Genomic DNA, 72089 nt, shown 5'->3' with positions numbered 1-72089 from the left:
GTGTGTTTTTAAGTGTCCAGCCTGGGTAAAAGACTTTCCACACAACTCACAGCTGTAAGGTTTAACTCCACTGTGGATGAGTTGGTGTCTTTTTAAGTGTCCAGTGCGGGTAAAAGACTTCCCACACTCATCACAGCTGTAGGTTTTCTCTCCCTTTCTTCTGTGAGGTTTGTCTGCCTCCTGAGAGCGCTGACTTCTTGCTCCATGTTGGTCCTGCAGTGACAGAGATACAAACAGAGGCAGTGAGTGAAATGCAGTCGTGGAACAAACTGAAACTCCCTCCATTGGTGGAATCAAACATGTCAACAAAAACACATTGTAGCTGTGTTACCACCACCTTCTGGTGATAGTATCACATTACAATGATGTGCTACAATGAGAGTTGTAATGAAAATGACATTATTGAAGAAATATTGATCAGTAGGGAAAATCTTTTACTCATAAAAAATTGTGAGTTCAACTGATGATATTGTTGTTTCAAAGTGTGTAGAGAAAATATGATCTTTGTATTTTCTTATAACTTCTGTGGTTTTTGGTTGTGAATGTAGATTCTGTATATATGGAGGAGCCCAGGATGGAAAAGATAAAGCTGCTGTTAATGGGTTTTTAAATACCAACCAGCTGTACACACAGTTTCAATAACAGTGTAACTGTGATGTTTTTCTCACCTTTTGTGTTGAAGTCATTGTTTCCTCTGTAGTGGCTGAGCTGAGTCCAAATGGCTGAAATTGTTCCTCTGCTGTACCACCAGACTCAAAAAGTATATATATGTATTTTATCCCTGACAAAAAGAAGCAGAGCAAATAAACATGACTAAACTCCTCAGTGACAACAATACCTATGAAGCTTCAAGGTGAAACCCCAGAAACAACTACAAATAGGAAGTCATCAGTTGCCTACAACAACTTGAAAGGGAAAAACCCCTGACCCCCTGCATATCACCGCCTTTACCCAGGGGATGCTACGCCCTGTATATATGGACTTCCATAGATCCACAAAGACGGAGTCCTGTCTCAATGGTAGCAGTATAAACTCAGCCACCTACAACATTTCAAGCACCTCATTACCATCCTAGCTCCCCTAGGATGGTAATGAGGTTTTTAAAAAAACATTTCGAAACTCTCTTTGTTAATGTGGAATTCTAAAATTATTTTACAAATGGAGAATTTATTCTACAATTCATCATCTAAGCATCTAAGAATTCTGTATTTCGATGTGTGTGGCTATTGTGGTTCTACATATGGTGGTACAAATAGAGGACATAGAGGAGGTGGCACACATCACGAGGGGGTAGGGCTGTTCGATATAACGATATATATCGGATGACGATAGAAAAACGTCTATCGTTTCATTTTACGCTATCGTTTGTTTCGTGGTGTCGCAAAATAAACTGTTTATGGCAATATTTTTTCATCATTTTGATGGTCACTGTAGCGGCTATATTAATTTCTTAAAGTTCTCTCTTTCTCTTATATTTAATATAACCACACTACAGACGGACAAGCGCTTGTTTTTTATGCGTTGTCGTTAGCAACAACGACGGTAAAACCACGGCGTGTCCGCTTGTTTATTTTCCACATAAACCTTTCACAATAAAGCTCAAGATCCTGTTGAGGCTTTTCAAAATAAAACGAGTCACGTGAAAGATGCAGAGTATTAACGGATGAGAAGCAAAAAAGAGCCGCCAGGTGCTAAAAAATAAACCTTAGAGTCAAACGTTAGAACAGACTTTTCCCCGCAGCACGCTGTGTAATAAATACTCACAAAGAAAACGGCGGCCGTTACAACTTACGTCTAAAAATGTATAGTTCCATGCATCAGTTAAAACACTCGACTGCAGGTACACGACGCCCAGCTGGAAACACTTCACGCAAGTCGAGATGCCCGAGATTCACAGAATTTACAGGAAATGTTACATTTTTGTAATTTATATCGTTATATCGACGATAGATGTCTTAATATCGGGATATGAGATTTTGGTCATATCGCACAGCCCTACGAGGGGGTCCATGTTGAAGGTGCTAACAACACACAGTGTGGTTGGCTAGGTTAACTCACAAGCAGAATTCAATGATTAGTTCATTACCAGGCCTCTGGAGAACTTCAAGACATGTTGATGAGGTCATTTAACCATTTAAATCAGCTGTGATGGATCAAGGACACATCTAAAACCTGCAGGGACACCGGCCCTTGTGGACTGGGATTGGGGACCCCTGCCCTAGACAAACGCTACACAGTGCCGTCCTGCAACTATTTTTCAAATGTTGCACTACCTGCTCTATACACCCAGTGTCGGGCAAGAGTGGAGGCGGAATTACAAGCAGTACAACATTTTGCTGCAACGACAGACTTATGGTCCAGCTGAACTAAGCGTTATATTTTGTTAATAATTGTGGTTTACATTTTAAGAAACATACCCATTACCTACCTCTCTCATCACCTTACACACGGAAAGAATACTGTTCAAAATGTTAAGGTTAGAAGTATTTTAAGGTTTTGTACGTAAGAGTAGACAAGTGAGACATTTAATGTTTTTATGTTCAGTCTCAACTGTTACGAAGTTGATGTGCAGTTAATAAGTGCAATAAATATTTATGTTGGAAAAGAAAATCGTGAGAGAATTGTGATCTCAATTCTAAGCAAAAAAATCGTGATTCTCATTTTATGCAAAAATGTGCAGCCCTGGCATCATTGTCACATTTTAAAGAAATATAATCTACTTAGTTTTAAGAGTTTTAATCATTTGTGTTTTCTTAAATTAGTCTTTAAATGTATAAATAGGATGGCCCCAGAGTGTCTTAATAGATACATCCAGAGACAAGATAGTAATCGTATTACTAGAAGCATGGTGAACGGAAACTGCAAGATATCATATCGCAGATCTAAATTTGGTCAGTCGGCATTTTCCATAAAGGCTTGCAATCTGTTGTATTTACGATGTATTTTGGCTTTATGAAAATGTATGTTTTATGGTAAAATGTATTTATTTTGATTGTAAGCCGAAAAAGCGACAATTGTTGAAAATTAGCAATAGCTATAAACTTATGTGCGTTACATCAGTTTCATGTTTTGTATTTGGACTATGTCAAACTGCACTGTCCCTTTTAAATAAATACATTCAAATTCAAATGTGTGGGGGAGGCTTTACCATGACATACAGCTGGTTACATGGGAAGAAACTTATTATCTAATAGGACATTAGGGTTGTGTGAAATGTGTGTGGCTGGTGGATGAATGTTTTGGGGATTTATTTGGCGGCTACATTTTTATTTATTTTTTTTTATCAACTGGAACCTCTCAATAAGTTTTGGTTTGATTTATCAGTTTAAGGAGACGAGTATGCTTTGGCAAGTCCTAAAACTAGACTTTCGTATTTTTATATTTTGTCGTATGTTCTTTTCTTTTTTTTTCTTTTCACATTTGAGGAGTGCACTGAGAGTTTTGTTTGAGAATCTGCTGTCCATTAAGCAGGCTTGCATGATTGGAACTAAAAGTGCTATACAACAGTGTTGCTGGAAAATGATCGTAAAGTGAGCTTCTCCACATTACAATGGGGACTGACTGGACTGATAATGGGGACAAATGGTTCACTGACTTGACACTGATGCGCAGATTGCACCTACTCCAAGCAGACAAGGAAAGGGTGGATGTATGTATGTTTTTCCAGGAGCAGGAAGATGACAGCGACATCCTAGGGTCGCATGAGGTTGTGGGCCATGCAGACTTAATCTTGTAGATGTTCATTTCTGTGTGTATTTACCAGCGCTGTGTTATTCATGTTGTAGTGCCACATTTCTCTTCTTATAAATCATATCACATTAGTAATAGTAATATTATTTCCTCACTTTAGTGTTCACCAGTTGTATGCAAGCATGTAGAATGTTATCACAAGTGGGCCCCATGTTATTGCACCTTCACAGTGGACCCATCGTAAACTGGAAGATCTCCAGACATCCTGCTTTAAGGGAGGTGACGGGTGGTCATAACGTTTCTTAGCGTGGGAGAAGGTCAAGGATGAGCTGGACTGAAGCTTTAGGTATGCATGATGTGCTGTGGAATGTTCTTTGTTTGAGAGTGTCTGTGATGGTGTATATAAGATATAAGGGTGGCGGCCGAATTTCCGAGATGATCCTTGTGTTGGCTGGCATGTTTCCATTCAAATTGTAATGTGTTTATTAAACCCACTTCAAATCCAGCTCACAGGGTGTGTTGCAGCCAATTTTGAAAATTTCCATAAAAATGTGGCGTTGTCAAGCAGGATTCCTCAGGTGAGTTTTGCTAAATCTCCGGCACACGATGCCTGGCCATCCTGAGGGAAAATTGCCTCAGTCCCATCATTCTTTTGTTTTCAAAAGGGGGGAACCGCGACATATGCTTCAGCAACTCACACATGCAGGACATTTTAACCCTTTAAGACCTACCATAGAACTAAGTCCGCCAGAGCTTATATTATATTTTTACATGTTGTAGTGCCATTGTTGGGAGCATTTCAAGTTGATATACATCAATACAACCATTATAGCCCAAATTTTAATATTATGTTTGCATTAGGTGCATAGTAATTACATAAATTGCAAAAAAAATGCAATAAGCTACAAAAAAATTGAAAATCGTCTTTGTTTTTATATTTCTAGTTAGAGAAATTTAAGAGGTTTATCCCTCAAAACTGTAAATACGAAAAAGTTGCACAAAATAGTTTCCCACCACAGGAAATTTATTTTAAGTGTCTTCATAGTTTTATTTTTGAAATACACCAATTTTCATATACTGCAGGAAAAACGAAAATAAATATTATAATGCAAATTTGGAAAATAACAGCATATGCATCAAAATAAACTATTTCCAGCAGTGCAATATGAGTCCTAAGCATCCCAGAAACGACACAGAAATTCATAAAGTCAAAGATAACTTTTAAAAACACAAGTATAGGCTCATACGGCCCCCGATGGTAAAAAAGTACATATCCGCAAAATGACGTCAGTTCCCGTTTCGGGCAGGTCATGGCGGACATGCGATAGTTCACGCTGATGGACGTAGGAAGTGTTATCAACAGCTGATCAGATCGGCAAAGCGTCTTTCTGGAATATTATCTTTTTGTTGTTGCAAGCGCTTTTTATGCAGTTTTTGCAAAGCTATATGTGGAAGGAAACTGTGACCTAGGACAAGCTGATGGCATAAGATGTAAGTACAACTCCTCCGGTTTCATATGCAAAACATTTTTTGCGCTAGCTTACGTGGTTGCAGTGCTACCGGGATTTAAAAATAGTTACGCAAAATGGAGCGTGTCCGCTCCCACCGGCTTTAAAGGGTTAAAAAACCAAGAGAGAGACTGCAAATTATTTTTTAAACCGAAAACGGAAAATCTCCGTTTTCAAAAATACCCGTATACATTTAAAGACTAATTTAAGAAAACTCATGATTAAAACTCTTAAAACTAAGTAGATTATATTTCTTTAAAATGTGATAATGATGCCAGGGCTGCACGATTTTGCATGAAATGAGAATCACGAATTTTTTTGCATAGAATTGAGATCACCATTCTCTCATGATTATATTTTCCAATATAAGGTCCTCCACACCCTATTCTGGTATTCTAAACAGTACTTAGCAGAAATTTTAAACAACCCAACTAAGATAGTTGCAAACTCTTAGCAAAAATAATAGGAAACCACCCCCCACCCTCCGCCTTATAATGCTTAATTGACGTAATCTACCGTATTTTTCGCGCTATAAGGTCTAAGTGAGTCTTCACGGGGTCACATCTTGAGGCCCCACCCCACACACACACACACACACACAGACGTACACTTTGTTCATATGTATGCCTATGTAAGACGTCATATGTTAATGAACTTATGCATATTAATGTAACCTCAATAAAGAGCAGTGCTACGGGGGAGCTAACTGAGAGTGACTGGGGTCCGAGCTGAAGGAACGGCACTCCTCACAGTTCTGTCCCTCGTGCACGAGATTACACAAAGAGCTCTGGTGACTTGCGTCTTGCTTTTGCCATTGTAGTGGAATGTCTTGTCGTTCCAGCAATAGGTCTGTGCAAGACAAAGCTATCAATGGCGCTCAAAAATCTGTCAAAAACTGTTTTAGTAGACTTTGCTAAGCTACGAAGCCGCAACGCTTGATGGATTGTCGGAGCATTACAGCTACCGTAGTCAGGAGTCTCACGACTCATAGTAATCTGGGTCCAAAACTACGTCCCCTTAACGTCCCAAAGTCAAACGAACAGAGTTAAAAACTAAGTTCTTCCATCTTTAATAATATGATGAGTGCTGCTGCTTCACCAGGTGTAACAATTAAGTTCAACATCCAGGCATTCATGAATAAAGGATTTATTAAATTTAACGAAGTTAGAAGTTAGCAGGAAATGAGCAGGAAGTTGGCTTGCTGGTTTTGCTAGTTACCTAAACATGATGTATCATGTTTAGACAGAGATTTTTGTAAAAAAATAAAACATACAGCTCTGCTATCACTTCCAACATAAATGAAGACTGAAAACTACACAACAGTGAACTTTGTAGGGTTACTGAAGTTGGGCTAGCTGGTACATAATGCTGTGCTAGTGATCGCTAGCGATACAGCTATGTTAGCATAACAAAGCATATCACATTGAGGCTGGAGGATGAACACCAACTTTTTTCTACTCGATAAAAGTTCCTGATGTTTTTTTTGACAAATGCAATCGCATGGAAATACGCTGTAAATGGACCAAACTTCAGTAGGGGAGAACAACTGAGATAATCCATTCACAATACGAGGTTAGTCACTAATGTAAGATAAGATAACCTTTATTAGTCCCACACATCGGAAATTTGTTTTGTCACAGCAGAAAGTGGACAGTGCAAAGTTAGCATAACAATGAAAGGGAATGTATTTCCTAAAAATAGATCCCAAAGGCAGCATGTACAAGGAGAACAGAGTTGGACCCAAAACAGACCCCTGTGGTACACCACAACACACAGGGGTGGAGGAAGAGAAAAAGACCTCTCTGACACGGCACGGTTTTAAACCATGATAAAACCATGGTAAAACCGTGCCTTTTAGACCAACAACGTGTTCAAGTCTCGATAAAAGAATGCTGTGATCAACTGTGTCAAAGGCAGCAGTCAAATCTAAAAGGACTAAAACAACAGAGCAACTTGAGTCGACAGTTAAAAGAAGAGCATTAAAAACTTGTAAAAGCGCAGTCTCAGTACTGTGAAGAGATTTAAAACCAGACTGGAACACTTCACAAATGCCATGAGTGTCTAAAAAGGTCTGAAGTTGCTTGAAAACAACCTTAAGAGAGTTTAGAAATTGGCCTGAAGTTTGAAAGTACATTTGGATCAAGAATTTTCTTCTTAGTAATGGGTTGCACAACAGCATGTTTGAAAACAGCTGGTACACAACCTGTTGACAATGAAGTATTTAATAAAAATAAAATACTAGGCCCAATGGCATGAACAGTTTCTTTAAGGAGGCGAGAAGGAAGAATATCTTGTGGGGAATTAGACGGTCTTAAGTGATCAATTACTTCCTTCATTGCAGAAAAGGTCAAAGGCTCAAATTGCTGAAAAACAGCCGAGCATTTACAAGGTGGATCTCGATCTAACACTGCCTGGGAATACAGTGTTCGTAAGGTTGAGATTTTTTTAATGAAGTGATTCAAAAGGTTTTCACAAAGTGCAAAGGAAGCCTCCATAGGAACAGTGGCACAGGGGTTAATCACAGAATTAAAAATATTAAAAAGAACTCGGGGCTTTTGAAAGTTGGTAGAAATTACACCGGATAGGAAAGCAGATTTTGCAGCTTTAACATTTTTCTGATATTTTGTTAAGCAGTCACGCAGGATGCCCAAAGACACCTGGAGCTTGTTTTCTTTCCATTTTCCCCCTGCACGTCGACATTCACGTCTGAGAGCGCGGGTGGTTTCATTCAGCCAAGGTTGATGTGAAGATTTGGTGCGTTTGGTCCTTAGTGGAGCAACAGAGTCAAGGATAGTGGAGCATATCGAGTTAAAAAGGTTAGCTAGGTCATCAGCTGATAGTTTCGCACCGGGGTTGGGATCACAGAGGACCGAGTTAGTAAAAGCGGAGGAAAAGCGAGCAGCAGTTACTGAATTTATCATGCGCATCTGATGCACAGGTCGCTCACTGTCCAACTCCACGTTACACACTGTGCATAACTGGAAAATTATCAGATATCCCACAGTCCTTGATTTCTGTAATAAAGACATGAAGACCATATGCCAGCACCAGATCAAGTGTATGACCTTTCTTATGAGTTGGATCACTCACCCACTGAGTGAGATTAAAAGTGTCAATAAGGGCAAGGAAATCTTTTACTAGTCGTCCAGTCTCACAGCATACATGGATGTTAAAATCACCAGCAATTAAAACACGGTCCTATCCTAACATAAGATTCCCCAGTAAGTCAGTAAAATTGAGATCAAAATCCTTAACGCATATTGGTGGACGATAAACCACCGCGCAGACAGCTGATGGAGCGCAGTTCATTTCCAAAAGCTGCCCCTCAAAGCTGGCATATGAAACAGGTGGCAGTTGCCGACAGCGAAAATTGCTTTTAAATACTGAAGCTAGCCCTCCACCTCTACCATTGGTCTGGGGAGAGCTGAAAAAATTAAGAATTGGGCGGAAGGAGTTCAGAGAAAGAAGAAAACTCACCGCGTCCAAGCCAAGTTTCCATCAGGAATAAAATCCAGTCCCGACGAGATATAAAAGTCATCTAGGATGAAAGTCAGACGATCAGCTGATCATTGATCAGTTTCATGATTGAAGTAGCAACAGCAGATCCTCACAGATGCTGTCTTTACAAAAGATAAAAATAAAAACTAGGCCATTGTTTATTGGCAGACCAAGACTGTGATGATAAAAGGCTTGATTTTCGACAGTGTTTTTAGTGATGACACTTCTGGCAATATGACGTTTTTGTTTATTTGCCAAACACATCTCCAAAAATGCACGTCATTGTTGAGAAACAGCACAGCACAGCACACTGGTTTTGCATGCGTGAGGTCGGGTCCAGGATCCAAGACTACGACAGAAAAGCTAACCAGCTGATCATTGATCAGTTTCATGATTGAAGTAGCAACAGGAGAGGGAAGGGGAGAGAAGAAGAGGCAGTCGCTCCATATATCGGTTGTTAAGCTTAGTGTGGGAATGCTTTCTTGCTTTCTCTGGGACAGCTTTCTCTGAGATGAAATGCTGGTTTCGTAGTGATGCTCCAAATGCTCCACCAGACCACCGACAGCTCTCTTACGCCACAGCTGCTCTATCACGTGACGCATGCTGCTCCGACGTGCTATGGTTATGAGCTGGGTTACGCTATGTCGCAAGTTTTTGTGAAGTGCTTTTGTGATATTTAAAGGATCGGATTAAATTTTGTATTTCTTTTCGATAACCGATCGAGTAATTTTGGTGAGTATCGGGCCAATACTTAATATCGGAACTGTCCATCTCAAATCTCAACTGCAGGGGCAGAATAATCCCCTAGTCAGTGGAAAAACATATCTCAGGGCAGTCTACCCCTGAGATTGAAGCAAGAAGAGGAGGAAGAACGCAGAGAATCACCCAACACGGGAGACACTGAGTGTTAAATTACAACAGAGGTTCTAGTTTTAGTACAGAGAGAAGAAAGAGACACAGGTGAAGATGGTTTTGTGGGAGAGCAAAAAACACTTAGCCAGATTAGTGTGTTTAGTATGGGACTGACACTTGTTGAGCATATTTTAACCCTTTAAAGCCGGTCGGAGCGACATGCTCCATTTTGCGTAACTATTTTTAAATCCCGGTAGCACTGCAACCACGTAAGTTAGCGCAATAATTTTTTTGCATATGAAACCGGAGGAGTTGTACTTACATCTTATGCCATCAGCTTGTCCTAGGTCACAGTTTCCTTCCACATATAGCTTTGCAAAAACTGCATAAAAAGCACTTGCAGCAACGAAAACATAATATTCCAGAAAGACGCTTTGCCGATCCGATCAGCTGTTCATAACCAATGTTCCCTCTAATTTTTCACGTGTCTGAGCGAACACACAAACTCCCTGAGCGATCCCTTGGACCACTGTGAGCGACATCAGACGTGTGCACTGTGGTCACGCCGGCATCTAATCCATCCAAGTTACATGGTTTATTAAAATAATCAAATTACAGCATTTACATTTATGACTACTTTTAATTAACTTCTTTAGCCCACTTACAATGAAAATTAAAAAAAATCTAGTCATTGGCCTGTGTAGTATCTTAACACTATAAAGTAAAAATAACTACAACTCCAATTCCGAAAACACAACATTCTTTTTTTTTTTTTTTTATAAAGCTCTGACTTGTATAGGGCTTTGGAGTTGACGTCACGCCGCAATGCATTGTGGGAGCGCGGCACCATTTTCGGGGTCTACGAATCAAAACAAACACGCTGTGTTGGAACGACGATTACAAGATGCTTAAAAGCAGCTCAAAAGAGAATGGACTGTATAGAGTCCGATTGCGTCCAGAGGCGAAGCAGCGGTACTTGCAGAAAATAGCGTGCATTGGAAATGTGGACCCGTATGAAACACGGCCATGGAGTAGAAACCCTGAAGAGCAACCGCTACTGACGTAGCCTGACATATTTTCGTACCTTATCTGTGGAGTCAGCGCGTACAAGTCGTCATTCAAACAAAGGTAAGTCAGCTCGAGTACTGCGAGTGAAATGCGGTTGATTTCCCTGCAAACATTCAGATTAGTGCAGCATAAATTCATTCATGAGGGTGAAATTACAGTGAGAACATGTGGAGGCTCTGTTAGGTGGATAACATAGTGAGTTCAGTGCACTGATGTGACATTGTCCTGAAGGATATAGTTATTCTTTATGGTTAAAGAAATTGCAATGATTTCTTCATATTTATTATAAATAATTCTAATTATACATCTTGCTTCAATATTTGTATCTTGTGTCACTAAAAATACATTTTATTTTAATTTTATACATTGATTAATGACCTGCAGAACTCCTTATCATATTAAGTGATTCATAATTGTCACTTTATGCTTTCTCCATCTCTAAAGTGATTACATCCTTGCATTACATACTTTAGGTTCATTTTCTGCAGGCAGGTTTCTGACAGAAAACAGGCAGATTTACCCTATAAAATGCAGCGTTCTATAGATGGACACATAAAGAAATGAAAAATTACATGTATGTGCCAACTTTCTAAACACTGTTACATTTATGATAAAGTAGATAAAACACATTTATGTCGGCCTTGGCTCATAGTTCTTGTCTTTAAATGAACTTTGTCTGTGTTTCAGGTACTGCACTCTCAAAGACTGAATGAACAGCATTGCAGCCATGGGTCACTGTGAGCATCACAGGGAAGGTTGAAGCCACCCACTGCACCTGTATGGCCGGAGTCGTGGAGACCTGCACCCATGTCCCTGCTTTTCTGTTTAATGTAGAAGCAAAAGTGCGGATCTGTGGCACAAGGACTGTTACAGATGAACCTGCATACTGGGTTTTGCCTGGTAATATGACCAAGATACAGCCAGAGGTTGGCCATAAGATAGACTTCTCCTCTTCAGCTGCCCAAAAAAAGGCTCTTGATCAAAACATAAACAGACCATCCGTATTGAAAGGTAAAAGGATACCTTCAAAAAAGAAAAATCCCACCTGCTACTGTGGAGGAGTTGTCACTGCTATAATGCCATAATGTTTTATCTAGGGGTCCAGATTTATGCCTGAAGTGCACTGCCATGTAAATAATTTGCATTTACTGAATATGTACTGACTGAGTACCACTGTTCAAAAATTCAATAAAGAAACAAACAAATTTTTGCCTCTTTTTTTTTATTATTAAAACCACTTTATAGAACATCACATCCGTTACAGTGTAGAATCCATGTCATTTATAGTTTGTAAAAGACAAAATGTTTACATAAAATCATGAAAGTGTTTACATGATATCACCCACTACTAACATTATTTACTGCATCTTTTGAAAAAAAAAATACCACTATTTATACAGCAAAAGACTTAAGAATATTTAACAGGAGCAAGTTTCATTTTCCCTGGTTTTACTACCACACTGTTCAACAAACGCAGCAAACCTTCACCATCTTATCCAGAAGGGTCACCTCTTCACCCTCACATGGAAGAAGTAATCTGATTGGCATGGTGGTATGTTTGAAGCAGGTCCCTTATGTAGCGCTGGAACCCAGTCACGATGTGTTTCATCCATTTCATAGGCTGGTTTGCTGCAATAATGCCAAATAATTAGAAACTCTATAAATAGAAGGTAGTTCTGCAAAATCACTCAGTAGGATGTTTGTTCTAATTTGCTATGACCTCAGAGCGCATCGAAAATAAAACTAATAGGCTATAAAGAGTGATATGAACATATTTAGAACTTACCGGAATGAAAGTGTCTGGAGCACCAACAGATATTTGGAGATGGAAGAGAACTGGATATCAGCTCATCTCACAGCTGCTATCCAGGCTAGACGCCTTCGTTTGGTAACATCGATACACGAGCTGCCTCATGTTGCTTCCAGGTTGGGAAAGAATGAAAAGATAAACCATTTTCAAGCTTATTCTCCTGCCGGTCGTGCAATCACACATTGCAGCCGACTACACAGCAAATACGAACCATGGCTGTTGTGTGTGCCTTCACTCCCTTTTCACTTGCGCTAGACCCCCAAAATGGCGGATCGGGCCAAAATCCTTTCCACGCCCACCCCCGTGACATCACACTGCAAAGCCCTATTATGAGTATGAGTCTGTGGTCTGGGAGAGAGTCCTGCAACTCTCTGTCTGCAAAATACAGTATATAATGACCAATGCTGGGCAATTAATTATATAATTACTTCTTCAAAAAAGTAACTCAGTTTGGCAAACAACAAAGTTTTTTGCAGCTATTTTTTTTTTTTTTAAATGCAGCCAAGGCATTTTTAAATAAACATTTCAAACTATTTACAGAACAATCAGCTGTTCTGCATCAAATCTGATGCCACACAAATTATTTGTGCCACTCCAAAAAATAATTTCTGTCCACTATGAGATAAAGGAGAACAACAGCCTGATACCTGCAGGCCTGACAACAGGAGACGTATCACTGCTGTAACACCTGTAACAGTCAGCAGCCGCCTCATTGTTCTGACACACACAACAAAACTATTGACTACACTACACACTAACTACACAAGATTTGCGCTAAACGTCTCAAATCTCTCACATCTCAAAGCACCGCCTTCACTCCTAAAACTTCCCCCCCTTTTCTTAACAACTACATGCCACGTTGCCATATCATTTTTTGATTGGTTGACATGGTACTTTTTTGGACGAATAGGAAAGGAAGAGGGGGGTGGAGTTTGTTTTTGCTCACAGGCGGAGAGTGCTTTCGAGCCTTTTTTCTTATAAAACGCCGTTATTACCGTTTCTTCCCACAGTAAATATAAACAACGACAGTATTCAGGAAGAAAAGCAAACATTGCAGATATTTTTATCATAACTCTGGTTTTACGTGGCCTATCAACACAATTTAAAAACTGGTATAAAGTCCACACTTTTTCCATCAATTGTTCGTCTGTCCTGCTCACATCTCCAATGGTTGTACACGCTGTCATTAACGTGGCTTCACTCCACATCAGCCACGCCGCTTTGCCAGCTCAAACACCGGTGTCGGCACATAAGGACGCTGTCATAGCCTGTCAACGACGTTGATTGGCTGCGTATATACAGGGAGTGCAGAATTATTAGGCAAGTTGTATTTTTGAGGAATAATTTTATTATTGAACAACAACCATGTTCTCAATGAACCCAAAAAACTCATTAATATCAAAGCTGAATGTTTTTGGAAGTAGTTTTTAGTTTGTTTTTAGTTTTAGCTATTTTAGGGGGATATCTGTGTGTGCAGGTGACTATTACTGTGCATAATTATTAGGCAACTTAACAAAAAACAAATATATACCCATTTCAATTATTTATTTTTACCAGTGAAACCAATATAACATCTCCACATTCACAAATATACATTTCTGACATTCAAAAACAAAACAAAAACAAATCAGCGACCAATATAGCCACCTTTCTTTGCAAGGACACTCAAAAGCCTGCCATCCATGGATTCTGTCAGTGTTTTGATCTGTTCACCATCAACATTGCGTGCAGCAGCAACCACAGCCTCCCAGACACTGTTCAGAGAGGTGTACTGTTTTCCCTCGTTGTAAATCTCACATTTGATGATGGACCACAGGTTCTCAATGGGGTTCAGATCAGGTGAACAAGGAGGCCATGTCATTAGTTTTTCTTCTTTTATACCCTTTCTTGCCAGCCACGCTGTGGAGTACTTGGACGCGTGTGATGGAGCATTGTCCTGCATGAAAATCATGTTTTTCTTGAAGGATGCAGACTTCTTCCTGTACCACTGCTTGAAGAAGGTGTCTTCCAGAAACTGGCAGTAGGACTGGGAGTTGAGCTTGACTCCATCCTCAACCCGAAAAGGCCCCACAAGCTCATCTTTGATGATACCAGCCCAAACCAGTACTCCACCTCCACCTTGCTGGCGTCTGAGTGGGACTGGAGCTCTCTGCCCTTTACCAATCCAGCCACGGGCCCATCCATCTGGCCCATCAAGACTCACTCTCATTTCATCAGTCCATAAAACCTTAGAAAAATCAGTCTTGAGATATTTCTTGGCCCAGTCTTGACGTTTCAGCTTGTGTGTCTTGTTCAGTGGTGGTCGTCTTTCAGCCTTTCTTACCTTGGCCATGTCTCTGAGTATTGCACACCTTGTGCTTTTGGGCACTCCAGTGATGTTGCAGCTCTGAAATATGGCCAAACTGGTGGCAAGTGGCATCTTGGCAGCTGCACGCTTGACTTTTCTCAGTTCATGGGCAGTTATTTTGCGCCTTGGTTTTTACACACGCTTCTTGCGACCCTGTTGACTATTTTGAATGAAACGCTTGATTGTTCGATGATCACGCTTCAGAAGCTTTGCAATTTTAAGACTGCTGCATCCCTCTGCAAGATATCTCACTATTTTTGACTTTTCTGAGCCTGTCAAGTCCTTCTTTTGACCCATTTGGCCAAAGGAAAGGAAGTTGCCTAATAATTATGCACACCTGATATAGGGTGTTGATGTCATTAGACCACACCCCTTCTCATTACAGAGATGCACATCACCTAATATGCTTAATTGGTAGTAGGCTTTCGAGCCTATACAGCTTGGAGTAAGACAACATGCATGAAGAGGATGATGTGGACAAAATACTCATTTGCCTAATAATTCTGCACTCCCTGTACGCATTATTGGCTGAACTATGGGATAAGGTGGCATCGTTCTAATCCCATATGGGAGCAGCCAGTCACTCATTGACTAACACTGCAAAACAGAATTGTTCAAGTATTAATTTTAATTTCAATTTAGGTTAGATTTTTTTTGTGCGCAACGCAGATTTTCTGTGCGCAGAGACCGTGCCAGCAGTGCGCAATTGCGCACGTGCGCAGCTTAGAGGGAACATTGTTCATAACACTTCCTACGTCCATCAGCGTGAACTATCGCATGTCCGCCATGACCTGCCCAAAACCGGAAGTGACGTCATTTTGCGGATATGTACTTTTTTACCATCGGGGGCCGTATGAGCCTATACTTGTGTTTTTAAAAGTTATCTTTGACTTTATGAATTTCTGTGTCGTTTCTGGGATGCTTAGGATTCATATTGCACTGCTGGAAATAGTTTATTTTGATGCATATGCTGTTATTTTGCAAATTTGGATTATAATATTTATTTTCGTTTTTCCTGCAGTATATGAAAATTGGTGTATTTCAAAAATAAAACTATGAAGACACTTAAAATAAATTTCCTGTGGTGGGAAACTATTTTGTGCAACTTTTTTGTATTTACAGTTTTGAGGGATAAGCCTCTTAAATTTCTCTAACTAGAAATATATGTTATAAAGACAAAAACGATTTTCAATTTTTTTTGTAGTTTATTGCACTTTTTTGCAATTTATGTAATTACTATGCACTTAATGCATACATATTATTAAAATGTGGGGTGTAATGGTTGTATTGATGTATATCAACTTGAAATGCTCCCAAAAATGGCACTACAGCATGTAAAAATATAATATAAGCTCTGGCGGACTTGATTCAATGGTAGGTCTTAAAGGGTTAATGGAATAGACGTGGACTACATTGAAGTGGGAACGCCAGCTGAATAGTGTGAGTGTAGCCTGAGGCTATGTCAACACTAACGCGTTTTTGTTTGAAAATGCATCGTTTTCTCTCAATTTTGGCATCTGGTCCACACTGAGACGGCGTTTTCGCTGATGGAAAGCACAGTGGTTTGAAAACGCTCTTGAAAACAAATACATCTGAAAACGGTGGTTTTGCGTTGCAGTGTGGACAGCAAAAACGGAAACTTTCTAAAACAATGACGCATGTTAACCTTATGATGCAGTCATGTGACCAATTAAACTAAGATAGCAGAGGGCATTACACAGCAGTTGTTTTGTTTGCTCTCAATTTTGACAGTCCTATTAAAGATTAATATCAGTCTGTACATGCTCCAGATTTCTTGAAATTATTTAATTCTCAATCACTTTTGCAACTTTTTACTTTTGTGTTACTCACAGCAACAAGTCCACCTCATTGTTAGTCCATATAAAAAAAACTGTGCTTTTCCTCAACATTTTGTTGCCACGTTTCAAAGAGCCAGTGTTCTGGGAATCTATCCTACCTAACATACCATCCTACTTGTTGTTTCTGCACATGCGCAAAACCATTCTACCTTTGTTAATCTGAGCTACAAGCATACTTTAACAGCTAAAATTCAGTGGCAAACCATCCTACCATTGTCAATAACAGCTAGAAACATACTCTGATGGGTAAAATTAAGTGCCAAACAATGATACCTTTGTGAATGTTACCTACAAGCATACTTTAACGGGTAAAATTAAGTGGCAAACTGTCCTGGCTTTTTGAATATGAGCTACAACAGGGGTAGGCAATCCCAGTCCACGAGGGCTGGTGTCCCTGCAGGTTTTAGATGTGTTCTCAAACCAACACAGCTGATATAAATGGCTAAATTAGCTCCTGAACATGTCCTGAAGTTCTCCAGAGGCCTGGTAACGAACTAATCATGTGATTCAGGTGTGTTGACCCAAGGTGAGATCTAAAACCTGCAGGGACACTGGCCCTTGTGGACTGGGATTGCCCACCCCTGAGCTACAAGCATACTCTGATGGGCAAAGTTAAGTGGCAAAGTGTCATACCTACTTAAATTTGTGCTGGAATTACTCTGTGACAGTAGAAATGTGCATAAACTACTTACGGTAGGACGTTTTGCCAAAGTAGGATGGTTTGTCAGAATACCAGAAAGTAAATAAGCAGCAGACAGAAATGAGGCAGGTCGAATCTTCTTGCGTTTCACGCATGCGCAGTACTGGCACGTAAGCGTTTTCGGCCGTTTCAATCTGGATGCGCAACGCTGTGAAAACGACTGAAAATGCTAGTGTGGAGACGGAATGTTTTCAGAAGAGAACGCCGTTTTCCAATCTATCCGGGCTAATGTGGACGCGGCCTCATTCTTCTCTCAACGTCTTCACAATAAACTGTGAACAGATACTGAGGAGAGCTGCAGAAGACCTCATCCAGGAGCTGTTGAAGTACGATTCTTTTTGATGGTAGCAATCAGGCGGAGACTTTTACTTCCAAAACCAGACGTCTACATTTGTGCTGGGAGCAGGCACGATATTGGCCCATTTTTGGGGGTGCTTCAGCCAGAGCGATGGCGGCTGAGACGCAGCAGAGCGGAGGTGTGAGTGTCTGGCTTAAAACAGGACATGTTAGCTGCATTTAACCTTCAGTTACTCTTTATATAGTTAGGTAGGACTCAGACCATGTTTCTTTTTAGCAGAAAAACATCACACCCAGGTAACCTGCAGTGTTGAAAACGTCTTTTCCGACGTCTTTTCTCTACAATCCGTCCTACTCTATAGTAAAATTAGCCACATCTGACATATATAGCCTATTTAAAATCTAAAACTTAAGATTGTCCGTAGCCTACTGTTGTTACCACTAGGGATGGGTACCGGTGTCCGGTGCCATTCTGACATAAACGGTAGTAACCAGACCGAAAAGCAGCGCACATTTCGGTGCTTTTTTTTTTTCCCTGAGCCAATTCTAGCCAATCATTTTACGTTTCCGAGGATAGTAGGCGGGCCCATGTACGTACGTTCTTTTAGAGCAGAGCTACAGATTAAAAATGCCCAAGGTGAAGCGTCAAAAGTCTGGCTGTACTTCGCAGCAAAAGATGCAAACTCAGCAGCCTGCAACAAGTGCTTTAAGCTGATACTGTGATACTGTCAAAGGAGGTAACACCTCGAATCCGATGAAACACCTGGCGACGCATAGCGTTTTTTTAAAAGCCGAGAAATGCGCCGTGTTTGATAGCTTGCTGTGAGACCTCACACCGAGCACATCTACTGCGGGTGTGGTGCCTGTTATCGGACCCGGAGTTAGCAACATCCCCCAAAAACCCGAAGAGGAGAGTCCTGGCCCGGCAGATACTCCCTTCACCCTGGCCAAAAAGGCTAAAATGACTAAAGAAAAAGTGGAAAACAGTTAAACATGAGAGGTTTTTGGACAAAGTTTGTGTTTTTTCCATTGTTTAAGCACTGCTTCCAGCCAAGAGTGATACCATATATGGCCTATAGCTGTAGAAAAGGCTAACATTGTTATCTTTTTACAAAAAAACAGCTGAACATAAGAGGTTTTTGGACCAATTTTGTGTTCTCCATTCTTTAAGCACCGGTTTGAGCACCGTTTAAGCACCGGCACCGTTTTAAAAGTACCGGTTTGGCACCGGTATCGGATAAAACCTAAACGATACCCATCCCTAGTTACCACTGTCTTGTTTGCAATGGATACTGAGAGAGGACTTTTTGTTAGTGATCTTAATAGACTTTTTTCATATTAATGTAAATTTTCACCTAATTGAATACAATCTATTTGTGTATGATTGTCAGTGCAAAGAGGGAGAGAGGAAAGAGGGGAACGTGAGGAGAAAGTACAAGGTCAGGAAGAACCAGGTAAGAAAACAGACAACTGACAGGCAAAACAGAAACTGTTAAACTGACAAAGAGACAAAACCTGATTTTACTCATACAATCTGGGAGTTGTGTTCTCCCTATCCGGTCGTAAAGTCTGACGTCACTAGCCGTGTCTGGGCTTAAACTCCGCTGCAGGTCCATATATCAAACGATCACTGTGGCATTACTGAGAGTTGAAAAACTGTCTAAAGTCTTTCATCTTTAATGAAATGATCAGTGTTCTGCTCTACCAGGTGTAACAATTGAGTTTAACATCCAGGCATCCATGAAAACTTTTTATTTTTGAATTTATGACATTTAACGGAGTTAGAAGTTAGCAGGAAGTTAGCTCGCTAGCTTCCATCTAAATACAGTATAGCATGTCCTGACTGCAGGGTTTTGAAAACAAATTAAAATGTACAGCTCTGTTATCACTTCAAACATAAATGAAGACAGAAAACTAAACAGCAGTGACGTTTGTAGGGTTGCTGAAGTTGGGCTAGCTGGTATTTAATGATGTGCTACGTGACTGCTAGCGACACAGCTATGTTAGCATAATATAAACAAGCTAACTTTTTTCCACTCGATAAAAGTTAACGTGAGGTTTCTCGGTGGTCAGGAACAAATGTAATCGCATGGCAGGATGCTGTAAAAGGACCAAACTTCAGTCAGGAGAACAACTGAGATAATCCATCCACAATACGAGGTTAGTCATTCATATACTGCTGCATGGGCTGAGCTGTAGTTACATCCTAAGGTTTTAAAAACTGAGCTTAAATAAATGATTAGCGGTAAATAAAAGCCGAGGGAGGTCAACAGTGATCACTGACTGTTTTAGGACCTTTTTGAGATTAATTAGAAGAAAATACAAAACATTAAACATGTTAACAACACAAAGGCCATATTAAACGCAGACTACTTTAGGCCCGGAAGTAGCATTCATCACGTCATCACTTAAAGACCGGATACAGAATCGGCAAAACAAACTGGGTTGAAACATTTTTGACCCTCTTTACCAACATAACATTATCATTGATTGGGGATTTTAAAATTAATGATATATTTTATGTGGTTCAGTCACAACTCTATTAAAACCTCAGCCAGTAATAGATAGACCAACTTTTGGACCATCTAGTTGTCTGTATGACTGCTGCAGTACATACATCACATTTGCACACTATCAGAAAGTGCCAAACGGTGCCCTGGTGGAGTGAGGAGCTGTAAAGAGAAGCAGAGTGCTCTGTATATATTCTAAAAATGTTTTAAGCTTGTTTCAAAGATTCTGTACTGCAGCTTAAAATGTTTTCCAAAAGCACACATACACTTATCAGTGTTTCTCAAACTTTTTACAGTGTGTACCACCTGATAAAAATGTCAAGCTCTCCTAAGTACCACTATGAAAGCATGAAACTCATAAATCTTACAACACAAAATTATTATTATTCAATTAGTAAAATTAGTATCCGCAGTAAAGATTTTTTCATACATTGTATACATTCTACCACAGGCAAAGTTGCCTCCATTTTTATAGTTTTTATTCATATTTTGACATAATTTATTCTGTTTTGGGAGTGTTTTTTAATGGTCTGATCCTAGAATCGCCCCTGGCTGGGAGTAAATAAAATACAGATGCATCTGGAGATCATCCTATGAAGTCCTATTCTGAAGGCTGATCTGAGGAGCATTCCTCACACACATCTTAATAGCGTAAGGGGGGACGGGCGGCGGGGGTAGCCCTTTGGCACCCCTGTAGTCTCTCTATTACGGTATTCACCCTGGGGTTGCCCTCCCCCAGGCTTGTACCTGTGGCTTCCTGTCCTGGGGGTGGGGGTTGGCTGTTCTCCTGCCCTGCACCCTTTGTTCATATTCAAAGACTATTCTTCTGTATGTATTCTTTCCCCCTAGCAACCGCCATAATATAATGTTGAAAGCAATCACGAACTCTACAGTCTGTCTAACTCCAGTGTATACCAAGCAATCTATTATTCTCAACAGAGATAAACTCAACATAAACTGAACCCACATTAAAGTTAGCTCGGTGCTTACCTTTAGATGAGCCCACAAACCGAGAGAAACTCCGTGATGAAGCTGGAAGTCTTTCCAAGCACAGGAAACAGATCAGGGAGCAGAGACCCACGTGGTTCACGCTGATCTCAGCTACAATCCAGGAGACAAGGGTGTGCAGATCGATGCAGATATCGATCCAAACGTTGGTAGTGGTATATGTTCCTGTAAGTTCACTACTTTACTCCCGTTTCATGAAAAAGCAGCTCTCTCTGCTCGACTCCTCTCCTGCACACACACTTTGCTCCGCCCCCTTTTCCCGGCTCTGCTGTGATTTGTGGCTGTGCGGTCACGTGACTCAGCTGCGCAACGTAACCACGTGGGTTGTTATTTCAAAATTAGCGCCTATCTCCTTTCCCTAAACTCTTTCCTTAGCCTCGAGGAAAACGTCATCGTGAGAAGGAGAATTGCTAAGGACTCAGGAAAAGAGCGGATCGGTGCTGAGAATTGGAACAGCCTTTTTTTAGTAGTGCACACAGCTAACTAGTGTTACTGTGTTAGATGCCTGAATATTGCTCATGGTCTGATGGGAAATAATGTTTTCTTTTTTTATTATCTGTTTTATTGGGACAGCAGTTGAACAAAACAATTGTATGCCTTTTTACACTTTCTTTGCTGTTACATTTTTAAGTTATAATTAAAAAAATAAAGAAGAAGGAAAAAAGAAAAAAGAGAGAGAGGGAAAAAAAGGGGGACTAGGGTTGGAGGGCAGCAGAGCAGGTAGGTTTACATAATACTCAGGGTTGTAACATCTTATACAAAATCACACCTCATATGCTTAACATAGTCTGTCCATTTAGACCATATTCCGTAGAAGGTATCCCTCTGAAGTTTAAGAGAAAATGACACTTTTCCCATCGTATAGATCTCCTGTACAGAATGTATCCAGTCTTCCATCGTTGGTGGTTCAGGTTTTAGCCATCTTCTCGTAAGAGGCTTTTTACTTGCGGCAAGTAGGATATACAGGAGTCTTCTGTCGTTGGAATTCAGTTTATCCACTGGTACATTTCACAAAAAAATGGTCTCAAAAGTTGAAGGAAAAACAAAAGAAAAAACATTTTGTAAATGATCATGGATTAGAGACCAATACTGGCCATAGCTGGACTAGCCATCGGGCATACCGGACACTTGCCCGGTGGGCCGATGGTGATTTTTCGTTTTTATGGGCCGATGGGGTTTTTTTCTTCGTTTTTTTCCGTAATGGTATAAACACTGAAAGGTGGTGGATTGGCCAGATGAAGGGAGATGTGTAAAAATAACTCAATTGTTTGGTGGTGGCTTTTGCGGAGCTTCTACAGATTCAGTAACATTAGCAAGTGGTGGAGGCCAGCAGATGCAACACGCTGGCAGATGGATGACGGAAAGGCAGGAGGAGCAGAGACCCGAGGCGGTGAACTGAAGTTCAGGTAAGAAGTTATGACCTGCAGTCTATCTGGGTCAGATATAAACCAAGTTTAGGTGGAGTTTATTTTCGTTATGCTGACTTTTTACAGTCAGTTACAATAACTCATACTGCGTGCTAGCTAGCATGACGGACTTTCTATACTGCTGGGCGGGTGCTATGATTTTATTGATGTTGAACTTGTTTTATCTTATTTATAAGGTTAGTTATTAGAGTTTCCAACCGTCCCGTAAAAAACGGAATCGTCTCGTATTCAGAGAAAATATTGCGTGTTTGGTATTGAGGTGAAAAGGAACACAGTTTGTCCCGTACTTCAGCTACAATGAAAAAGACACAAAGCTGGAGTTATTCTGTGTCTTTGCTGCACAGCTGCCTCTTCTCCTCTCATTCTCTCCCCCTCCCTCTCCTGTTTCTACTTCAATCATGAAACTGATCAGTGATCAGCTGATCGGCTTTTCTCTCTTGTTTGTTTATCGCTCTGAATCTTACAACAAACGTTTTTATCTGATGTAAAATGCATAGAAATCCATTATTGTACATAGTATTTTTTTAGGGTCCCATTATAATATCTTCAGAAGTAGCTAAGTACTGTTTATGATGCCAGCATTTTCCCACATTTTCTAGATACTGTACCAGTACTGTGTGTAAAGTGCCATCAAAAAGTCAATTAAGTTGTCTTTCTATCTCCTTTCACTTTTTAAAGGTTGCCATGTTAGAAAAAATATTTTGCCCTGCCATGCTGTTTATTGATGTGGCAAATGAATGGTTTATGAAAATATATCTAAATCTGTCATCAGTAATCAGTAATGATCATGTCTCACCTCTAGTCTTCTCTGTCTTAATTTCAGGTTTTCACCATGTGTTGTAAATAGTTCAGGAGGTTAACTCGACCAAGCAGTCTACTTTCGGGTACTGTTTAGAATACCAGAATAGGGAGGATGGTGTAGGTTTGAGTTTATTAGACTGATACATATATACCAGCAAGACAGTGTACATCACTGTGACAACAGCGTTTGTTTTCATTCAAAGGCTTTATGGTTTTTCCTATAATACCTCTCTAGTCAAAATGCCCGGGCCGATTTTTTGTCCCAGTCCAGCCCTAACTGTCAACACTAATTATAAATTATAAATTTCTTATCCAAATCTGCACCTCTGAACAAGTCTACTTTGCTTCCTCTCCTCAAGGCCTCAATCACCCACACACACAGGAAGCTTCTTTCTCTCCACTCCTTTCAGCTAATTTGCATACTGAGTCATATCTCAATAAGTTACCACGACAAGAGAAAAGCATATTTAAATCTTACCACATTATTAAATTATTTTATTTTCCTCCTACAGTAATCACCTGTTTTGTTCAATCGACACAAGAGCACTTCCAATTCACTCTTTTAAAACTACTTCAGGGTTTAAATGTGCTAAATTCACACTACTTCAACACTCATAGACACACTCACATGCTCAACAAACTGTCTAATCCTCATGAGCTCTCTTATATTTGTAAGGTTAATGCATTTTCTGTTTGTGTGTGTGATTTTGTAAATGTTTCTTTTTTTTCTGAGTTTTCAGACTCCTTCACAATTCTCCACTTAAACAGTCAGTTTACTCTTTCCCAAATTTGCTAACCCAAATTTTGATTTCCCACCTTAAATAACAGCATTCCTTGTCTTCGGCCACGAGTCAGAGCTTGCTTGTGACGTTCAGGAACACATGGCTGTAAACAATTCAACCAGAAACTCGCTGAACATTTCCAGTAATGTCAACCTATAACTTCCGTCCGACCGCTCCATGTGGAGAATTGATCCAGGTCTGCTTTGCGCCTAAAAATAACAAACTGAGACATTTACATTATTATCATCAGTGCTTAAACGACCCATTTCTCTCACTCTGGTCAGAAATACCAATTATGTCATGTATGTAAGCGTGTCTTCATTGCATTATGGGGTCATGTTAATTCAGTATAAGCTGCTTTTTCATTGCAATTTATATTCAGGTTCAATTCATGCATCTTTTCACTGAGCCCTGGATTCAAACTGTCTCACTTCTGATTCTTTCCAAAAATGATTTCACATGTAACAATTTGCATGTGTGTTTTCTATTCATTAATGTAACTATTAGTTATTTCCTCTCTTTATTTTTACCTTCTTTTTGTTTACCTCTTTGTTGTGACGTGGTGGACATCCCTAAACCATCATGAGCTCAGCCTTCAATTTCAATCCAATTATATCCTGTATTCTCGCACTCGAACTCGTCCAGGCTTGACCTCCGACTGGTCCCTGTCCCTTTTTCACAGTGTCCTTGTGTGGCCTTCAAATCTCCAGCAAACACAGTCTGTTTCTTCTCTGTTTTTCTTCTCCATTGCTCTTTTCAGTCTTCTCTTTTAAGTTAAGTCCCAGCCTGGCAAAACATCACATTCAGTGCCTTCAAACAGTCATGTCACACTGTTCTTACCAGCCACTGTGCATGTTGCATCACGTGCTTTTCATGCTGCTGCTCGAGTCGTCAGTCAGTCTTATGTTTCATTTTGCACTGTCTTTTGGCTGCTGTTTAAGTCTTCAAGTCCACGATGTTCTGTCGGTCTTCATCATGAGATTAACTGTCCTTTGAGCTTCTTCTCAGGGTGGGGGACAAAGTGATAGGTCAAGGTATAAAATTTTAGCCAAAACCTGGCTTGTTTTCCCAATTAATCTATGCTTTTGCCGCTGTACTCAAGATTCCAGGTTGAGAGAAGTCCACCTGTATTAACACACTAAAGCATTCAATTAATATCCTTTTATCACTTTTCTTAAGACATTCCTTATTAAAGGCTCCTCTATCTGATCTCACACTACACACATCAACCAGTTTCCTTTTATGGGCATGCAAAGTTCCTCTCACACACACCACTTCCTCTCACACACACAGCAACGCAGTATTTTCTGTTTCTCTCCTTCCTGTTTCTACAGATTAATCAAACTCTTGTTTTTTATATTTACAGTCTATAAACCCTCTATAATTCTAAGTCTTGATCTAAAAACAATACACCCTTATTTCATGCACACACTTTTAAATATACCACACAATACTTTCATCAGCATGTTACACTCCTCCCTGAACTTCCTTAAAAAATAAAATAAATAAATCATCTCACACACACACACACACACACACACACACACAGACACACACACACCATGCCCTCTTTCTCTCAACACAATGTGCACCTTTAATCATTCATCCAAATGACGATGTTACACTTCACTTATACATTGACACATTTATATATAACAAAAGACTGCCAGTAACTGCCAAGATAAATTATTTCCATTACCATATTACCTCTTCATTTCCATATCACATTTTCCAAACCTTAGTACCGGTACTCCTAACTTTTCGACCACTTTAAAAGCCTCTAAGGCCCAGGTTCGCCCACCTTCCTGGTCAATCAACCCGCTTTGGGAACGCCCTCTCCGATAGCGGTCAAATTTCTAGGCCCTAATTAATTTATAACCGCTTCCCGCGGCTGGACAGGAAGCTCCACCTCCAGCATCTAAGTATCCCACTTGCGCCTTACAGCTTTACTTAAAGCTCACCTGTCAGTCACGTTGAATGGTCACGACCGGGACCCCGCCCTGTCAGTCAAACAGCGCAGTAAAGAAGTGGTCCTTGACCACTTAGTTTTTAACGGGTGCCCGAAGTCCCGCGGGAACTACCCGAGCTAACTGGGCGCCGCCAGGGATGACCGTGCATCCACGATCACCAGTCGCTGCCACACGCTGAGCACCTGCGCTCCTCGGAGTCCAACTCCGGTCCTAGATTAATTTAAATACATTTAAAAGCATCACTGTGGACTCTAACCGCCAGTTTATTATCTGATGCCCGGGTCCAACCCTGCTAATCAATGTGGGAATAAAATTCCCTGACCAAATACCCTAATCTAATATCTCTTTTCTTGGCTGACGTAACACACACATAACACACCAACGTCACAACAATTAAAAAAAATCCACCCCAGTATTAACAACAATGAGCTTTCATCCAATATCCCCAAACTTTACTTTTCTTTATTTCTAATTACCCAAAATTATCACGGACATGTCACTACTGAAAATCTACTTAACAGATTTTACAATTAAATTTAATTTCCACTACTGAGCCAATTTAATGGTAACAATCATCAATTCAGTGGACAACTAATTTAGAATTCATCCAATGTGCACAATTTTCAACAGGCTTGCGCTTACCTATCCTCTTTTAGACCGGTCTGTTGTCCACCTCATATCAGATCGTACCTTAAGGTCCAAATTAGTCCCCTCAGCCGCACAAGAATCCGGGTCATGGCACCAAGTATTAAATCCGGTTCTTTAGATTCTTTACGGCGAAAAAAAAGGACACGGCTCAAAGTGGTCTTTTAACTTTAAAAAATGATCTTTATTTTACATATCCGGATATGGAGACCTGAACACACACAGAACCCCAGGTCTGAAGCACAAACAGAAACCTAGGTATTTATATACTTGCTCTACGTCACATACACTTTAAGTTTTGATCAAACAGCCTAGTTGGTTTCACTTTGGCCTGCAAAAGCATGTGTTTCCTGTCAGCCTGCAACCTAGTTTTCACACTGAAGTCTGAAGCATATAAACATTATTTATATTATAATTTATATTATAATTAACATTATAAATTTAAACTCAACACCACCTTGCTCCATGTTAGCTGCTTCAGTTGCTCCAGGAGGGTTTCAGGTGATTTAACGACCTTTACAGCATAACCTCTACTGGCCATATCTTCTGTGGCTTCAGCTGCAGTGTTGTAAGTTTTTGTTTTATCAGTATATTTTACCTTAAGCCGGGCTGGGAAGAGAGTCTGGAAGGGAATCTGCTGCTCTTTCAAACATTTGTGCACCTCTGCATATTCTCTTCGTTTTTTTAGAATCTGAGGGGGGTAATCATGATCCAGACTCACATGTCTGCCGCTGAAAGTAAATCCTCTTTTCTGCCATGCTTTACGGAGCACAAGTTCTTTTGTTTTAAATCACGGTGGAGCGTCGCCTGGGGGTGGCAGCGAGCCTTGGGAGCGGTGTGCTCGTTCGATGCCTTCTTGGGACAGCGACAACCCCAGGCCATCCCGCAGCAACTTCTCAACAAACTCAATCATTGTTGTGAAGTGTTTTTCCGCTGTCTCGGGAACACCATAAATACGTATGTTCTCTCTTCTTGTACGGCTCTCTAGATCTATCAATTTATCCTCCAGCCTTATCTGCAGCTTTATTATTTCGATCATGGCATCCTCGGTGTTCTGGATCCTCTCTTCCGCTTTCTCAATCCTTTCCTCAGCCTCGTCCAGTCTGTTGCTCACCTGTAGGATTTATTCCTTAATTTCCCCCAATTGTCCACTGATTTCTTGGCGAAGGTTTTTTATTTCCTGTAGAACGGTGGTCAAATTAGCCATATTTCCTCTGTTGAGCACTGTGATAAAATCACAATATGCAATGACAGTTCTTCAGCGTGTCGATACCCCACGGGCAGCGAAGCGTATTAGTTTTGTTTTCCCACCACTTTCTTGCTGGATCAAAATATCTGTTTGATGTTTTTCACTCACCCCCTTCGCGAATCACCTCGCTGGAGACAAATGTGTCGTCTTGATGGGGTCAAATTTTCATATTAGTAGGTTCCCTCAAGAGCTCACTCACAGCGTTGCCATCACGGTGGCGTTTTCAAAACCGGAAGTCCCCCCGGGAAATAAAGTTTTCTACTCTTTAGCACATCGAACAGTCAGCCGTTCACAGAGTTCAGGTTTAAAGGATGAAATCGTTTGTACTGATGCATCTCTCCTCTGGATAAATCTGTTCAATGACAAAAAGACTGAGGTGATGGTTTTTGGTCTCCCTAAATGTGTATTTAGATGCCAGCTGATGACTGTCCCTTAATGTAATCAGAACTGAGCATAAACTTAGAGGAGATTGTGCTGTGGAACAATCTGCCTTTAGAGATAAGACAGGGCTTCTGTTTGTTTGTTTGTTTGTTATTATTTGATTCTATGCTGTTTTATCTTGTTTTAAATATAGGGCTGTTTTAATTTTGATGTATTTTTTTTACCATTTTGTTTTATTCTATTGGTCCTGTGCTGGGTATTTTAAAGTGCTTTATGAATAAAGATGGTTTGGATTGGATTGGATAAAATTAAATACATATTGTTTTCTTAGAATTTACTGTTGTGATCCAGTGTAACTCTTTTTCTCCTCCCTGTTAAGGATCTCTGTGACTACAATAAAATTCCCCCCATCAATCACTGAACTGCACTGAAGTAAAACTTAATCCTAAGGGCTGCAATACACCAAAGGACATCACTAATAAACACTAATTATACAGAAACTTAAACTCACTTTGATTAGTCAATATAGATTATAACCTTGAGCTCATATTTTTTTCTCTTCCACCCACATTTTTTTCTGCAGGTAAGAATAGTCGTTACGAACTATCTTCAGTGTAAAGAAGAACAAGAAGTATTGGAAGTGATTGTACAGCCCCCCACAGAGCACATCATCAAGTTTGTCCGGGATTACATGAAGAGAGAGAAGGATGTGAGGAAGCCTACATCCACAGAAGATCTGTGCTTAGTTCTCCAAAATGTTTAGAACAACCTACCAGCCGAGTTCCTTCAAAAACTGTGTGCAAGTGCACCTAGAAGACTTGATGCTGTTTTGAAGGCAAAGTGTGTTCACACCCAGTGCGTAGATTTCGTTTTGGCATTGGTGGGGACGGATGATTCAACCACCGAACCCTGCCCTGTTTCTTTTTTTTCCCATTTTGTCTTACATGCTTTTAAACTATTTAAAATTACACTTCATAGTTTTACATGTGAATTATATAATGTTAAATTACTATTAAACAAATGACTGACTAAGTATTTTAGAGTTTAGTTTCCTTCAGCCATATTCCATATAAATCAGGTATCATACAAAAATAAAAATAGCTTCAAATGCAGTCATGACAATAAAAGAATATGATTTTAAGGACTTAACAACATTGCTTCAGTTATACTACACCAACATTAGCACTAAGGGAACACTGAATGGCCTGGTGGGTTTTGTCCATAAAACTACTCATCTAAGATTACCACAAAGTAAAAGATCTCTCAGCAAAATTATGCAACATTTTAGGCACTATTGCCCCGATCAAGTCAGTGAGCTGGGACTTTTCATTCTAAACATGAACTACTGTTACAGCAACAGACATGGACTACTGGTGCCGCACACAATAACTCAATGTCCACTATGTGAAGGAGCCAAACACATACATACAATTTTAGACTGATGTGGGCCAAAGCCTAGCATAGCCTATAACGTTATTATGACGGACACATTTTATGAGTGAACTTTGCTTTAAGTGAGTTACAGGTTTCTTTGAAAAACACTTTCTTATATCCAGGTTCTTCCTCTTTGCTGCCATCCTCCTCGCAGCGCAGGCTTACCGCTGCTGAAACTAAACAGAGCTGCCCGAGAGGCACAGCCAATCACATTGGCCATATTTGTCACATGATGTAGGACTCCAGTAGAGAACGTAATTTAACTCTTTCTGCACCGCTGGGTGAATGAGACATTGACAGATGGTTTTTTTTCTTCTTTCTATCGGGTTTGTTTTTCTTTACTCGAAGAGATCAAATTATTGGTGGGGACAATTCAATAATCGCTGGATATTGGTGGGGACACGTCCCTTCCGTCCATGCCAAATCTACGCCCTTGGTTCACACCAAGTATTGATTTGATTTAGAGTTCTCTTTTGTTTATTCACTGCATTTTGTTGATTGAGCTAGCAGGGCTCAAACTAGAACACCGGTCAGTCATATTTGTAGGTTATTGCCAATAACCTTCAACTATTAAAATACATTTTGCTAAAGTGACTTTAATGTCTCCTGTATTAGATCAAAATAAGAGACAACAGATAACCACTGTTGTGATACCCTGGCCAAGAAATCACAGCAGCGTCTCTTCTTTCTCCGCAAACTAAGAAGAGCAGGAGCACCAGCCCCCATCATGTACACTTTCTACAGAGGCACCATCGAGAGCATCCTGTCGAGCTGCATCACTGTGTGGTTTGGAGCCTGCAATGCGTCCTGTCATAGAACCCTCCAACGCATAGTGAGAGCTGCAGAGAGGATCATTGGTGTCTCTCTCCCCTCCCTCCAGGACATTTACAGCACCCGTCTCACTAAAAAAGCCCTCTGCATAGCGGCTGATCCCACGCACCCAATGCAAAGCTTCTTCAAGCTGCTGCCGTCAGGGAGGAGACTGCGGAGTCTCCAGGCCAGGACCAGCAGACTGAAGGACAGCTTCATCCATCAGGCTGTCAGGAAGCTTAACTCCCTCCCGATTCTGCCCCCTCTCCCCTCTCTCCTCCACGGTCTCACTGAACTCTGTCACACACACACACACACACACACTCTCTGACTCACTCACTGGCCTGCACCAGTTATTAGTCACTTTGTGGAGCATTGGACTGCCATTACCTCATAAGACTTTTGTTGTTACACTATCTCCTACCGTACATACCTACCTCCATTTGCACTATTTGCCTATTTGCACTACCTTGCCTGGTTTACACTCAATGTCATTTACCCTTACCTGAATATTGTATACTGTATATTGTATAGCTTTTTTTGTTATATGTAAAATTGTACTGTATTTATTTAAATTTTTACTTTTTAATTATTTTACTTGCATTTTTAATCACTCTCTTATATTTAAATGTTCATTTGGGTTTGAGAGTAACGAAATTTCTATTCTCTGTATGTCCTGTACATGTGGCAGAATTGACAAATAAAGTTGACTTTGACTTTGACTTTGACTTTATCTGGGGTTTTGTCAAGTCAATTGATAAAAAGAAGGACTGGCTTTGTTGAGCTTCCTCAGTTAAAACGCTAACACAGGTACACACTTAGCCTGTATTTTTGTAGGAAAATTACATTCTGGCAACTTAAGCTCACCATCTGCAAACTTAACATGTGAAGTTCAAGATTATAGAAAACAAACTGAAGAAGAATTAAGAGAAACTCTATATTTGTTTCTTTATCAGTACCTGTGAGAAGACTGTTCATACTGTGTTGTTCTCTTTGCAAAGGTTTCTATCAGTAAATCTCAGAAAGACAAAGTAAACATTTACCGTCAGGTCCCGAGCTACTGCTAGAGATACTGTTACTGTGCCACGTGCATATCTTTGGAAATAATGAATTAGGTGGCAAAATTTGAGAATTAAAATCAGTTAATTAACTAAAAAAAGATAGAAAACAAGTTGAAAACCAAATTGAAATGAAATATGTGTCAGTGTGGCCATATTCATGAGCATGAACATCAGACAACTTCAGGTTCTGTCACGACCGGGCAGCCAACACAAGGAACAGGACTCAGATGCAGACACCACACAGAGGCTCGGAGGAACAGTGTAAAACAAGCTTTATTTTGGCAAAATCGCTAAATATGAACTAAAGGTGAGAGGCAAATGAATCTACCCTCTGGAATTGCTCAAACCCATACACACTAACACGCGATACTACAAACTCAGGGGACTAAGAAACTGAAAATTAACCCACACTATGGCAAGCAAGAGACTCATAGTTACAAGATTCAATATCCAAGTGGGACACAAGAGCTGAACTATGAAGTACTAAACTATCCATCCACCTATTTTCTTCCGTTTATCCTTTTCAGGGTCACGGAGGGTGCTGGAGCCTATCCCAGCTGTCATAGGGCGAGCGGCGGGGTACACCCTGCACAGGTCACTAGTTTGCCGCAGGGCTAACACACAGAGACAGACAACCATTCGCGCTCACATTCACACCTATGGGCAATTTAGATTAATCAATCAACCTTTAGACTGTGGGAGGAAGCCGGAGTACCCAGAGAGAACCCACGCAAACATGGGTAGAACGTGCAAACTCCACACAGAAAGACCCCGGCCTGATGGTGGATTGAACTCAGGACCTTCTTGCTCTTTGGCAACAGTGCTAACCACCGTGCTGCCCCAAAACTTTACTATAGTACTAAACTATATTAGAGCAATCTCAGTAATTCACTCAATAGTCACAAAACATGAAATCATGAGACAAGAGTCAGACTACGTGTGTTGTAGCAGAGTAGTTGGGGTCTGGGATGCGGGTCCTCCCTTCTGCTGCGAAACCAGGGGCGGTCTGCTTGTCTCCACCCCAGGGAAAAGGGTAACATCTCCTGGGTCTAGGTGCTGTTTCCCCCTCTGGGGGCGAGGGTACCTGGACCTGGAGTATAGAGTATGTTTGGGGAGTGTGACACTGTGTGTAGAGTGTCCATTTGTGTCTGTCTCCACATTGGGTGAGTGTCCAGTATTTGTTTATGTGTTTATGTGCATGAGGGTGGGAATGCACGTTTGTGTCTGCGTGTGTCTGTACGTCTATGTCTATATGTCAGGTCACTGGAATGATAAAAATTATTTTAACATTACCTAATAAGACTGATTCAGGACAGACAATTAGTTATTTTAAACTTCACTAGCAGTCCCTCACAAACAGGGAACAGTCTGTCTATTCTCTCCATCTGTCAGCTGCTGCTGGCTCTTCCTCCTCCTCTTCCTCACACACTGCTGAGTTTGTCCTGGTGGATCATCAGGGGTGCAAAGCCTTTATTCTTACAAGCCGGATGACTTGTAAGAATGAATGATGCTGCGTAGCATGAAAATGCCATTGGGTCTGCCGTGGTGGTTTACAGGTATGAATTCTTTTCAAATGTATTTTTTAGAAAAATCTAGAAAAACAAAAAGTGCATGTAAACCAGTAAACTACGGTGGCCCTGAGAGGCCAAACGGACTGCAACTTCAGAAAACACTTGCAAAAAGAAAAATGCTGCAAAAAGAAAAAGCGCACAAAGCACAACGGAAATAGGAAAAGACACAACGGAAATGTTCCTGGGGAGACAATAACCCGACGGACCAGTTGCACGAACCAAAACATGCTAATCAGTGCGCTGGGACTGGGAGACACTTGAAAGAAGTGGAGGAGAGGTAAATGTGTTGTAATCTCATGATTCTAATAATACTACAGATATCTGGAATATACATTCAAAGATAATTCTAACAAAGATAATGTTTAATGTAGCCTTAGAAATGAAGCTTTTTTAAACTCTAGAACAAATACTAATAAGTCAAAGTCATTAAGGAGTGTTGCAGTTAATGTGTTCAGGTTTTAATTTGGCATTGTGTCTTCATCAGGCAATGTATTGTCTAGAGATGGACCGATCCGATATTACGTATCGGTATCGGTCCGATACTGACGTAAATTACTGGATCGGATATCGGTGAGAAATTAAAAATGTAATCCGATACATTAAATATAAAAAAAAAACACCTCACAAAACTTGCGACACGGAGTAACTCTGCTCATAACCGTAGCACGTCGGAGCAGTGTGCTCACGTGATACAGCGGCTGTGTGTATTTGTAGCCTCGCTACCAAACCAGCATTTCATCTCCGAGGAAGTTATCCCAGAGAGAAGTAAAGCAAGTGTGTAAGTTCATCTCTGAATGTTTGTAAAGCATTCCCATGTTAAGCTTAACAACCGATATATGGAGCGACTGCCTCTCTCTCTCTCTCTCCCTCACCTTCCTGCTGCTACTTCAATCGTGAAACTGCTTAACGATCAGCTGATCGGCTTTTCTGTCGCGAGTCCGTCTCTCTTCTTTGTTTTTGGCCCACTTTGCACCAGAAAGAGGAAACCAGCGGCGGAACAACAGCAGCACCTTTAACCTTGATAAGCTGTTGTTAGAATTTATTTAATATTACTTTCTACACCAGGATCCTTTTCTACGTAGCTGACTGCTGGTAACTGTGCAGGGGCGGATCTAGCAAAGTTTAGCCAGGGGGGCCGATAGGGCATTAACAGGGAAAAGGGGGCACAAAGACATACTTTTCTTTCTTATTCTCATTTAAAATGTCTAGCTTTTAATAAATAATTATCTGAATCTTACACCCAAAGTTTTAATCTGATGTAAAATGTATAGAAGTCCATTACTGTATATAGTAACTGTTAAGTCTAATATACCCTAGTAAGCTATAGTACTTTTTCCTTTGGGAAGATACCATCTGTGCAGTCTGCAATTCTGTTGAAGAAAGATGTTGAATCTATTTAATTATTCTTGAAAAATAATTTAATTCTGTGCATTTTTTTTCACCCTGCATCAAATTAAAGTTGATTACATCGATTAAGCATCATGACGTGGAGGGTGGGGGGTGGTTCCCTATTTTTTTTTGCTGGGAGTTTGCAACCCTATTAGTTAGGTTGCTTAATATTTCTGCTAAGTACTCTTTAAAATACCAGAATAGGGAGGATGGAGTAGGTTTAAGTTTATTAGATTGATCAGTGTTGCTGAACTATAAAATATTTTGGGTGCAGTGTATTTTTTACATACAGGTATAACAGAATAGCTTTAGTGTTATTGTTTATTTAAACTTGAGTATGAACTTATACAAAATGCAGCAAGATATTAAAAAAACAGTTTTATTGATTAAAAAACACACTATATCGGATTCATATCGGTATCGGCAGATATCCAAATTTATGATATCGGTATCGGTATCGGACATAAAAAAGTGGTATCGTGCCATCTCTAGTATTGTCCATATTGTGGAATCCAGCTAGTGGGGCAAATTGGAGTTTTTTGTGGGTCCCATGGAACTAACATTCAAGTTTTAGCACCTTTTATAGATAAGCACTTCACTTTCCCAAGTTCTAGTATTTATTGCTCACCTTTTAATTGCTTCATAACGACTGATATACACCACAGAAGGGTGCGTGGGGGGGGAGGGGGGGGATTATTATTCATGTTCCATTCCAAAAGTACTATATTCATTTCCTTATTCTAACGTTTTTGTATTGTTAAAGACTCTGCATGCAAAGATAAATCAGAATTTCAAAAAACGCAAAGGCATGAACTGGTAGGTACTAAGAACTGTATTCTGGTTTAAGCCTACCACCGCTTCTACTGCATATTTTTTAAAAATTGTTTATGACTTGTCTATAGCAATAGGGCATGTGTACACAGTGATGAAATTCTTCTAACTTCTCTAATTTTGCTCATTTTGAGTTGTCAGCAAAGAGGTCTTAATGAGAGTGATAAGTCCTGAATCCTGGTCCATGTTCTTTAAGCTTTCTCTGGCCTTTATTCAAGGACACATCAAGAAGATTAAATACTTGAGTCATGTTTATTGAGAGTTGTTTCAGATGTGGTATGTTTTTAAAAACACTTATTAAGTGCATTTGTGGATTCCTGCGGTCGTAATTATCTTTTCACGTTTTCTCTTCAACCTTAGGCCCAGTCTCAGTTACAGACATCATCAATAAGTATTTCTCGAGGGCCATACATATGAAGTGATCCTGGATTTTTCTTGAAAACAAGCATAATATTTGTATGAGTCTGAGAACATTAAAGAGGAGGCTAAAAGATGCTGGAATGACTAGAAGGACTGACTTTACTCCCACTGACATTGTCATTTCCACTGTTACATAAGAATTGAGAGGCTCAGGTCAGCTTCTGGGTTACAGATCCATGTGTCAGACACTGCGACAAAAGTATCATCTGACAGTTAAAAGAAATGATGTAATGCACTGTGGTTGCAAATTTTGAAGCCATCCTGATAACCTTCTCCCACCAACGATGTGGAGATCCAATCCTTTTAGATCCAATTAAAATCAAGACACTCAAAAAGATGCTCTGTAAAAGAGTAGAATTCTTGGAACAGAGTTTAATACAGTGAATCATATGAACAGCAGGAAAAATACAAACATACATTTAGCAAGAGAATTACAAAGCAGAAAAGCAAGCAAAGCGAAAACCCCGGGGTGTACAGCCTTAAGCACAGACAGCAGAGCAACACAGAGATGGACAGGAAGCAGCAGCAGGAGGAAAAGAGCTCTGGGGGTGTCCTCTGGTCCCCTAATATAAAAATTGTAAATGGCCTGTATTTATATAGCGCTTTACTAGTCCTAAGAACCCCAAGGCGCTTTACATATCCAGTCATCCACCCATTCACACACACATTCACACACTGGTGATGGCAAGCTGCATTGTAGCCACAGCCACCCTGGGGCGCACTGACATATAAAGGGACCAGTATCCCCGCCCCCTGCTGCTGGGTAACTTTCCCACACGCCCAACACAGCTGCAGGGGTCAGGTAGCGGCCAAGGTCTTGGCCAAAGGCCAGTCAGGACTCTGAGTACCCCTTGCTCTGGCTTATCACAATAGGTCATGACACGGTCAAAGGTCACACATTAATCCTAATTATTAAATCTTATACAGCAAGTGGCACAATCTTATAACATATAAAACATAGGTTGCATGCTTTCTCATATATAAAAACACTTCAGTGTAGGTTCAAAGTGTGTGTGTGTGTGTGTGTGTGTGTGTGTGTGTGTGTGTGTGTGTGTGTGTGATTATTTTGTATGGTATTTTATCGTGATGTGTTCAGGATCTCTATTACAATGTTACTGTTTTGGTTGTGCTGCGTTAAAGACATTGAGTGTGTATTAGGGAAGGTTAGTTAGTTGATAGTATTTGCACAGACATCTGCTACAGGGAAGCGTGAAGTGGTCTGGAAAAGAAGCCGTGGCTTTGGCTGCATTGCTGCAGGAGGGATTTCCCTCAGTCCAGTTGCAAACATAAGGATGTCTTCAAGAGACAGACTTCCATTTCTCTCTGAAAATGTAAAGAGAATAAAAGTTATTTCAAATGATAATAAACAGGAAAAAGGGGCCATTACACTTTGCTGACATAAATGTACTCATTTCAACATTTTCAACCAAATTTAATACCTTCTACAGAAAGCAGATAGTCTTGCCAGTAGCTTATTACTCTTGTCTCCTCTTGACGCCTAGAGCTGCCAGGTGGACCAAACTGCACATGAAAGATGTTCTCCACATGATCAGCTGCCACCCTGGTCTCAGCGTAGCACATGAATGAGAAGAAGAGTGAAGGATGCTGTTCCAGGGTGTTTAGAAAATCCAGTGTTGCTAGACCCTCTCTGAAACTAGAAAACAGTGTAATTTTTAATAAAATGTTTAATGTTATTTGTGCAAGAAAGCAAAACTTCACACGGGAAAATACTGTGTTAAGAAAGTAACCAACATTCTTATCTAGCTAAGACACTCATCCTGCTACAAAAAAGAAGTCCTCCTGAAAAAGGTCTTGCATTTAGAATATACTTTTTCCGTCCTTTAAATTTCATGGGAATATAAAGAACTAACAATTTATTCTTCTGAAAAGATTTTGTTAAATGGGCACTTAATAGTCTGAATTCTATACCTTTGGATGGAAAGATGGTTTTGGTAGATGAAGTTCCACTGAATGTAATCCGCTACTACCTTCTTCTTATCCTCCAGTGTCGTCATGAATCGATAGCATCCTGCTGTCTGGAGCATGCTTGAGTGTTTTTCTGTGATTACTCGGAGCTCACTTAGAGATGTTGCATTCTTTATCTAAAGAGAAAAATATATATTACACACACACATACACATGCACAAGTGACATCCTTCGCATGCTGTCTATTAATGTGCAATTTAACACAGTCTTGGATTACACCATCAGTAATCATTTCAGGCATCAGTTAGTTACCAAGATTATGTTAAGTGGATAACTAAGACTAAAAATTTGCATTTATTGGCGTTTGTCATAATCATAACATCACAAATTTACCTCTAGTAGAGCCTTCTTGATTTCTTCATCTGGTATATCATCAATTGGTGCCTCGAATGTCTTGTCTTTTCCAACAAGGTACATAAAGAAGTTTGGAGATAAACAACATGGCCCTGGACCACCATGGACAATGGAAACTGCAATCATTCTTCCAATGTAGAAATATTCATTTTCATCTGCAGCTAAAGATAAAGACAATTCATTATAATAAAGTAATTTTGACCATGGAAAAAAATGTGAAAAAATAGATACCTTTACTATGAAATGTGAGATATTTGGCATAGTCTTTTCCTTCGAATATTCTTCTCATCCTATGGCTTCCATCAAAAGGGTGATAAATTCTCGAGTAGGCCCACCTGTGTCTATTGCCTCTTCAGCCAGCCCCACGTCATCAGAGAATTTCACCATCATGCCAGAGTTGGGACAATATGAAGACCTTCTGAAGCCTCGGTAGGCACCATCCCAGACATTGGCTCAGTTAATGTTGAATCTGCTACAGGAGGTTTTGTTGATCTTCAGAGCCAGATTTGAGATGACATCTGCCGCCGTCAATCCATCAGGTTCATCACTATAGAATGAGTCAGTGAAAAGCAAGACAAAATCATGTAATTTTATAATGTCAGACTAGCTTGTAACTTGTAGTATGTTCTCCTGATGTGGATGCCATTTGAGATTCTGTACCACACTGAACCTTCAGCATAAACACAAACTCAACACAATACCATAACAACTGCAGATGTAATGGCATGCAAATGAAACTAAACAATTAAATATGCAACATTGTTATACAAAAGAGTATTATGTACTTGCACATCAGATGTTTGGGATATTGAAGGTGACCTATAAAATATAGATCCAATGATAAAAAGAAAATGTTATAAAACATAACACGCTTTTGTGGCCATCGAATGCTAACATTAAAGTGTTAAGAACATTAGATGTTTATATACCTGCCACAGAGGCCAGATCAATGTGCTAGAAGGTAGCCAACTTACCGACGTATAGGCTTTGGTGTACTGCTTTCTGGACTTGACCAAAGCTGTCAGATAAAATCATCAAACACCAAACTCATTGATTATGGCTGCTCAGATTCTTACCACTATATATACAACGATAGAATGATATTAGTCTTATATTCAGACATTGACGGCATTATGCGGAACTGAGAGCACTAATATCTCGAACTAATGAATCCTTGAGATTTACAAACAACTGTGTCAGAGAGGGGTGACGTAACGGGTGGTACCCTAACGATAACTTCATCATCCTCCTCATCTTCTGAAACACTAACATCTGTGGGAATGTATGAAATACTTTGGTTAAAATCTTCAACACAGTAATCACAAGATTCTTTAACAACACCCCTGATTTCAGTGATGGTCCCAGCCTACTCACAGCTGGTGAAATTATTATTTATTAGGGCAACTAGTAGGAGTAGCAATAGTGCTAATCAGACCACGCAAACTGTCAGTGGTGGAAAACTGCAAAAATACTGGCACACACCTACACGTGTCAAAAAGGTAAAATGTAGCGCAAATGTATGACAAACTGGTTTAGCAGTCGATATAACAGTCCGACTCTTATATCTTTTTCTATTTAATATCTGGTTCATCCTGCGTGAGACCTGTAGAGGTTTGAGTTTGCTAATTGAAGTTTTTAACAAGTTTTGTCTCAAGAGCAGAAGGCTAATGCTAGCATGCAGAGTTAACATGGCTGCTAGAAAAAGAGAAGAGAAAACTTTGCCATGCTTTGTTAACGGCATGCATTTGACTCTTGTATCAAGGCAACCAGGCTTATTAGACACACAACACACACAGCTCAGGTATGGAGATAATGTTTTAAAAATGTTTGTTTGCTAGGTTTAGTAGGATGAGCTGCCATATTTAGCTAGGGCTGCCAGTAGCAATTGCAAATGCCTGCTAACATTATTTTAGTGTACTTTCTATTTTGTACTACAAAGTATGGAAATATAGGATTTATATTAAAATTTAAAAGCTCAAATTGACCTGTTTCAGGGGGGTGTTATACTAATTTAGTTATTTATTCTATTTGCTTGTTTTTTCTTTTTACCAAGAACCAAAGATCCAGCTCTTACCATCAGGCATAAAAAGCACATGCAAAAACACATATGGATTACGCTGTTGATTTCATTATTTAGAATGGAAACAATCGTATGTGTTCTTGTAAAGCTTATACCTAAGAAGAAAAGAGTAAACATATAAATATAGATACTTTAAATATACCCTGAGTAAAAAAAAAAATACATTGCAGTAAGAGGAACCCCTCACACTAACTACTCCGAACATATATAACATATATAACATATATATACATGTATATATATATATATATATATATATATATATATATATACATATATATATATAGTCAGATGACTGACTGGAACACTATCATTCACATTTTACATTAACACCATCCTCACACATGGTTTATATATGGCCACTAGAGGGAGATGTTGGACTTTAAACACTAACATGGACACAGACAGATCATCAGTGACGCTTCCTCAGTGTGATGCCGACTCCTATCTGCTTTTTTCTTCCTTTCCTTTTTCTCATTTTCCATCTTGCATCCTTCATTCTTCTCCTCGTTTTTCAGGATTTTCTCATTTCTCTAATTTGTCCCTGTGAAATGAATGAACCCCATGCAGCCTCAGATGGCAGTTTTGTTGGGTTTTACCTGCCATTGTCCCCTTGCCTCCTCTGTTTCCTGCCTTTGTTCTGATTGCCCTTAATTTAAAAAAGTATAAGGTAAAAGGACTCCTAAAGGATCCACCTTTGCATGATTCCAACCCCTTCTGCCAGGAAGTCTGAGCTCCAGTTTTGGTGAGATTTTAGGTGATTTTAGATTTTATTTGGATGTTACTGGTTGGCCTTTATCTGTGTCTGTGTGATGAGGTTGAAAGACATCAACAAAATGCAACACAAACTCTCATAGAGGACATCAAGTCAGAGAGATACATGTTTTAAAATGACAAAGAGCAGGTGCATCTAGTACACTTAGAGGGGCCACAAAAAAATGACATACAAGCAGAGCACAGCTGCCAGCGACAATTTTCCGATCCTTTGCTCTAGTTAGCAGTGAACGCAGTGCATGGTGTATCTGATGTGAATGGCCCTTGGCTCACAGTGCACCGAAGAAGTACTATCGCCATCGTCTGTCTTCAAAATGTCTTCAAAACCCTTTCAGGACATGAATCTTGGTAAAGCAAAACCACTCCTGTTCTGAAGGCAGGACTGATGCATTTTTTTTGCCACACCACTAGAGGGCGCGGCCGTTTTGTGAGTAATGTTTGACTAGAATGAAAAATGGTGTTCATAGAGGTTAATCACAAGTTATGCTTGGGAGCAGTTTATTTGGGTTCATTGAGATGTGCGTCCATAAGACTGACCCCCCCACCCCCCGCACCCCCCACCCCCCCCACCCCACCACACACACACACACCCAAGCTGAACATCATCCTCTGGCCTCGTCATTTTCTGGAGGGTCATAGTGACACTTGACCTGTGCACACTCTGCGATCACCACTGTAGAACTGCACCTCACATCAGAAATCATCATAACAACTCCACACGCCAAACCCATCTGTTCTCTGATTGGGTTCTTAGATTTGTGATTGATATGACATTGACCAATCAGCTGAAAGGAAGGAAAGTCAGGCCAAAGTAGTTTTTTTGCTTTGTATCTGTAACCGAACCTTAAGAAGAAAATTGTAACTCGTGTAAATATTTTTACATACACAAATTTTCATCTGGAGATGCACAAACATAACATTTTTGGATATTTTGGTTTACAAGGTTACAAAACTCATTTCACAACTACGCACAATATTAATGACCACAATTTCAGCTCATAGAGCTGGTCTGAATGGGTTCAATGTGTTCTGCTATTATTATTTACATGTAGTTGTTCAGTTTGTCATGTTCACTCTTTAATGACTACATGGCACATACATTTATTTAAATTTGACTTTCTGTAAAAATTAACAGCGTGTTAGCTTTCAGGGTGATTTTTTGATTTGATTTTATTGATTAGCATTCAAATATCTCAGTGAATACAGAATAATGATTACCATTAAATACACATGCATGCAAAATCCATCAGTATTATCCAACATTTCATCCACACTATCAAGTTTACGCCTCTTAAACAGGATTTTTCTTTTAAGTATTATTAAAGTATTACACACACACGACCAATGTAAAAAAGTTTAACCTTTTTCCTGATTTATTAATCATAACTGAATTGAAACTGAAAATTATTACACCTTTCAATCCCTTGAATCTCTACATTAACACCATTTGTTATATTTTATATATATTTTATACAAAAAACTAGACATCACAAAAACACAAAAGGGAAATTTGCCATATTTACAAATTTACATTTTAAAAATTTACCTGCAGCAGAAGTTAAGTAGACGACGTTGGAAAGCGTCAGAGAGTCAAGATCAGACTGAGAGAAATGTCTGAGTCTAAGTTGGATCAACTCAAACTATCTCTATCTGACTATCTCTGGATCAATAATCAGTTTGATGAAGCTGTCATTTTCTCTGACTTGCTGTTTGGAGCTCGACATTTTGTCCAGACTGGGACGGTTTTCAGGTCTGAAAGAGGAAACACAGAGCAGAGAGGTTAAAGGTCAAAGTACAATTATGATCAGAATGATTGACTTTAAATATTTTGTTTATTTCCTTTGGCATTTGAGTTTTCAGTCATGTTGGATTTAATGAACCTCTGAACATCCACCAGGTCACCAGTGACCCACTGAGGGGGAATTTTAGCCTCATGCTAAACATGCAAAGTGTCAGAAACTACAAGATTTACTTTACTGTGCAGATTTTCTGATCTGACACTTTGATTCTTATAAAAAATGTGAACATATTTGTGTTTGAATGAATAAAAGAATCTAAATGTCAAACCTGCCTTCATGATATTAAAAGTAAAGCTGAAAGTCAGTAATTATGTAATTAAACAATCTGTCAGCCACACTCAGCACTTCCTGCTTATAGTTTTGTTAACATGTTGATGTTTCATACCAGAAGAATTTAAATATGAAGCCAGAGTGATGTGTTAGTGAGCTGTGTCGGGCAAACAGTCAGAGTCGTCTCTCTCACCAACCTGGTTAAATCACCATGGTAACGTATGCTGAACACATGTAAATATGGAGCTGAACATTATTTATATTTGTTCTGTAACAAAAGTTCAATAAAAGTTTCAGAGTATCAGGATCAGACAGAAATCTGTGAGTGTGCAGCTCCATAAATCTGTAGCTTCATAACAATCATAACACTGTGACTGTAAAACACTCTCAGCTGTATTTAATGAAAAGATGATGAAACCTGCTGAGTGTAAAATAAGCAGCATCAGTTACAGAGAGGGTTGTTACACACACTTTGTTTTTCTTCCAGTCTGCTGCATTCAACACACACAAAGTTCACAGAAACATGAAAGAGCTCAGTTTGACTGAGACAACATTTCTACATCCAAACTGAGTCACAGCTCATTCATTTGTAACTGATCAATGATCCTGAACACAATCAGGCAGATTATTGATCGTCTATAATCCACAGACCTTCATCTACACTCAGATCATCACACAGCGTTTGTGTTGTCACTTCATTCAGTGTGTGTAACAGCTGATCTCAGGTCTGTGTTGTTCATCTCTCACAGAACAAGTTCTTACAAACAGCTGAAGCTCCAACACAAAAACACTCACTGACTCTGAGATCAGAGCTCAGAAATTCATGTGTGTTTGTAACACAGTTTGACTTTGTGTCAGTAAATCTCATGAACGGCCTGAAGATGAATAAACTGTAGTTCAGAGTCACTGACAGACAGCACAGACACACACTGTTGGTCTGAGTCTGAACATGATGATCATCAGAGAAATAACATCAGACTCTGAACATCCAGCTTTCTACAGCCGTCTGCTGGATGTTCACCATCATTTATTTATCTTTGTGTTTGTTCATCTGACTCACATTCATGCTGAAGATGCTCTGCTTCATGTGGATCAGCAGGATTCAGTTTACATCTTCTGTAGATCAGGAAACCAACAACAGCAACAAGAAACACAGCAGAAACTAACAGACCAACGATCAGTCCAACAGATCCATCCTCCTCCTTCTCTTTGTCTTGCTTTCCTCCATCTTTGTTGTCTTCATCCTTCTCTTGTCCTCTTGTCTGACCTGCAGGTGAGAAACAGGTGTGAGGTGTCAGCTGTCAGGTACAACAGTGATGAGTGAAGAACAGAACAGAATCCATTTCCTCTTCAAACTGCTGTCAGACATTATCTACTGCACTCTGATCACATCACTCAGACCAGCTGCTTTCTACAAAGTCTCATCAACAACATCTTTAGAAACAAACATCAACAACCAGGAAGCAGCTTCACCTCTGATCACACACACACTCAACTCTACTCACTCACCTGGAGGAACAACATGAAGGTAGGTGCTGTTGATGAGCTTTATACCGTCTCCCTCTCTCTGGACACGACACTCGTATGTTCCAGTATCATTAATTGTCACATCCTTCAGAATCAAAGACACGTCTCCATCCTTCATCTGTCTGTCCTGCAGATCCACCCGGTCCTTAAAAGATGGATGCTGGTCATCAAGATGTTGCCCATCCTGGTCAACGAATACATGATTATTTCCCAGTTCAGCTCTGCTCTACAACTATCTTCTTGTTTGGAGCTTGTTTTATTTTACTTTTTTTTTTTTACCTTAGTACTGAGTGTTTAGCATCAAACAGTCAAACTGAGCTGCAGAGTTTCACCCCCATGTCTGCCATCTGCTAACTGGAAGCTCGTTATGGACACATTTCTGAAGGTTTTGCCTTAAGTCAGTTCTTTCTTGTTCATAAACACAGTTCACTGACTTCATCTTTTATTGCATTCGCTGATTTTTCTCTTGCTGATGTGTTTAAGTTGTCTGTGGCAATGAACCAGCAGGAGAGTGACCTCAGACTGCAGGACGCCTGAATACAGGAAGTGCTGAGGGGACTGTACCATCATGGGGCCATAAATATTTATATTCAATATGTTCTTCATTTCCTTTGACTTCTGAGTTAGATTTTTTTTACATTTAATCAGCATGTTAACTTCTTGAAATACACCAGTGAACACTGAATTCTGAGATTGTTTGAGTTTCCATGAATAGTGTCACAGGGCGACCCTTATTGGCTGGAATCATAGTGAGATGGACCAAGGCAAGTGCAGTGGAACAAAAACTATTTATTTGCAATACAGCTCTCCTTACAAACATTTCACTCCCTCCACTGACAACTGGCAGCCTTAAACACTTTCAGCTGTCACAGGCTAAACCATTATTCCACTCACAGGTAGTTTATTAAATCCCAACCTTCCACCACAGTATACAACACATCAAATTGAATAAATAAATATATAAATACATTTCATATTTTCATCTTAATAAATATTTTACACTCTAACCTTACACCAAACCCCTTATTATAAAAACCCTTTAAATGGTGTCTGGACCCCCGGGGAAACATTTGCCCAAACACCTTGGTGAGAACACAGGAAAGAAAGGTGAGTAATCATATCTTACAGTCACTTATTTGCACCACTTTTATTCCTAGATTTTTCACACACTTGTGTTACTTCTCCTTACTGGTAAAACCTTACTTTTATCTCAATCACCATTCCTTTCTCCTAACAGACAACCACCACGTTCCTTGATGAAGAGCAGCTGTGCAGGACCTGGAATAAAGGCTATCAAATGACTTTTAAAATACACAATTAATATTGAATAAATAATTAAACTTCTTGTGTGCAAATGTTCTTCATGTGCAAATGTATGCTTCAAGTGCTATGGTAAAAAAGTGCTAGATCAGGTTCTTTTAATGCTTTTAATAAAGTGAAATAAACTATCCTGGTCACACTGAGCAGTGACTGTTTGCTCATTTGGACCCTTTGTGTTGTTGTTTGATAGCATCACTGTGTCATAGATCATGTACTTTATTTTGTGTGCTGGTGTCACTGATGGCTGCTGCTGTGTGACAACAAACACACAAACACTTTCATGTGTTTCACCTAAGCATTTGACCTTGACCTCCGTTGTTTGGGTCAAAGGTCACAGTTGAGCTTGAACAATAATGTAAAGAAACCATGTGGAGAATAATATCTGAAAGGACATGAAGAGAGCTGAACAACACACAATTTATTTTTTCAGTATGACGTCACAATGACGCCATAAAGTGTCACAAAATCACACACTGCATGGAAACATCTTAAAATCTGAAGTTTTACAGGTTATAGAAGCCAAAGATTTCCTGTGGCCATCTCCCTGTACAACTCCTCCATCTAACACACTGTTTACTGCAACAGCTACACACTTTTTGCACATGCTCTTCTTCTTATCCAGCTATTTACCAATAAGTGACTTTTATGTGTATATCATATATCTATCGATATCTATCTCTATATCTCTCTCTCTCTCACACATACATATATATATATATATATATATATATATATATATATATATATATATATATCTCTTTAAGAGTAAAGAGAGAAACTTTCTGTATTTCTTAATTGTAAATGGCACCAAATTGTATTCAAAATTGAGCCACACTTATGGAGCTCCACAATTCTTTTCCTGGTGTTTTGGTTGACATCTCTTGATTTTCCCATGTCACAGAAACAGGCTCTGTGTTTTGCCTTATATGCATCCACAGGTGTGCCACCAGTTTTCTCACATGGACTCTACTAACCTATCAGAAGCTTCTTCAGCTCAGAATGGAATCATCTGCAGTTTTCTTATTAATTAACAATAAACTTAGTGTGTATGTACTCCTAAATTTGATGAAAGTGATAAAAAATAGACAGCCCTGTCTCTCTTTATTCTGACATTTAACTAATTCAAAAGATATTTAAATATTTATTTATCCAAAACCAAAAAATTTGTGATAAATATTGCGGCTCAAGAGTTGTGTGTTCGCTTGTAATCGAAAGGTTGCTGGTTCGAGCCCCGGCTCGGACAGTCTCTCGGACACTTCACCTACCGCCTACTGGTGATGGTCAGAGGGGCCGATGGCGCGATATGGCAGCCTCGCTTCTGTCAGTCTGCCGCAGGGCAGCTGTGGCTACAACTGTAGCTGAAGTGTTTTATTTCTATCAGAAACAGGATGCTGGACGCCTGCAGAGCTGTTAGCTTCAGTTAACCACAGACCACAAACACACAGTCCAGCTCACAGTGAACAACACTTAGTTAAACACACATGATATTAACACAGTCAGAAACAGTCTTCATGAACCTGTTTCTTGTTTTAGCCATTATCCTAAATCTAAGTAAATTATTTGAAGGGTCAAAGGTCAGAGGAAATGTCCTCATCATCCAAACTCATAAAAACTGTCACTCCGACTTTAAATAAATGTTTCTACACCAAAGTCCTGAGAGAAGCAAATCTAACCACTCAGCAGCCATGTTGGTGACACATGTGGGCAGATGTTTGGGCAGTTACTTTGAAGCCTGCATTTAAAAGCTGATCAATAAAATGCAAACACAGTTCTTCAAAATGACGAATCTCAAACCATCAGGTGGTGTCACAGTGCCTACACCTGTCTTTTGCTTAGATTTGATGGAGCAAACATCATAGTGATAAATACATTTACTGCATCTGTACTACAATGAAAAGCAGCTGAAACTGTTGTAAACTTCAACATGAGTCACAGTCATGTTTCACTGTTTCAGAGGTGTTGATTGGCTCTTTGGGACCTTTACCTCATGGAGAAAACACTGAAGTCATTCAGAGAGAGAAGTTTGCACTAAACAAGCAAAGAAACTGAAACAGCAGCAGAAGAAAAAGAAGATTATCTACAGGACATCTGGACTCGAGTGAGAAAATAAAAATAAAACGTGAAGATTTGACATCAAAGTTGATGTGAACACAGTGTAGCTGAAAAGAAGAGACACAAAAAAGGAAGCAGGTGGAAGAAAAGCAAGAAAAATAAGAAAGAAACTCTACCTGTTGTTTCTCTTCTTTCCTCTTGTTTATCTGCTGAAATAAACCAAAGTAAACAAATATCATCATTTTAATATCATTTAAGAATCTAAAAGGACCAAATGATGACACGTTCACAGAATCAATAAACAATATCACAAATAGGTCTGTGAAGGTTCTCACTCATCCAGGTCATCGTAGTCAAAGGAGTTTGCAAAGAAAAGCGTCTGGACTTCTTTAAGTTGCTTGAAGACGTTTCACCTCTCATCCGAGAAGCTTCTTCAGTTCTAAGGTCAAATGGCCGAGAGTCCCAGATTTAAACCCAGTGGGAGTATCCCCCCAAGGAGGGACAAAGGACCCCCTGGTGATTCTCTAATCACATGCGCCAAGGTGTGACCACTTTCACACCTTGGCCAGTTATAAACTTGGCCTCAATGAAATGAATTGTGTCATTGTCAGTCCTGCAGTTCGCTTCAAGGGTGCTAAATGGACCAAAGCTCTTTTGTTCAGTGTGATGCACGCTGGGCTCTTCAGAGGCTGCAGGCCTGGAACTTCTTGTCAGCCAGCTTGAGAGACACCCAGGTGTTGAGCATGGATGCCCTCAGTTTGCACCACACCAGGTGGTCCCTCAACCCCAAGATCTGCGCTGCAAACTGAGCACAAGCTTCAGGAGACAACACGGTGGAGCAGCCGAGACCTGCAGGACAAAAATAAATAAATGCAAAAACAGCACGTACGATTAACGCTGCACGTTACAGTAAAGAGCTCTGCTCACCACTTGGCATGCGGAGGGATGACCAGACATCTTGTGGTCCCCAGTCTGGAGTGAGAGGAGGGCAGCTGATCACAGGGTAAGCCGTGTTACCAGACATCACTGGGCCGAGGCCGTTACTCCTCCCAGCCACAGCCACGAACACAGTGGGTACGCCATCACCTGCAACACAGCATAAAGAAATGATCCGATTAGAAAGAATCCCAGATCAGAATAAAGACGCAGTTACGTCAGTATTAAAGCACACCTTCATATTCAGCTTTAATGCGCAGCGTCTCATCTGGACCCTTGTGTGCCGAGGTGACTCTGAGGACACAGGGGATCCCGTAGGAGGCGCACGCCTTTCTTATCTTTTCACAATGGGCCACGTCTGAGATGGAGCCCATTAAAAGCACCACCCTGCTGCTTGCCTGGGGATCCAGCAGCAACTGTAGACACACAGAAACCATTGAATCATCACTTTATGTCAGTTTTACCTGCTCTAAAGAAAAATCGTACAGCTGTGCTGGTTTTTTCCTGAATGACATCAAAAGCAGCTGCAGGCTTTTGTGATGTTAAACAGTGTTTGTTGGTTTGGATGTTCAAAGCAAAGAAAGAGCTAAACACTCCTACAAGATCAAGAATAGATTAGAGGCATCTGTGTGCTGTACCTTGACCCTTTCAGAGACCCACTCAAAATTCCTCTTCACCATCTGCATTGCCTCTGGGGTCACTTCCTTCAGCTCTCTGTACACCTACAAAGGGGAAAAGAAAAGTTTCAGGCTTGTGTCTTTTTTCATATCAGCATGAAAATAAATCAAAGTCAGTCCATCACCTGTTTGTCTTTTTGCTGGCTCCGATCTCCAGCTGGCCAAAGCCTCCATGAATCGTTGTCAATCACGTCAGCGAGCACAATCTCTCCACTTTTCACACTGACGCCAAATTCAATCTATAAGCAAAGAAAAAGTCCTTAGTTGTAGTTCTGCTGCAGCTACAGGAGAAAAGTGATCGCACCAAGATGTGACATTAACCAGCAGGGGGCGCTGCTGCACAGCTACCTTCATGTCCACCAGGGTGCAGTTCTGAGTGGCCCAGGCCTTCTCCACTATCTCAAAAATGGCCACAGTGCTGCGACTCATTATGTCCACCTCACACTGACCAATAGTGAGCCCAGCCACACACAGTTTGGCCTCCAGCAGCTGCTCCTCTGACCACTGAGGATCATTGTTGGCATCATCCTAAAAACACAATCAGTGATGAGTTTGCTGCAACACTCACAGACTGAAAACACACAGAGAGAATCACTGCACGCAGCAAGACTCACTTTAAAGAACATCTCCATCTTTAGAGGAGAAAAGCGGTAGCCCTCTTTGACTCCTGGATTCCTCTTGAGGAAAGATCCAGTCGCCACTCTGCGACACACCCACTCAATGGGTATCATCTCGCAGTGCGCTGCGATGAACGCCGTGTCCGAGTGCTGCTTAACAAAGGCCGTCTTAATGCCTGAGGAGAGAAGGGTGGATATCAGAGCAACCTCAAACTCACAGACAGATTACAACATCTGAGATTAAAACTATATTTTATTGAATTAAGTATTATTGCATGATTATCATTTCTGTTCATGCACGAGATTTCGTTTTTTCCAGTCACTGAATCAACCTTTGATGCAAGCTGTTGTTCCCAAAACCTTGTGCAGAAATAAAAACCTCACCAGACTCCTGCAGCAGCTGGAACATGCAGCTTGTGGTTTTGTTGGCAATGGCAGCTTTGCCCTCCATCTGATCTTTCCTCACTGCGTTCCCAGCTGTGATCTGGTCCTTAGACTGGACTAGAACCAGTCCCGGCTGGTCCACCAGCTCGAAAATCTGTTTAGTCTTGCCCTCATTGAGCTTCTGGTCGATTTTCAACTCTGAAAACAAGGAAAGAATTAAAACATGAACATCTAACTGAAGCTCTAAAGTGCAGATTAAGGCTCGTGCAGTACCTGGGGTGGAGGCCATGGCGCTCGTGGATCCTGAGCAGCCCTGAAAGACAAATCACAAAACACGCCAGTGAACTTATTGAGGAGCAGAAGGTGTGCGGGCACCCAAGGAGGGGAAGTGGGCCGTGTCTTACCTGCGCCGGTAGCCAATCACGGGCCTCATCTAACCAGCCAATCACAGCCGCGCATTGATTTCCACGTGAGGAGAAGACGCTCAAACATCAAGAGAAGAAGTTTAATTAGGTACAAATAAAAAAGAAAAACTTTTATAGCGTTATCAGCTAAAGTTCATCGTTTTACTCTTTGATGAGCAGTGATGGCCAAATGAAGCTTTCTGAAGCTTGTGCTGAAAAACGGTTCATTACTCCAAGCTATTCAACACAGTCCTCTCTGGTGACACCTGGTGGCCAAAAACATGAAGAGCAGCTTGAATCTACAAATTAAAGTGTACTGCTTCATCATGACTTCCCACTCCACAGAGTGCAGTTCACAATTCTGTCTGATATTGAGCCACCGTCCTGTTGCTTTGAACAAGATTTTTTTGGATGAAAAAATTATTTGTTCAATAAGTAATTTTGATCAATAAACTTTCCTTATTTAAACATGTATCACTGTGTCTTCTTTCTTTGCTTGTGACCTTTTGATTTTGGTAAATACAATAGATGAAAAACACATTAATATACATATAATACTGTAGAGCACATTATGGAGTATGCTTCTGCTGTGAGGTCTCCATGTAGTTATGTCAGTAATCATTGAAACAGTATGTTTATAAGTAATATCATATTAGGCCAATTTTCTCATACATATTTTTGGCTTTTGAGGTAAATTGATTTTGAACTGGAACCAGAACATGTTTATGAACTTGTAAAGTAAACACATGATGCATTTAAGGTCATCCTGTCTGTTTTTATTTAAGAAGAGAATTTGTTCCACTGCGCGATGGCCGAGTCTGTTTCTTTTCTTGGAGATAATTTCTCCTGCCTCAGAAAATCCTCCCACATGGGACAGGAGGAGTGCAGAGAAACTGTAGAGATGCAGGAATACGGTCTTCCATAGACTATCAGGTAAAAACAATAAACAAATTAAATTGATGCAAAGTTATTTTAAAAATAAAATACGTTTTTAAATTTCATTTTATTAAATTTAGAAAGACTTCCATTTGACTCTTTAAAATTATTTAAAGATATGTATATTATGAAAGCAGATTTTTGTTTGCTACTGAGTTTTTCACGCTTTCAGATAACATAAACACACACAATACAAAAGTAAACAACATGAACAGAAACCCAGCAAACCCACGTGATTGACCAACTCAAAATACTCCCACATGACAGAACCTCCTCTCGTCCTCGCTGGCTCCATATCTCTCCACAGATCAGTGAAATGATCAAATCCTGCAAATGATTCACTTCCTTATAATCTACTGAATCAGATACTGAAGCAGTTACGTTTTAAATGAAGCTTCTGTCGTCACCGATCATGTGACGTTTTTTGACACACACGCCGGAGCGTCAGCTTCAAGCTGGCCATCACTAATGAGAAGCTTGTCTTATCAAAAGCTTCACCAGGACAAAACAGTGTTTTTGATCGAATCGATTAGTTTGATAAACTGAGCTGTTTGCACGTTATCTGTGGAGCTGCTGTCTTTAAAGAGAACAGGCCTGTTATCAAAGTAAACAACATCATCTGATGACAGCAGCAGGTAAAGGCTTTGTTTATTTTGTTGAAAGTCCTTTCATTCATCCTCATCATTGTGTATGTGGTGTGTTGCAGTGATGGACTGTAACAACATGACAGCTCAACCAAAGCAGGGCTGCAATGAAACCCACACAAATGGACAATTAAAACTATCAGAAACACCGACTCGTGATCTAGAGCTGGTGCCACCCAGAGTTTTGTTTTTAGAGATCTGTAACAGAACCAGGCACAATGGATCCTGTTACATCAGGTCTTAGCTGAAAGAAAAAAGGACAAATAGGAGCAAAGAGGCAACAAGGCTGAATGAATACAGGAAGCATAGATAATAACTGGAGTTAACATTCTAGACAGCAGCTCCTGACATTGTTGAGTGTAATGTTTTTTACTTGTATTGGTCTGTAATGCGGTAATAAAATGCTAAACTCTGTGATCACATTGCAATAATGTTTTCCATTACAAACCACCAAACATGCCTTTGTCTCCTGTGCAGTGTGAGCTACAATCACCTGATTTCAGTTCATGCAGAGGAAGAAAAAGGTGGAGCCACCTTACAACCTTTGAGGGGTGAAGATATGGACATTTCTTTGTTTTTTAATTATTGGATTATTTTAAGCAGTATCACTGTGGTTGTGACTGTGTGGAACCTTTAACCTCCTAGGACCTGGCGTCCACATATGTGGACATCACATTTTCGGTTATTTAGACCAAAATACTCAATTTTGCTCTACAAGGGTCTGTTATCCACTTACGAGGACATTATACTGCTACTGTTCTATCAAAGTTTTAAGTGAATATCCTCATATGTGTCTCTTATTTTAAAAACAAAAACAAAAATAAGGTAAAAAAAAAATCTGGTAATTCTTTGTTTTTGCATTCATTGGGCCCCAATATGCCCAAATATCAAAGAGAAATTAAAAATGCATGTTGTGGAAGAGTTCAGGTCTTAGAGGGTAAAGGCCCAAAACTACCAAAACTGTCTCTGTGTTGTAGAAATTAATTTTATTTAATATGAATATAACAGTAGAACCAATTGGAAATGTTGACAGATGACAAGTCAAATCTGTTAAATGTGAGCTGAGCAGTGAAAAATCATGTGACTGACATAAACTTGGGGGTGACAGCCTGGAAGGTAAAATAAGCGTTTTTATCTCTCTGTATTCCAAATGGCTGAGAGACAAACTGAGTGTAAAGAACAAGAACAGTTTCAGTGCAGCTCTTCATGTGAGCACGTCTCTCTAAATCCTGTCACACAATCACATGATGAGATAAGCTTTGATTACAAAAGTTACTGAGCTGTTGTGCTCGCTCAGTCAACACCCTGCATCACTGCTGCACTGGAACGCTGACTCTGAAACAGCCCATCACACTGAATAATGTTCGGTGTCCACAAACATGTCCAGTTGGTGTCCAGTTGTTCTGCAATCATACACTCTACAGGATTGGCAGCATGTTAGAGTGATTTTTTATTCTGTCTCCTGTGACTTAAGACCATGAATGAAACATTTAAGACAGAAGGAGACACAGGGGTCAAATGTCACATTTTGCAGAGCCTCTGATCCTCCCACAGACTAGACCAGTGGTTCCCAAACTTTTTTTGCAGGGCCCCCCTTTGTTTTACAAGAAAAATGTTCGCCCCCCCCCTTCTCGCGGGTGCACGCGCGCACCCACACGCACAGACACATCCTCCAACCACACACACCCATATTTTGCTCCATTGCGGTTTATTTCACACCTCAAACATTTAGTAAACAATTAAGCAAATACAAGTAATCTGCAATAAATTACAGGTAGTAATAAAATAAACTACAAACTCTTTTACGCTACGTCCGCACCTACACGGGTATTTTTGAAAGCGCAGCTGTTTCGTCCACACGTTAACGGCGTTTTGAATCATTGAAAACTGAGATTTTTTAAAACTCCTTTTTTGCGTTTACGTGTGGACGAGGAATACAGAGTTCGTCACGCAACGTCAAAGGTATGTGCCTTTTTTCACGTCACGCTGTGCGCCACGTTATTGTTTACATGGGATAAATTGCAGAATGGCAGATAGAGACAAAATACTGTTAATCTGACTGTCTGCAGGTTTTACACGCTTATATATACAGACAGTTACTGTCCCTGCATTTAGAAAGGCAGAGGCATCATGATGTAATTACTTTACATGTAGTTGTTTTTTTTCCTGTGTAATAATGTTCAACACTGCTATAAATACATTTTTCTCTCTGTGCAAAATGGGTTCAAAAACATAAACAGCTGTGGGATACTGTTTGTCCATGATTTGGAGAGCCCAGCGCTGCTCCCGACACAGGGAAAACCAATTCTGCAGGGGAGACCTACCTCACCACTTGTGCAGGTGAAGCCAAAGGGAAGATCTGCTTCACCATATTTTCTAGTCTTTGGCTTAGAATGAGGTTCGTTTGGAAACATATTCAGCGATGCTTCATCTCCTGCTTTGCGTTTCTGTGGCCGCCCCCTGCAGTGTCCATGCGTTTTGTTTCCCCCCTCTTTCATGCCGCGCCCCCCTGCAATGGCTCTGCACCCCCCTAGGGGGCGGGCCCCACACTTTGGGAAGGTCTGGACTAGAGCAATGTAAAGGTTTTAGATGATATTGAGACTACAGAGCACCTTTTCTACTCATGTGAAAGCACCAGATCTTTTTGGGATGGTTTCCAGTACTGGTTAACTTCTAAAAATATTGACTGCCCTTCTCTAACCTTTCAAGTAATTAGAGTTGGCCTACAAACAGAAAATAAGAAAATAGAATTTGGGATTAACAACCTATTTATAGTCGCAAAATTCTTCATTCATAAATGTCGCTTCTTGAAAATTACTCCGATCTTTGCTGCTTTTAAAAATGAAGTCTCTTTATTGTCCAGCAGTTCATCTAAACAAAAGGCACTTAGCCTAAAACAGATATAGACACGTTTATCCTACCATAAAACAATAAGACAAGGTACGACCTCTCCGATGCTCCAAGAATGTGGGGGGTGAATACCAGAATGCTCTGGAATGCACACAAACCTCCTAGGATGAGACATTCTTTCAATATGCCATCAACTACTTACTTCTAAACACAAATGATTACATACAGCATTCTACCATAAGTAAACTTATATTATTAAAACATTATACTGACTACCAAGTAATAATTTTATATTGACAAATATATAAGTTAAAGTTGAAAATAAAATAACTGTACAACAAAATACACTATACACAGTATATGTATGAATAAATATAAATATATATATATATATACACAATAACAGCAGCTGTACAAGTATTAAATGGAAATGAAGAAATATAATGTCCAGTGTTGTGCAATCCACATTTGTAAGTGTCTTGTGCAGTGCAAGTATGCTTTAAAGTGATTTAAGTGATGAAGTGAAAACAATGTCCAGAATGTCCAGTGTGTGGTGGTGTGATTGAGAGACCGTATCGCCTGCGGGAAGAAGCTCCTCCTCAGTCTCTCTGTGTTGGTCTTCAGGGAGCGGAATCGCTTTCCTGACCTCAACAGAGAGAACAGTCTGTTGTTGGGATGGCTGGGGCCCTTCACGATCTTCCTGGCCTTGGTCCAGCACCACCTGCTGTAGATTCAGTGCAGGTCAGGGAGCTCGGAGCGGATGGTGCGCTCAGCTGATCGCACAACCCTCTGTAGAGCTCGTCTGTCCTGCATGGTGCTGTTCCCGAACCAGGTTAAGATGTTTCCCGTCAGGATGCTCCCTTAGAGATGGCATGATACCACTTTTTTATGTCCGATACCGATACCGATATCATAAATTTGGATATCTGCCGATACCGATATTAATCCGATATAGTGTGTTTTTTAATCAATTAAACTGTTTTTTTAATATCTTGCTGCATTTTGTATAAGTTCATACTCAAGTTTAAATAAACAACAACACTAAAGCTATTCTGTTATACCTGTATGTAAAAAATACACTGCACCCAAAATATTTCATAGTTCAGCAACACTGATCAATCTAATAAACTTAAACCTACTCCATCCTTCCTATTCTGGTATTTTAAAGAGTACTTAGCAGAAATATTAAGCAACCTAACAAATAGGGTTGCAAACTCCCAGCAAAAAAAAAAAAAGGAACCACCCCCCACCCTCCACCTCATGATGCTTAATCGACATAATCAACTTTAATTTGATGCAGTGTGAAAAGAAAAATGCACAGAAATAAATTATTTTTCAAGAATAATTAAATAGATTCAGCCGGTGGTTTCCTCTTTCTGGTGCAAAGTGGGCCAAAAACAAAGAAGAGAGACGGACTCGCGACAGAAAAGCCGATCAGCTGATCATTAAGCAGTTTCAAGATTGAAGTAGCAGCAGGAGAGCGAGAGGCAGTCGCTCCATATATCGGCTGTTAAGCTTAACGTAGGTACGCTTTACAAACATTCAGAGATGAACTTACTCACTTGCTTTACTTCTCTCTGGGATAACTTCCTCGGAGATGAAATGCTGGATTGCTAGCGAGGCTACAAATACACACAGCCACTCGATCACGTGAGCACACTGCTCCGACGTGCTACGGTTATGAGACAAGTTACGCCGTGTCGCAAGTTTTGTGAGGTGCTTTTTTGATATTTAATGGATCGGATTACATTTTTTATTTCTCTCCGATATCAGATCCAGTAATTTACGTCAGTATCGGACCGATACCGATACGTAATATCGGATCGGTCCATCTCTACTCTCTATGGTGCATGAGTAAAAGTTCCTGAGCACCTTGGAGGGCAGTTGGAAGTCTCTCAAGCGTCTGAGGTGGTAGAGACGCTGTCGGGCCTTTTTCACCACGGTGTTGATGACAGGACCATGACAGGTCCTGCGTGATGTGAACTCCGAGGTATTTGAAGCTGTCCACTCTCTCCACTGGGCACTCGTTGATGACGCGGGTCTGGTAGTTCCTCCCCTGCTTAGTGCTGAAGTCCACTATCAACTCCTTTGTCTTACTGACGTTTAGAAGGAGGTTGTTCCTCTGGCACCAGTTCTCCAGATTCCTAATCTCCTTCAGGTAGGCCGCCTCGTTGTTGTCAGAGATCAGGCCCACCACGACGGTGTCGTCAGCAAACTTGATGATGGTGGTGGAGCTGGTAGTGGCCACACAGTCATATGTGTAAAAAGAGTACAGCAGGGGGCTCAGAACACACCCCTGGGGGGCTCCAGTGCTGAGAGTGGTGGAGGCTGAGACATGTCCGCCCATCCTTACTGCCTGTGGTCTGCCAGTTAGGAAGTTGGAGATCCACTGACACATAGATGAGCTGAGTCCCAGGTGCTCCAGTTTGGTGGTGAGTGTGGAGGGAATTATGGTATAAAATGCAGAGCTGTAGTCTATGAAGAGCATTTTAACATAATTCCCCCTTCTAGTGTCCAAGTGAGTGAGTGATGTGTGGAGGAGATGAGAGATGGCATCGTCTGTGGAACGATTTGGACGGTAAGCGAACTGTAGTGGGTCCAGTGTGTCTGGTAGTGAAGAAATGATGAAGTCTCTGACCAGGCGTTCAAAGCACTTCATCACTACTGAGGTGAGGGCTACAGGGCGATAGTCATTGAGAGAAGCAGGGTGGGGTTTCTTTGGGACAGGAACAATGATGGACTCCTTGAAGCATGTGGGGATCACCGACTGAGATAAAGAGATGTTGAATATCTCAGTGAACACAGGAGCTAGCTGGTATGCGCAGTCTCTGAGGATACGACCTGGGATGCCATCTGGTCCTGCTGCTTTCCTGGTGTTCACTCTCTTGAAAGCTCTCCTCACGTCATGCTCGGAGATGACGAGCACGTTCCCGGTGTTGGCAGTATCTTCCTGTCTGCAGCCGTTAGCGCCGCTAGCACTAGCATCGTTGGAGTCCTTAGATGCAGCCTTGAAGCGAGCATAGAAAGTGTTCAGCTCGTCTGCCAGAGTCACGTCCGCGTTCGTCATACCGGTTGTTGGTGCTTTATAATCCGTTATTGTCCTTAGTCCCCGCCACAGGCTCCTAGAGTCACTCTGTTGGAGTTGTGACTCTGGTTTCCTCCCGTAGCGCTGCTTCGCCTCTTTCACCACCTTCCGCACGTCATATGACGCGGCTTTGTACGGGTCCATGTCCCCCGTCGCGAGTCCCGTGTTGTAGGCAGCGAAGGATTCTGGGAACTCGTGGCAAGAGGTACTAGTGCACACAGGCTTTCAATTGAAACCAGTTGCACAGCGATAAAAAGAAACACAAAAAAATGGCAAAAAGCTGTTGTATTATTAACTGCAATAGCCGGTCGCATGACAGCCACGGGAAGCCGACGGGTAAAGAGATCGGTTGTTATCGGATTACGTTGTTGAAGAGAAATTGTTCAAGCCATGTTTCCGAAATAAAAAAGAGCCGACGGATGGTGTTAAGGTCCAAATATTGAGAGAGGAATCCATAAAAAACCACAGATCCAGGCGTGTGCAATTTAGACGGCATTTTAATGAACACATGTGTGAGTTCAACAACCCAATCAGTGTTGAACTGTCTTTCTCATATTCAGACAACTGTTTTATGGGGTTAAGGTAGTACAGCCCCCTTTTCTGTTACCAGGCAGAAATACGTCACACCAAAACCACAATGACTTTTAACATAGAACATCATCTTCGTGTCGACGGCTGATGCTTCCTGTCAGCCCGCCTTCGCTGTCGCTTATCTCCCTGGAACATCAGGTGCACTTCCTGTAGAAAATGTCACTCATACAGGCACAACTTTGCAGTCTAAAACTCATTTAGTAGGTAAGAGTTTATATCTGTGTGTGTGTGCACGTGCAGGGGCGCGTGCATGCTGTGTACTGCGTACGTGTCTGGATGTGTATGTCTCGCCCTTAAATGCTCTCACATCAGCCCGTTACACTTCTGACCTTTCACCAGAACAGAGGCTCATCCCTCCCTATAATAACCTAACTGGAACTATATATTTAATCTACTGAATAAACACCCTACTCTTTGGGTTGCGCTCGCTCTGCTTTCGGTTTCACTTCTGCAGAACCTGCCATTTCCTGTCAGCCTACACAGTGTATTTCCTGTCCCTGCAGTCTGCATAAACATTAAAATTATAAATTCAAAAGCACTTCGGGTTATAGATTCAACTCAACAGTTTAAAGTGGTTTTTTCTGGACCTGTAATAAAGACTAATATGATACCAATATATTTGAACATCTGAATGCATCTGAATGCATCATCCCTATTAACATGAACTGGTAATGATGATTATAAAAATAGCAGCAAATAATAGCAGGAGAATATTCCTCCCCTTCACACTCCCACTCTCGACCTCTGGCACACCAGAGGTCGCCATACATTATGTTGGGTCACTCCTTGGCCCATTCAGCTGCTTCCCTGTCCACCCCTGACGTCATGGACATTAGGATCACTGTTCTTAGCTCTGACCCTCTCTTGGCATCCTGTGACTTAACAAATCAGACAACCTCATGTCATCTAGGTGGTCTTAGTTATAAAATGCCCGCTCCCACTTGAGAACACTTCATGCTTAAGTGGTCTCTGCTCCTCTTCTGGGTCCCACTCTAGTAGAAATCTGGCCACCTGCAAAGGAAACAAAACACTTTCTCCCTAGTACGGCTTCCCTGCCTTATGTCCCTCAGTTGTCTTCTTTATTCAAACCTAATGTTACTCAACCTAATGTTACTCAAAACATGAACCTAATTACGTCTTTGGTTTTTCGACATTTATTTTTATATCTTATTCAACATTACTCAGCATTTGTGAACCTCTGAAAGCGTTGTCTTTAAGAGGATCAAAGGAAGCACGTCTCTGCATGTGCTTCCTGTTGCTCCTTATCTGATCATCAACATCCTGTGCACAAACTGTCGCTGCTGCTGCAAGTGCCTCTCATCTAAAGTCACCTATCACAAGCAAAATCATCATAAACGCTTATTCTCCTAAAGGATCAAAGGAAAACAACCACTTTAATCACTCAGCGTAAGCACATAGTTAATTAATTTTATCATAGCTAAAAGCTCCCTAAGAACAACTTCTGTGTGTTGACACTAACTTCATTTTAAAACTCACAGTTCCTGTGTTATAACCTGTTTTAATATATCATTTTATTTCATTTTACTGCTCTTAATGTAATGGTACATTCTAATTTATACTTCATCAGACTTAACCAAAATATATAAGCTTTTTCCCTTTGCTTCTGTTTTAAACAAAAACTTAGTCACTTCAACAGGCATTTGTTATTCTGTAACTGCATTTTATATGAGAGGACTAATGTAGAGCTGCATGTGCTATCTCAATATTTTACATGTCACACAGTTTAGTTACAACCGAACTCCTATTCAGTTCCTCTTGTCTGTCACTTGTTACAGGGCCAGCTCAAATTCAGTTAAAAGCTAAAGGAATTTCAGGCCCTAGGCCTCACCTATGTTTAAACCATATGTGTTTGTAAGCGTGAATGCTGTTTATCCTTCTGTTGCTCCAAGTCCCCTACAATATATCGACTGAGACATAACGCTCATCGAAGCTTATGACCTTAACTGGACCGAACATCAACTCTGTTAATGAGCACGATTGCAATGTGTACGAAAAAATCATTCCTGTGTATGTAATCTTCAATGCTATTCATTCGGGTCAGTGACACTTTTAACATCCTCATAAAAAGCTCTCCTCTACCCCAGAAATAAATCTATTTACTATCTGTTTCTAAAGCCTACATTATAACAACATTCTAGCATTATGTCACTGTTACAACTTATCCTAGAAATCAAAAAGAAATCACACATTTTCTACTCATAAAATCTTCACTATTTTCCCCAAAGCATATCCTTTATTCCCACAGTTTCCCTCTAAATTTGGTGTACAACTTCTTCTTAACACCAGCAATTTATCTTCTAAACAGAATTCAGTTCATTTTAATCCTCTCTTTAAAGAATTTAAAGAATTTTACCATCTCTATATTATCAAAAAACCAATCGTTATAAAATCATACTAAAACCCATTTCAAATTAGACAAATTAAATCTTAAATCCCTCTCTTTTTTTTGACACATCTCATGTGGCAAAAAACTCAAAATGCTCCACCCAAGCTTAGGAAATTAAAAGGAAAAAAGGTTAGTCATTTCATTTCTCAGAACAGCTCAGCAATTCTCCTCTCCGGTGTTTTGCTCCAGCCCTGAAAACCTGTGTTTAAGGAACAAAATCAATTAAATTATTATGTCAAATCTTCTCAAAATCGTTGCTCCATGGAAAGTCTGGATCCTTGGAACTTCCTGGAAACAAAACCTGTACTTTACATTTCATATTCTCCCTCTATGATCCAGTCTGTGTTATAACACAAAATAAACTTAAACAGAACAGTTATTAATCATGTGTTACCTCAGTTAATGGTAACTTGAATCTCATCAAACAATGTTTCCCTTTTAGCATTTTGCATTCTCCCAACAATATAATGTAATCCCATAATCTAACCCCAGTAAAAAAGAAATTTTCTCCAAACATACATCAGCAACCCAAAATCAGCATTCCCTTTCTTTTCCTCACATGGTAAATTTGTCCACATTTATTCATCCCCACCTTAGTCTAGTCACTCACATTCACTCAAATGCATTCACACATAATATTTTTTGCTGATCTGCAGCCCTCTGCGCACGTCATCAGATGCTCCACATCAGCAAAATGAGCTCAATCATTTGTTTTATTTCGTTTTCCTTTTTAGGAGAGTAGTTCTCTATACTTTTGACTGGATTGACACGCTGCAATCATTTTTAGACAGAGACTTGCCGCCACTCAGTCTCTGATTGTAATCAATTATAATTCTGTAAAGCCCACCTGATTTCGTACTTGGTAATTTTGTCAACGCCGTCCGTTCACTCTCTTCCAGGCCTGCTTAAAACAAAAATGAACAAAGAGAGCTGATTATTAGCTCATCAAAGTACAAAACAAAATCACCTGACAGGTTTTTTCCCGAGTGCACTTACTACTACAAAAAATTTTTGGGGCCCCTCTCAGACATATCCATGTCTTAATCAAACACCCTCTCTGGAAATAAAACAACAGCCTCAAAAATCTGAAACAATCTTAAATTTCACCCATTCAACACACTAAAAACCTCGCCAAAAGCTACACCGTTTCGTACACAACAATAACCCCGGTTAAGCACTTTACCATCCTCAGATTCAGCCTAACACCTTACAACAATGTGTCAACACTAATTTATAAACCTCCTAATCAAATTTGCACCTCTGAACAATCTACCCCTCCTTTAAGGCCTCAATCACACACACACACAGCAAGCTCCTCTGTCCACATTCACACGAGCTCTCAAACTTTTTCCATACTCAGCCATATCTCAACATTTTAACTTGGCAAAAGAAATACATGTTTAAACTTTATCACATTATTGAATTATTTTCATTTTCTTTCTATACTAATCACTTACTTTGCTCAATCAATGCAAGAGCACTCCTGAGTCACTCTTATAGACACTTTTCTTTTGTTTTTTCCATCTATTTTAAATCTTTCCATCAATTGTATTAACCATTCACACCATTCTCTCACTCATACAAGCAGCAAGCAGATCTTCATTGCATATGCTTATGCTCTTAGCCAGGTTTTAATCGATGTCTCTATGCATTAAGCTTCAAGAGCTTGTCTTTATAAGGTTAATGCATTTTCTGTTTGTGTGTGTATGGGTATGTGTTATTTTGCATCTATGGCTTCGCCGTCTGTCAGACACCTTTCCAATTCTCCAGTTAAACAGTCAGTTTTCTTTTTCCCCAAATTACTAACCGAAACTTTTGATTTCCCACCTTAAATAAAATCCCTCCTGGTCTTCAGCCAGGAGCTAGGGCTTGCTTTTCAGGTTCCTGGACACATCATTCTGTGAACAATTCCACCAGAAACTTGCCTTAACTTATCCATTGATGTTACCCTCTAACTTTCTTCCGACTGCTGCTGTGGAGAATTGGTTTAGTTCTGCTTTACTCCTGAAAATAACAAAACTAAGACATTTTCATTATTACCACAAGTGCTTAAATGACCCATTTCTCTGTCTCTGGTCAGAAACACCAATTATGCCATGCATGTAAGCGTGTTCTTCCCTGCATTTTATGTTAATTGGGTGTAAACTGCTTCTTCATTAAATTAATTCATTGAGTTCTTCGTTGCCCTGCGATGTATTCATGTTAATGTACACTACGTGTCAGCTGTTTCTTCATTGCATCCTATATATTCATATTTAATTTATGCATTTCACCACTGAGCCTTAGATTCAAACTATCTCACTTCTGATTCATTTCAAAAATAATCTCACATGTAACAATTTGTATGTGTGTTTTCTATTCATTAAGGTAATGACAATTATTTTCGTTCATTATTCTTACCTTTTCTATTGTTTACCTCTTTGTTATGCTATGGTGGACATCCCTAAACAATTCATGAGTTCAGGCTTCAATTTTCAATCCAATTATATCCTATATTCTCGCAGTCAAACTCGTCCAGCTTCATCTCTCACTGGTCCTCTTTCATTCACAGTGTCCTGTTCGGGCTTCAAAGCTCCAGCAAACACAGTCTCAACTCAGCTGTTGTCTTCTTCTCTGTTTCTTTACAGTCTTTTCTTTTAAGTTAAGTCCCAGCATGGCAAAATATCACTCAATGTCCAGTGCTCTTCCACAATTCCTTATCCCACTGTTCAACTGCCCAGCCTGTATTTTCACAGTACATGTTGCTCTTACATGCTGCTGCTGGTCGTCAGTCGTCATCAGTGTTAATGGATCAGTGGCACTGTCGTTTGCCTGCTGTATTCAAGTCCACGATGTTCTGTCGGTCTTCATCAGGCGATTGACTGTCCTTGACTGTCCTTTGAGTTTCTTCTCAGTTTCAGGGACAAAGTGAGAGATCAAGCTGCACAATTTCGAGCCAAAGCCTGGCTTATTCTCCCAATTCTGTTAATCTGCTCTTCTGCTGCTGAACTCAAGGTTCCAAAGTTGAGAGACGCCCACCTGTATTGACACACTAAAGCATACAATTAGTATTATATTCATTTTTTCTTAAAGGCTTCATTTGCTTCATGGGCCTCATCTGTCTCTCTGTGTTCTTTCTGTACACACTCAGTTCCTTTTATGGGCATGCAGAGTTCCTGTCCCCGACACACACACATACTTCCTGTTTCTGCAGGCACCAGTCAGACTCTGTCTCCCCTTAAATTTCGCAGTCTACAAACAATCAGTAATTTTACTAAATCTTGATCCAAAAACAATACACTTTCATTTCATTCACACACATTTAACTAGAGCTCTTTCAAACATCAGGACAATCAACACTCCTTCACACACAGGACCATCCTTTAGGTCAGTTTTATAGCATCAGTCACCCAATAATCTCTTAACTGGGTTTCCCAAGTGTATATACTTATGTGTTTTCAATCGGAAAAATAAACTCAACCTGTCATAACATCTCTCATGGATTTCTTGAATTAAAAGCACTTTCAAACTTTAAAACATCCTACTTTTCATCACAAAAGAAATATATTTCATACCCACTTTTAAATGTTTCTAACCTCTTTCAGACGCCATGACTCGTCTCACACACTACCTTTTCTCTCTCAAACTTCCATTTTCCACTCACTCAGACAAATCATCCAGAGTCACTCAAATCAAATACTGACAGCATTCACACGGTTAAACTCACTCCAAATGCACTTTCATACGAGTATTTTGGACATGCCTTCCATAATCAGAAAGAGCAAGTCAAAAGAAAAGAAGAAACTGAAACCTCTCATCATCCTCACAGCTTCTCCCCACACACATAACTGTAAATAAAACACACCAACATTTATGGCTCACGAAATATACATCTACCAAAATTCAGTCATTTTCTAATCATTTTCTATACATCCACACTAATATATTCAAACTGTATTCATACTCTCATAATAAGCAAAACCAACCCCTTATATACAGGCATTTAGCAAAGCGCTCAGTCCTCTCGAAATTGAAACCACCCTCTCTGCGCGTCACCGCTGCTCATTTGCATTTACACACACCATCAGTGCACATCCGGTAGTGCATTACTGACACAGAGACTGATCTTACTCATAGATCTCATATTTTATATTACAGACGTCTTTAATTACAACTGCACAGATTTTAGGCCTTGTAGCTCCTACCAATTTTGATAAATTTAACCATAACGGCTCCAACCGATAAAGTCCCTGACTTTTTTGCGACCAATTCACCGGACCAGCTCCAACCGTTCCGTCCACATTTCTAGCCCTAACTTAATTTACAGGTAGCCAAAAAAGCGCAAAATAGAGGCTCCAACCTCTAGCAATTTTGAAGATTCCCCAGTCCTTCCCGGCTTGTCGTGCCGTACTAACCCTTAGTCGCCGCTAGGTCAAGGATAAACGTCTTTATCCAGGAGGGAGCGTTACCTCCGAGAAAATGCGCTTCTTAACAGACGCCGCTGTCGTTCTAGAAAAATTTAGAGTAATTTGAACCAACAATCTACACTCCCACACAGGAGTAAGAATCAGGCAGACCTATCCTTGTGGACATAGGGGCTCCAACCCACAAAATGACCATCACAAAATAGAGTCCATGACCAATAGGGCTCCAACCCACAAAACAACCAAATTCCCTACCACACTAAATTAGCAGCTCCAACTGCTTTAATTCTCTCGACGGCTCCAACCGTTCTTAATTCTCTCAGCGGCTCCAACCGCTTTTAACTTTCTCAGTACTGTACTTTATTACTTTCATTATCACCAAAATCAAAACAGACTTTCACCAGTAATTTTCAGTGAGTAGACTTCAATTTTGTCATATCCAATCTAGCACATTTTGGAAACTTCAACAGGTATGTGCCTTACCTTTGTTTAAGCCGGCTTGTCTCTCACTTCAGACCACTGACTCGTATCTGCCCATCTAATCACCACGGTCCCTGGATCTCTCAAAGTTCCTCCATCTCTCTCACCGGACGAAGCCCCCAAATGTTAAGGTCCAAATATTGAGAGAGGAATCCATAAAAAACCACAGATCCAGGCGTGTGCAATTTAGACGGCATTTTAATGAACACATGTGTGAGTTCAACAACCCAATCAGTGTTGAACTGTCTTTCTCATATTCAGACAACTGTTTTATGGGGTTAAGGTAGTACAGCCCCCTTTTCTGTTACCAGGCAGAAATACGTCACACCAAAACCACAATGACTTTTAACATAGAACATCATCTTCGTGTCGACGGCTGATGCTTCCTGTCAGCCCGCCTTCGCTGTCGCTTATCTCCCTGGAACATCAGGTGCACTTCCTGTAGAAAATGTCACTCATACAGGCACAACTTTGCAGTCTAAAACTCATTTAGTAGGTAAGAGTTTATATCTGTGTGTGTGTGCACGTGCAGGGGCGCGTGCATGCTGTGTACTGCGTACGTGTCTGGATGTGTATGTCTCGCCCTTAAATGCTCTCACATCAGCCCGTTACACTTCTGACCTTTCACCAGAACAGAGGCTCATCCCTCCCTATAATAACCTAACTGGAACTATATATTTAATCTACTGAATAAACACCCTACTCTTTGGGTTGCGCTCGCTCTGCTTTCGGTTTCACTTCTGCAGAACCTGCCATTTCCTGTCAGCCTACACAGTGTATTTCCTGTCCCTGCAGTCTGCATAAACATTAAAATTATAAATTCAAAAGCACTTCGGGTTATAGATTCAACTCAACAGTTTAAAGTGGTTTTTTCTGGACCTGTAATAAAGACTAATATGATACCAATATATTTGAACATCTGAATGCATCTGAATGCATCATCCCTATTAACATGAACTGGTAATGATGATTATAAAAATAGCAGCAAATAATAGCAGGAGAATATTCCTCCCCTTCACAATGGCCTGGATTGCAGCCATTCGAAGACCAAATATAATGTCCCAGAACACTCCAGCTCACATGTTAGTCTGCTCCAAGCATTTCCACAAAGGTCAGTCTTCTGTTGTAGTTAATACGTCATTTTTGTTAACATAGTTGGTGATATAGGTTACAAGCAAGTCTGGCGCTGAACAGAAATTGTCGCGCTATGCTCCTTTGTTTATTGTGCATAAATAGTGAATTGTCCTGACAGAATATTGCGTTTCGCTTCTGTTATTACCACGGTACATTGACAAAAACATATACTTTTATTCACAGGATAAAACAGTTTTTTTGTATTACTAATTGCACAGTAGGATTACAGCATACAACATTATTGTCACTGCTACATTTCTTTAATGCGTACCAGAAATTATTTCCACTACTAATTAATTACCATTGAGCTCAAAGGTCCTATTAATAAACGGTTAACGAATGTGCATTTATGAAGACGATTTGTCCACTCTGTGTGCTCGTAAGGGTCTAACCCTTTCACTCCTTTGATTTTTTTCCTCGTATCTTTTCTTTGACTTTTCATCAAGTCTGTCTTTGTACGGACCGGCATTGTTCTCCTTCGTTTTGTACATACCTTTTTGGGGGGGCAAAGAAAAAGCAAGAAAGTATTGGAACCGGAGAATGAACGTTTTGCGGTGCTGCAAATGCTTGCATTTGATGCGGTACTTGGATTGTTTTGCCACGAGTTCCCGGCATGCAATGTGCGAAAGTCACGTGGTCTGTCAATCTCTATTGTTGTTCACCATTAAACACACGCCGCCTCCCCTTGACTTCCCCGAGTCCTGTGTCCTGTCCATGCGGTGAACCGAGAAGAACTCGGCCGGCTGGATTGCGTGGTCCGGCACCGCTGGGTTCAGCCATGTCTCGGTGAAGCAGAGGAGATTGCAGTCCCGAATGTCTCTCTGGAACTTTATCCTGGCCCTGAGGTCATCAAGCTTGTTCTCCAGTGACTGGACGTTGGCAAGCAGGATGCTAGGCAGAGGTGTGCGGTGTGCACGAGCTCTCAGCCTGTTCCTGACACCGGCTCGTTTCCCTCGAGGCCGCCGCTTCGCGTCTTGTCCTTTGTTCTCCCTCAAGATCTCACTCGGCCAGCTCGGATCCGGAGTTAAAAACTTCGAATTGTGAGTACATTGTATACCAATAGAAACAAGAGTGTCACTGTCATACCTAATGTACCCAATGGTGATGATTTTGCTGATTTAAAAACGCTGAAAACTAACTTAACTGATTTAAAAACGCTGAAAACTAACTTAAAAAACAAAAACAAAGAAAAGGTGGTCGGAGCAGTCGAGACGGCAGCCGACCTCACCGGCGCCATCTTATTACATTACTGCTTTATTTCCTTGTGTAACCCCTCCACCTCTCCTTAAAAGTAGTGAAAGAGCTGGATATTGCATCTTAAAGACGTTGCTCTCGTCTATTGTTCTACATTCTTATGTCGTGCTTTTCTTTACACATAATGAAATTGTGGACTTTGTTTTTGATTTGGTTAAATGAAGGCAGCTTTTGCAGAGAAACGATGAACATGTTGAACATGTTTTTGACTGTTGTGAAAATTGCAGTGGCTCTAAATCAGTTTTAGTAACTCTGGGACGCTCAAATTTGTCCTCGCATAGAAAAACCAGTCCATATCCATCTTTCACTAGCATCTATTTGCTGTATCCTTTTTGTCTCTGTTATCAGCTGCTCACCTTTTACTGCAAACAGCTCTACAATAAAGCAGGTCACCAGTAGAGGAAGAACTTGACCTCATGTCCAAGTCCAATAACTAAAAGTATTAATCTGCTCACAGATTTTGTTTTTCAAGAGAAAAAAGCAAAGTTAAGTAAAACAAAACACCCACAAAAAACCCACCAATCCAACATGGATTAGTTACTATCTAAATAAAATGCTGCATAATGCAAGTTTGTCTTTGTATGACTTTATTCAGTCAGAACGTCCAGCCTTGAACAGAGGCAGTGGTTTATGACACCAACTGTCTGTCATCTATAATCCAGTTTTAAGATCTCTTCCCAGACGCCTTAACGCCCACTCACATCCTAAAGTGCAAAATTACCCCATATGGAAAAGAAATAGTAAAAACTTATATGATTTACTCATGAAAGTGGCCACTTTCTCATTACTTTTCATATATTGTTTTAGTAAGTATCCAAAACATACAAGTTTCATTATATAATTTTTTCAAGGGATCTTATATCTGTTTTCATCCTTGTATGCTTTTCATACAAGTTTCACACAAGACAGATACAAACTTTATAAGATTTATATATATCTTTTCCATATGGGACTGATGGCAGATGGACAAGAAAAGGTCAAAGCCATCAGATCCTCAGTTTAGAAAAAAGGAGAAAAGAGAAGGAGAAATGCATACCTGAGGCAGGCTTTCGAGAAGCTCACTAGTCTTTGCCTTGGTGGCACCAGGCATTTTAGCCAACCTGCTGTGTCATTTTAGGATAAAACCTCTTCTCACTAACACTCTGGTATTCGTCTCCTTTTTTATGTTGCAGCTTTTGAGCTGCGTCGTAACATAGTAAACAGTAGACACCGATGGGGCTTACTGAATCTTTGGACTGTGTTCAACACAATATTAATTAGCCTTTAATTGGAAAAGCTGTATTGTATTATAATGGCTGTTTGTTAGCCGTTTGCATACTATCTGTGTGTACACGCCCAGAGCACCCAACAGGCTAGGACCGCCCCTGGCACGTGTTTGGTCACGAAGGTGTAACGGCCAAACACGCACACAAGGACGCGCACGCACGGTTGTTGCTCACAGGTAACCAGGTGAGAGACTCCCACAGTTTATCTGAGAGGCACCGGCGACAACGAGGCCATGGAGTTCGAGGAGTCGAGTATCGGAGAGGAGTGCGGAGTGTTTGGGTGCGTCGCTGCCGGAGAGTGGCCCACACAGCTGGACGTGGCTCAGGTCTTAACTTTGGGCTTGGTGGCGTTACAGCACAGGTAAGTAAGGGAAAACCAGTTACTCCAGCTTCAGTAACCAGCTAATGATATGCGAGCATTTTAAGTGAAATGTTTGGTTTAAATGTGAATCTGACCCAAACTTGAGAAATACAAAATGAAAGAATGAAATGTGAAATTTTTGCAGAATGCAACTGTCACTGCATATAAAAGTGTTGTGGAAAAGCATTGATCCACCCTCCCCAATGTCTTTACATTTTGCTTGTAAATTGGGGAAAAAGGCTAAGCGAATTAAAAAAAAAAAAAGATTTATATTTAGATGTAACATAAAATTGCGTTTTAAATATAAAACGTTGCAAATATTTTTAGTAAATGTTGTAAAAAAATGACTGGAAAAACCATGTGTTTGTAAGGTTTTGAGCTAAATGTGGGAAAATGTTGCCGTTAATTTCAGCATGTTTCAGTTTACAAACCCCATGCTAAAGAAAGCAAATATTAGTATGACAACCTTCATTGTTCAACACAACCTGAACTCTCTTAGGAAAACGTTCTTGTTATTTCTGTAAGAAGACTTCGACACGAGGGCCGTTGTTCACTACTCAAGCACGAGAGTCTTTGTAAGTGACACAGCAAGTGAGATGAGCTCAAAATGCTGGGTTAAAACAGACCCAGAACCGTGACAGTAAGTTCACACGGGAGTTCAGACTTGCCGAGAACGAATTTTGGCAAAATTCGCTTTTACGTATCATCTGTTTCATGTCTAATAAGCTTCATACAGTTAAACACAAACACTACATGACAGAACCACAAGCTTAATCTCTATAAATAAACAGTGTACATGTATGTTTGAATAAAAAGAAACGGGTGAGATGTTAGAACGCTTTTAGTAAACACTCAGGATCTCTGCATATTTTGGAACTGAAGAAGCCTCCTGCACTAATACATGACAATTTGCACTGTGATGTTTTGTGTTTTCTCAGGGGGCAGGAATGTGCTGGGATTGTCACAAGTGATGGAGCCAGTCCACCCACATACACAACACACAAGGTAACACTGAAACTTCTGTTATGATAAAACAAAGTTTAACCCAGCATGTCAAAAACAGACCCAGGAGGTATTTGGTTGCCTCCTGAATATGTTTCTATTGTTACAGTTACATAAAAACAGCACAGCTGGTCAGAGTCACACTGAGCCTGTGATGTTCGGCCTTTACAAACTTCAAACATTCTCATTGTTTGCTTATTTTCTGCTTTTTAACATTTCATTTACTGTTCAATTTTTTTTCTGCCAGTTAAAACCTTCACAGAGTGATGTTGTCATTTTATAGGGAATGGGATTAGTGAGCACCAGAGATGGGCAGTAACGCGTTACTTGTAACGTGTTACTGTAATCTGATTACTTTTTTCAAGTAACGAGTAAAGTAAACGATTACTATTGCAAATACGGTAATTAGATTACCGTTACTTTCCCGTAGGAACGCTGCGTAACTGCGTTACTAAACCGTGATTTTTTTGCGAGAATGTCTCATGACAGTGACGTAAGCGAGTGCGACGTTCGTGACAACAGCTGTGTGAAGATCAACAATGGATAATATATCGAGTGCAGGAGAGAGCGTGGAAGTAC

General features: G+C 40.3%; 2 protein-coding genes, 1 long non-coding RNA gene and 1 pseudogene across 3 annotated transcripts; 1 reads left to right on the top strand and 3 right to left on the bottom strand.

Annotated features, from left to right (window-relative positions):
* Positions 1–27562: 27562 nt before the first annotated feature.
* On the bottom strand, positions 27563–38788 carry LOC112846015 (G2/M phase-specific E3 ubiquitin-protein ligase). The gene is made up of 6 exons (XM_025905221.1): positions 38594–38788; positions 38238–38419; positions 37848–38020; positions 37358–37572; positions 37111–37241; positions 27563–27886 (listed from the first exon to the last, which is right to left on the bottom strand). Exons 1-6 carry the CDS (start codon positions 38646–38648, stop codon positions 27563–27565), a joined length of 1080 nt encoding a protein of 359 aa, XP_025761006.1. The 5' UTR covers positions 38649–38788.
* A 78-nt stretch (positions 38789–38866) lies between these two features.
* On the bottom strand, positions 38867–39337 carry LOC109199029 (uncharacterized). The gene is made up of 3 exons (XR_002059536.2): positions 39233–39337; positions 39044–39077; positions 38867–38928 (listed from the first exon to the last, which is right to left on the bottom strand). It is a non-coding gene; the product is annotated as an uncharacterized LOC109199029 (long non-coding RNA).
* Positions 39338–48654: 9317 nt separating this feature from the next.
* On the bottom strand, positions 48655–51178 carry LOC109199026 (multifunctional protein ADE2-like). The gene is made up of 10 exons (XM_019354357.2): positions 51099–51178; positions 50968–51007; positions 50695–50892; positions 50308–50486; positions 50042–50221; positions 49819–49932; positions 49655–49738; positions 49252–49432; positions 49008–49166; positions 48655–48929 (listed from the first exon to the last, which is right to left on the bottom strand). Exons 2-10 carry the CDS (start codon positions 50981–50983, stop codon positions 48763–48765), a joined length of 1278 nt encoding a protein of 425 aa, XP_019209902.1. The 5' UTR covers positions 50984–51007; positions 51099–51178; the 3' UTR covers positions 48655–48762.
* Positions 51179–70233: 19055 nt separating this feature from the next.
* The window catches only part of LOC100699080 (amidophosphoribosyltransferase-like), a 6578-nt pseudogene continuing 4722 nt past the window's right edge, over positions 70234–72089 (top strand).

The sequence above is a fragment of the Oreochromis niloticus genome, linkage group LG3 (genome assembly GCF_001858045.2).
Source record: "Oreochromis niloticus isolate F11D_XX linkage group LG3, O_niloticus_UMD_NMBU, whole genome shotgun sequence".
NCBI lineage: Eukaryota > Metazoa > Chordata > Actinopteri > Cichliformes > Cichlidae > Oreochromis > Oreochromis niloticus.
The sequence above is the reverse complement of the archived record's forward strand: the minus strand, read 5'-3'. Positions and strand labels throughout refer to the sequence as shown.

Excerpts from the sequence above, each read along its gene's own strand:
- LOC112846015 (XM_025905221.1), bottom strand. The coding sequence starts at position 38,648 with ATGATGGTGAAATTCTCTGATGACGTGGGGCTGGCTGAAGAGGCAATA. Across the intron at positions 38,021-38,237 it reads TCAAGAAGGCTCTACTAGAG|ATAAAGAATGCAACATCTCT; the intron begins GTAAATTTGTGA and ends TTTTCTCTTTAG. Across the intron at positions 27,887-37,110 it reads CACGCTTCCCTGTAGCAGAT|GTGAGCAACAGACTGGACGA; the intron begins GTCTGTGCAAAT and ends TAAATCCTACAG.
- LOC109199026 (XM_019354357.2), bottom strand. Across the intron at positions 49,433-49,654 it reads GGGTCTCTGAAAGGGTCAAG|TTGCTGCTGGATCCCCAGGC; the intron begins GTACAGCACACA and ends GTGTGTCTACAG. Across the intron at positions 48,930-49,007 it reads ATCCCTCCGCATGCCAAGTG|GTCTCGGCTGCTCCACCGTG; the intron begins GTGAGCAGAGCT and ends TTTGTCCTGCAG.